Source organism: Sus scrofa, chromosome 1, assembly GCF_054392235.1.
Source record: "Sus scrofa isolate SSC_HxYL_T2T_F1_AM1 chromosome 1, Sscrofa_HxYL_maternal_Yorkshire_Landrace_v2.0, whole genome shotgun sequence".
In the NCBI taxonomy this organism is placed as follows: Eukaryota; Metazoa; Chordata; class Mammalia; order Artiodactyla; family Suidae; genus Sus; species Sus scrofa.
The window spans coordinates 211,673,424-211,745,512 of NC_139383.1; the positions used below are offsets into that span (position 1 = coordinate 211,673,424).

General features: G+C 39.8%; 1 protein-coding gene across 1 annotated transcript; it reads right to left on the reverse strand.

The window, feature by feature from the left end:
* Positions 1-785: 785 nt before the first annotated feature.
* On the reverse strand, positions 786-51,702 carry MTAP (methylthioadenosine phosphorylase). The gene is made up of 8 exons (XM_003121879.5): positions 51,595-51,702; positions 39,571-39,657; positions 38,384-38,442; positions 36,522-36,689; positions 20,246-20,348; positions 16,675-16,914; positions 4,887-5,009; positions 786-2,070 (listed from the first exon to the last, which is right to left on the reverse strand). Exons 1-8 carry the CDS (start codon positions 51,625-51,627, stop codon positions 2,032-2,034), a joined length of 852 nt encoding a protein of 283 aa, XP_003121927.4. The 5' UTR covers positions 51,628-51,702; the 3' UTR covers positions 786-2,031.
* Positions 51,703-72,089: the final 20,387 nt, after the last annotated feature.

A 72,089-nucleotide genomic window follows, 5' to 3' on the forward strand; every position in this document is an offset into this window, starting at 1 on the left:
TTAGTTCATTAAGCTAGAACTTTTCCATTATGCCCACAATCCACTGAGGAAACTTCAAAATGCTAAAAACCTATCACAGTGTTCACTTATTTTTGTAGCTAAAAAAAAAGGAGTGAAGTACCATAGAAGTGAGAAGCACTCCAGGAAGAAATGGTCAGCAAGTCCTTAGAATAGGTATGAGGAAAATTATATTATTTCCTTTAAGGAATGATGGATAACAAGAGTACTGTATACTCCATTTGAGAAGTCTGAAAATGAGGTTGCAAGAAAAGGCTACCAGGTCAAGAAAAGTACTTCTGTAATTTGAGAAGCACTGTATTTCCTGAAGGCAGCAAATGCCCACGTTTTGGCTCTGAGATTCTCAGACATGTACCAAGAATGAAGGAAAGCAAGGCATAGTATATATTATACGGCAGTGAAAACAGTCATAGGGTATAGAGCCAGACAACCCTGGTTTCAGACCCATTAGGTCCTCTGTGGCTCTCACGGGCAAGGAAGAGTTGACTCTCCTGCATCAGAGAATCCAAGAGCCATACTCCCATGTAACCCAAACAGCTCAGCATTCATGCTGAAAGGTAACTGGTTTATTGTTTACAATTAGCAGCTCATTATCTTAAAGACAGCTTCTAAGACAGAAATATATTTATTCTATAGACTCTTAAAACAGACAAGAGATACATCCCTAAAGGACTAAGACAACAGTGAGGGGCAATAATCCTGAGGGAAAAAAATGATCTCCCTGCGATAACAAAACACATTCCTATAAACTTGACAAAAAACAGTAAGAAGCTCACATTTTCTTTATTTAAAAAAACCCCATGAACTCATTTAAAGTAATTCATCAAATCATAAAACAAGTAGAAACAAAGTCAAATATCAATTTTAAAAATATGACACACTATAATGTGTGTATACAGTCTCTTAAACAAATTAAGATTAGATCTGTATTAAACAGCTAGCTTTTCTCAAGTTGTTGCAAACCCAAGTATTGTTCTGACTATATAGTCACTGATCATTTTTTGTAACAAAAAGATGAAGCTCAAACAGAACACCTCTTAGTAAACAGAACACCTCTTAGTATTACCATCTTAAGTTTTGCTACATTACCAGAAACTCTGTTTCCACAAGTGGATCTTTCTAAATCCATTTTTATTTTTAAAATAACTTTATTATTTGATTATATTCATTGTGAATTATGTGAAGACATGGAAAAATATAAAGAAAATGCAAAATTATCTAGTATCCCCCCAAATACAATAACAAAAGATTATATATATATATTTCTTTCTAGTCTTAGTACATATTTATGTAGAATTTTTAAAACAAATTAGTACTGTTAAATGGTTACATATCCCTTTTTCATTTCATATTATACATCAACCATTTCTTTAGTCCATTAAATATTATGTGAAAACATGATCTTCAGTTGGCTGCTTCACAGTCTGATTAGAGCTTAATGATAATTTACCTCCAGCTGGATATTCAGATTGTTTTGAATATTTGCTACTATAGTATGTTATACACCCTTCTTTATACATAATTATTTGTATGTATCTCTGATATTTCTTAAAGATAAATTCCTAGGAGTAACCAGCACAAAGGATGTTAAATATTTTCAAGCCTTTTGATGTATTTTACCAAATTGCCCTCCAAAAAGATTCTACCAATTTATAGTCATGTCAATAAATAGCTCAAGAACTATTTCTTCTTCACATTCCTTGGCAACAAAGAAACTGGATGTTACTGCCTACTCTTTTATTGTTACAAATTTAATGGGGAAATGATGAAATGATCTTTTTGTCTTTTTTCTAAAGTGTAAGCTTTTCCCTACATTTTACTGCTCATTTGCTTTCCTTTTATTATTTGAAGCTGTCCAGGTCTTTTAGAAGGCATCTCTGATGTGAGCAAAGTCTTGTCTTATCACTTGTTCTTCCTTAGGGGGCAAGAGCACAAAAGCTCCATGTCTTTTCCATGTTCTCACAAGTTAAGCAGGAATTTCCCAATGACTGGAGTTAGAAAGTCTCCTTGTTTTTAATGTCTTGGTAACAAAACAGAAAACTGGGCCATTTTCTGAAAGGAAGAAAGCAGGTACACGTTATGATTAACCAAACAGATACTATAGGCAGGGGTTTTTCATGCTTATAGGGCATGATAACACTTGAAGTGCTTGTTAACAGAGTTAGATTTTACAGAGTGAAGACTCATGGAATACACACTGAATTGACACTCCAGAAAGTTCTCATGTTCACCAAAGTTTGAAAATCACTAATCAGGAGTTTCCATTGTGGCTCAGTAGTTAACGACCCAACTAGTATCCATGAGGAGGTGGATTTGATCCCTGGCCTCACTCAGTGGGTTAAGGATCTGGCATTGCCATGAGCTGTGGTGTAGGTCACAGATGTGGCTTGGATCCTGAGTTGCTGTGGCTGTGGTGTAGGCTGGCAGCTACAGCTCTAATTCGACCCTAGTCTGGGAACCTCTATATGCCATTGGGTACGGTGCTTAAAAAAAAAAAAAAAAATCACTAATCAGATGTGGAACTTTGAGCATAACTCTTGTTAGTTCCTCATTCTTCATGTAAAGTGAGGCTCAGAATGTTTATCTCACAGAACTGTTCTGATTCTCACTTATCTCTATGCCCTTGCCCCTTTTACATCCACTAGGACACATTTTATACACCACCCCCTAGCCTGGATTGTTTATGCAACCCCCATCATTCACCTTATCCCACTGAAAAAAGTGATTGAAATTTTAATATGCTTGTATCTACAAATAGAATAGGAATTTATTCATTACAGCAAATCTTAGTTATCTGTGTAAACCACAGCTCGACATACATCAGGTGCTAAGTTTTTCTGAAGTGAATTAATGAGTGAATTAATGATACACACTGTAGTGCTGAGAGCTGAAACTACTACCCTGGAATAAGGGATTATTAGTATGGTGCTCCTTAATGCTATAGAATGGAGGCCATGATTCTCAGTTTTGTCTAGAGCAGCAATTCATTTTCCCTCTTAAAAAAGGCATATATGCAGAAACACAATTTTACACACATTTTCAGGAGCTGCCCAGAAGAATACTGACTTTTATTATCCAAACATTTTTACTTAAAAATGAAGTTGAAATAATAAACTTGTTGGTTGAGAAAGTATCTTAAGTTCAAGATACTTGAGACCAAAGACTACAGTCAAAGTGGGATCAGAAACCTTAAAAAAAACCCAAACCAAACCAGACACCATCCAATCTTGCAGATAACATTAGCCTCAACTGCAGCAAAAGTGAATCACATTTCCTGACAATTAATAGAGTGTTTATTTAGACAAACCAGTCCTGCTGCCCTGTCACATTATACTCATGTTCAGCAAAAGGTAACTGTTTGTAGTCCAAACTGACATTCTCAACGCTTAACATTCTTAGCATTTGCTTCTGTTTTCCTTTTCGTCATCATTATAATAAGGGCTGCCTGTATTTCAGTTATGATGAAATACTTTGGGGGGGGAATACTCCATAAAGAACATTCATCTCCTCGGTATATAGGCAGAAACCAACAGATGTGTTTCCTGTGTCTTATGGATTTAAAGTCTGTAATGGAAGACAGATTATAAATTCCAATATTCCTGATTTTGCCAATCCTCAAGGCTGAGAGGCACCTTATTACAGTGATGTGCTGGAACCTACTTGTACCAGCTTATAAAAACTGACTCTGTGTATCACTTCCCAGTTTACCAGTGGCTTCATGTTGGTAGTGTGAAATTGGCTCTGCAAGAGCATTTATACCACATCAGTTAGCAGATGCTACAAATCATGTCCCCTCCATGCCCATCAGTTGGCAGTCATTTATTTATCAGATGATGTCCTCATCATACTAAAATTGTGGTTCTTGTTCCAGGGCTCCTCAGAGATAATTCAGGTGGAGAGAGTTATTATCGACTTTTCAAATCCTCTCTCAACCACTTGTCATAAGACCTAACAGTAGAGGTATGCTTAGGAGATTTTAGGATGTGCTGGCTACCCTCTTTGGATATTAGGTGAACATAACATCTGATCAATTTCAGGCTGCTCTTTATCAAAGGTAGTTAACCAAGAGAGTTACAAGATGTCCAGATAAAAAACACATCTCTGGAGAGTTCCCATCATGCTGCAGTGGAAATGAATCTGACTAGGAACCATGAGGTTGCAGGTTCGATCCTTGACCTTACTCAGCAGGTTAAGGATCTGGCATATCCGTAAGCTGTGGTGTAGGCCAGTGGCTGCAGCTCCGATTAGACCCCTAGCCTGGGAACCTCCATATGCCGTATGTGTGGCACTAAGGAGAAAAAAAAAAAAAATACATCTTTCAGCTCAGTAGTCAATTCAAATTATAATCAAGGATTTAATACTAGAACTGAAAAGCTACCAATCTGCAGCACATGACATGTTTATCATTAATTACTGTCTTAGTTTGATGCAACATTAACCGTTAAGTAGACATTCCTTGGCACCATTTTAGTATTGCTATGTGTTTTGACTTTTACGGCTGCCAACACTGTGCATGGATCTGCCAAAGAGAACATTTTTGCCTGCAGTGTAATCCATGTGCAGAGCAATTACTACCAATCTTCTGAAGTAAGACTTAGGGATACACTGCAAAGCAGGACAATGTCGAGAACCTAGATTAAATAATAAAATCCCCCACCTCCACTTCCAATGTTCTTGCATTACCAGCCAGAATATATGACTACTCAGTTTCACAAATGGTTAATATGGTAGTATATGGCATGACAATTTACAGAAAACATCTAGGCCAGTATAAAGTACATTGAGGGATCCAGGGTGAAATGCAAGTAAGAGAAAAAGCAGCTAAGGGACTATGGAAGTGTCTGCCTGCAGGTAGCTGAGGTACTTACCTTCAGGTTATGGAGGGTTTCTGACCATTCCATGGATCCTATCTGAGGTATGGTAGTAAGAAGTAAACTTTTGGCTTTATTGGCATTTTCTTTCAGGGTCTTTAAAACCCGATCCACTGAAACCTAGAGAAACAATAGCACAGGATATTACCAGCAATTGAAAATCCCACTAGTTTTCATAGAACATTTTCCTGAGTTCTTACCAGATCTGTTGAAGTCAGTTTACTCTGGTTTCCATCCCCTGAGCCCAAGCTCTGCATTTAACAGTGGAGAGGTCTTGGAGAAACCTAATGACATCTCTGAAAAGCACCAGTGCCATTCAATATGGTGTCTGAGAAACTTCCTCAGATGTATAATGTGTTAGCACAGTCTAGAAAGATTATGGCTCTTCTCTTTATGTCCATAGAATGGATTCTACTTTTTAAGCTGTTGCTATATTGGATAAATCAGAAAATAAACACATTTCTCTTTAGAGAAGTCATCCAGCTAATAAAGACAGACTGTGGAATGAAAGTATCAACATTTTTATAGCTTCCTGTGAATTAATGGATGGGCTCTTAATATAAAACCAAAAAACCCAAACCAAACACAGAAACAAATCACTTGAATGAGCTTCCTTATGAATTCTAGTATCCGAATCTGATCAAATCCCTAGATCCAGCTGCCAATTTACTGAAAATACACAGGAGTGAGAAATTTGATAAACTACACTAAGGAGAGATCATTTCAATAATCTGCACTGTGGGAAACTCCACAGGACAAATGAACTGATTTTTTTTTAAGAACACCTTTAAGAAAAAAATCATTTATACTAGTTGAGATAACTAGAAAATTGAACATTGCCTGAATATAAAGGAATTATTTTTGAAATATGGTAACGGTTATGTGGTTATTTTTGATGTCTCCTAAAATGTTTATAGATAAAATTATGGATCAGAGTATAGATGAGATATGATTGGCCTTAAGTTGGTATGTTTATAGTTGAAGCTGGATGCTGGATTCATGGAAGCTCATAACATTGCCGGTTTCTAATAAATGACTAAAATTGCTTCATAAGGAAGCTGAAAAAAATTTTAAGTATAAAACAGATGATTGGAGAGAGTACCTGTCATGCTGCACTATGCTGAGAAGATACCTAAGATTTAGGGGCACAATGATTACACCTTTCTTCGTACTTCCTAGAGGATAAAGTCCAGACCCCTCTACCAACTTTGAGATGATGAGCACTGTAGCAGAGGGGAGTCCCATCACTGTGGGAAGGGATCACAGCACAAAGCGATGACCAGTTGGGTGCCTGCCAGGTATTGTACAGACATGTTTTAGGTGAAATCTTCAAATGCAGGTTCATGAAGCATCTAAGAGATTTACTTCATTTTACCATTTTTCTCACACTTTTCCTTGTGGCTGATATTTAGATATAGATTCTGATCTCCTTTTTCTCTGCTGTTGCACTCCACCCAAAATGCCCTTTATACTAACCTGACAATAAATTCTAACCCTCTGTCCATTATCCAGCTTAAATCTCAAAAGTTTTTTTCAATTCCCACCCAGTTTAGGCATCTCTAAAACCTTCTTGCCAACCAGGCTGCACATCTGGTTTAAAGCGTAATGATACATATAGCTGACTGAAGTGATGCCATCTTTGTGCTTTCCTTGTGGCATTTAACATTATTTGCCTTTGTGCCTTACCACTTACACAGAGCTTAGTTTTTATGCTTTTAACTGAAGTAACTCCAATTGACTGTTTTCCAAACCTCATGTGGCCCACTAAATGAAAGCGCCATTAGCTCTGCAGAGGAGACAAATGTTATTAGATTGAACAGAAAGCCACAGGCAGGAAGCAATCTGCTCCTGGGGGGTGGCAAAGGCTGGCGTCTTCTATTAACTGGAAATAGCTTCTCAATACCATGAGGCTGAGGTGACCCTTACGTGTCCAAAGCTGCCAAGTCAGATATTATGTTGGGTCAGGATTTACAAATCTCTTATATAACAATCTAGGAGTTGGCAACAGTTTATTATTACACTGAGGAGCCAGGATAAGACATTCATGCAAGCCATGAATCTGTGTTCATCCATGACCCAAACTCCATACACAAGGATGGACAAGCAGCTTGAATATCTCACCTTGTTTTACATGAAACTGAGTGGTAAAATAAGCAGCTGTGAGATGGTGGTAAATTCCCCTGAATGTGTTCAGAATAGCCACCCCTGTTCTTCCTTCAAAACTTGACTGTAGTTTTTTTCCCTTTCTCTTTTTAAAATGAGATAAATGACAAGAGAAATCATCTTGTTTCTTCCAGTAAAATGCAAGGAATGAAAAGAAAAGAAGGGAAATATTAGATTAAAAGATTTAAGAGGCATTTTATTCAAATGCAATGTATGGATTATAGGGGACCCTGATTTGAACAGTTAAAAATTATGAGACAAGAGAAAATGTGAAAAGTTTGGATATTTGACTATATTAAGGAATTAATATTTTTTCATACAACAGTGGTGTTGGGTTTTTTTAAAATTTAAGAGAAACCGTTTAGAAAAATTTACTTCAAATTAATGAGGGTATGGGCGTATATATAAAACACAAGATTTGCCATGGCTAATAATTGTGGAAAGCTGGATGATGGGTAACTGGGGATTCATAATACTAGACACTGTATTTTGTAAATGTCTGAAGTTTTCCACAAAGAAAACTTGTTTTGAAAGCCTGACCTCTGTGGCCCAGTATCCTCAAATAGTAGCTGGACCTTGCTGTCTTTCTTGCCTAAAAACCATCACTGACCTCCCATCCGAAATCCTTACATGGTCTACATGGCCCTGCCTCCCTCCTTTCCACTCAAGCAAGGCCATCTTCCTCATCACACCTAAATCAGGAAGGCTCCCCGGACTTCAAGTATTTGGATGTGCCAATTGGATATGTACCTCTGTATCCCACCACACTACTTTTTATAACCCTGAGCCTTCTCAGGATGATTTGCTTGATCTCTACCCAGCTTCTCAAAACCCCAGAATGTTGGCTCCTCATGGACTTGTCTACCTGCTGTGGTATTCTTATACCTAGCGTGGTACTCATCCATGATAGGTTACAGATATTAATAGTATTCTATTACCAAAAAGAGGTAAGTAAGTTTTCCTATGTAATAAATAGTAATGGGAGAGATGATCAAGATGGCAGAGGAGTAGGACATGGAGCTCCCCTCCTCCCACAGATATATCAAAAATGCACCAATAGAGTTTCCATTGTGGCTCAGCAGTAACGAGCCCCACTAGTATCCATGGGGACGTGGGTTTTATCCCTAGCCTCGCTCACAAGGATCTTGTGTTGCTGTGAGCTGTGGTGTAGGTCACAGACACAATTGGGATCCTGCATTGTTGTGCCTTTGGTACAGGCTGGCGGCTACAGCTCCAATTTGACACTTAGCCTGGGAACTTCCATATGGTGTGGGTGCGGCCCTTAAAAGACAAAAAACAAAACAAAACAAAAAGCATCTACATGTGGAATGTTTCACATGAAACAGCTACTGAATGCAAGCAGATCTCAGACTTCTGATAGGGCAAGAACATTTCCATGTAACTTGGTAAAATGAAAGAAAAGAGAGGAAAAAAAAAAAAAAAGAATGAAGATAGAACCTGTGCTCCTGAGAAGGAGCTGTGAAAGAGTAAAGGTTCCCGCATCCTGGAAAGTTCCTTCAGTAGGGAGATCAGCTGGGACAGAGGGGGTTCTTCAGTGCCTTGGAGTGGAGTGCAGCAACTGGTTTGCTGTAGGCAAAACAGAGAAAGGCCTGCATAGATGGTCAATCCTGCTGTCCTGTTCTCCCCAGCCAGAGATGCACATATAATAGTGCAGGCAGGGGCTGGGTGCTGAAGCTTGGGCTTGGAGGTCAGACCTGGGGAGAGCATTGGGGTTGGCTGTGTGGAGACAGCTTGAAGGAGCTTAAGTGTTGAGCAGTGGCAGCCAAAGGGGTACATGGAAGAAGCCTGGGCTCCCAAAGAGGCAAGGCTTGATGGGTGGCTCATGAGGGGAGGGACCATGTGCATGTGCATGTGCTCACAGCTAACAGCTCACAGCTAACACTGCCTACACAAACTCTGGGGGTAAGCATGAGCCATCATGGGCTCTAGAGGAGGGTGCAGGCTGCCATCTGCCCTGAGAGAGAAGCATGAACCAATTGCAGTCCCCATGCCACAGGTCCTGGGAGCGCATGAGGACCATTGCATCTGCACACCCCTATCAAGAGGATAAGGGCACACACTGAGGAATAAGGTGGAAGGCCCACTCTGAGGAATGAGGTGGAAGGCATCAATACTGAAACCAGCCCTCATGCCAAAAATATTAAATTCATGCAAACTATGCAGGGAATGCTCCTGCATAAAAATAGCCAAGGCTACAGTAGATAATTGCTTTTCCTAAACTCACAGGTTAAGAGAAATATTAGTAAAATGAAGAAGGAAACACTGCCAGTTGGTAAAGACCAAAGAGAATTCCCAAGAAGGAACAAACAATGAAACTGACCCCTTTAGTCAAACAGACACCAAGTTCAAAAAGGAGATAATGAAAATAATGAAGGAATCAAGAAAGGCCATCAACAGAAATGCAGATTACTCTAAAAAGGAACTAGAAACTAAGGAAGAGCCATGAAAACTTGGAATATTCATTTGCAGAGATGAAAGCTGAATTAAAGGCAATGAATAAGAGAATGAATAATGCAGAGTGAGATTTGTGGTTGCCAAGGGGAAAGGAGGAGGGAGTGGGATGGACTGAGAGTTTGGGGTTAGCAGATGCAAACTATTATATTTAGAATAGATAAACAATGAGGTCCTACTCTATAGCACAGGGAACTATATGCAATCTCTTAAAACAGGCCATGATCAAAGATAATATAGGAGAGTGTGTGTGTGTTTGTGTGTGTGTATGACTGAGTTACTACTTTGCTGTACAGCAGAAATTGGCACAACATTATGAATCAACTATATGTTAATGACAAAAGTAGGACATGAAAATAGGAACAAAGAACAAGGACAAAAAGTAGGAGACAGTAATAAATATGGTAGATATTGAAAAATAATGCAGGACAATTTAGAAGATAGAATGGAAATCACTCAATTAAAACATCAGACAGAAACCCACAAGAAAAGAAAATGAAAGCAATATAAGAGACCTATAGGATAATATAGTGTGTCAATCTCTGCATTATAGAGATCCCAGAAGGAGAAGAAAGAGAAAAAAGGGACTGAAAATTTATCTGAAGAAATTATGGCTGAAGTAAGACAGGAAGGAAACAGGAACAGAGGGCAACAGATATCCAAATATAGCAAGCAGAGGTTTCCAAACAAGATAAACCCAAACAGACACACACCAAGATATATAATAAAAATGGCAAAAGTTAAAGAGAAGTTCTAAAAGCAGCAAGAGAAAAACAAAAAGTTAATTACAGTGGAACCCCTATAAGGCTATTGGCTGATTACAGAAACATAGGCCAGAAGGGAGTGCGAGATATATTCAAAGTCCTGAAAGAGAAAAACCTGCAACATAGCATACTCTACCCAGCAATGTTATCATTTAGAATAGAAGAGAGAAATAATTTCTCAGACAAGCAAAAACTAAAAGAATATAGCTATGCTAAACCTATTCATTGAAAGATCTTCTCGAGCTAGAAATGAAGAATTTATAGGAATGAGAAATATCACAACCAGGGAGTAAACTGCTTAAACCAGTACAAAGATTTAAAAAAATATTTGAAAAGGTCTGTGAAAGCAATGATAACCACAATGAACAGGAAAAAGTATGAATATGAAGATGTAAAAGAGGACATCAAAATCATAAAACGTGGGGGAGGACAGGAAGAAAATTTAGGGGCTTTTTGTCTAGACTGTGTTTAAGCCTATATGACTACAAGTCTAAATCAGATATAGGAAGGGGTTTAACATACTTGAAAAACTGAGCAACCACAAATCAAAAACATACAGCAGATTCACAAAACCCAAAGAAAACATAAGCATAATACAAAAGAAGATCATCAAGTCACAAAAAGAAAAATGAAAAGGGGACAAAGAAGAAATATAAAATTAATGGGAAAAACAGTGTTTAAAATGGCAAGAAATACATATCTATCAAAATCACCTTAAATGTCAATGGGCTAAATGCTCTGACTAGTCACAGAATGGCAGATTGCATTAAAAAACAAAACAAAAACAAAACAAACAAACAAACAAAAAAACCCCTACAAGATGCTTCCCATAAGAGACCCACTTTAATGCAAAGGGCACACATAGATTGAAAGTGAGGGAATGGAAAAATATTTCATGTGAATGGAAATGACAAGAAAGTGGGGGTTGCAATACTCATATCAGACAAAATATACTTTAAAACAAAGGCTATAAAGAAAGATCAATACAAGAAGAGGAGTTTACACTCATCAACATATACACCCCTAATAGAGGAGCACCCAAATACATAAAACAAATACTAACAGACATAAAGGGAGAAATTGATGGGAATACAAAATCAATATGGCAACAGAGATCCTAAATGATACATTAGAACAGTTAGACTTAACTGACAGCTTCAGGATATTACATCCAAAAAAACCAGTGCACATGGACCATTCTCTAGGATTGACCACATACTGTGGCTCAAAACAAGCCTCAACAAAGTTGAGTACAGAATTTGTTTCAAGCATATTTTCTGACCATAATGGCATGAAACTAGAAATCAACCACAGAAAAATAAATGAGGAAAAAAAAAATTACATGGAGACTAAACAATATGCTACCAAAAAACCAATGCGTGAGTGAGGAAATCAAAAAGGAAATTAAAAAATACCTTGAAACAAACAACAATGAAAACACAACCACCTAAGATCTATGTAATGCCAGAAAAGAAGTTCTTAGAGAGAAGTGCGCAGTGATATAAGCCTTCCTTAAAAAACAAGAAAAATCTCAAAGCAACAACCTAACCTACCACCTAAAAGAATTAGAAAAAGAACAAATCAAACAAGGAAGGAAATTATAAAGATCAAAGAGGAAGTAGAGATTTTAAAACAATAGAAATTGGGTTGTGATGATCATTGTACAACTATAAATGTAATAAAGTCATTGAGTAATATAAAAAAATAAGTGAAAATAGGGAGTTCCTATTGTGGCATGGTGGTTAATGAATCCGACTGAGAACCATGAGGCTGTGGGTTCGATCCCTGGTCTTGCTCGGTAGGTTAGGGACCTGGTGTTGCTGCCAGCTGTGGTGTAGGTTGAAGATGCAGCTCGGATCCTGAGTTGTTGTGGCTCTGGCATAAGCCGGCGTCTATAGCTCCGATTAGACCCCTAGCCTGGGAACCTCCATATGCCATGGGAAGCGGCCCTAGAAAAAGGCAAAAAGATCAATCAATCAATCAATCAAACCAAGAGCTGATTCTTTTAAAGTGTAAACAAAACTGACAAACCTCTGGCCAGGCTCACCAAAAAGAGAGAACCCAAATACACAAAATGAAAAAGGAGAAATATCTACTGATATCACAGAAATACAAAAAAAACTTTGAGAATACTATGAATACTTATATGCCAACAAATTGAACAACCTAGAAGAAATGGACAACTTTGTAGAAACAGACCTCCAAAACTGAATCAAGAAGAAATAGATAATTTGAACAGACCAATCACTAGAAGTGCAATAGAATTTGTAGTAAGAAAAACTCCCTACAAACAGAGGGCCAGGGCCAGATGGCTTCAGGTGAATTCTACCACACTTACAAAGAAGAATTTTACCAATCCTTCTCAAATTTTTCCAAAAGACTGAAGAGGAGGGAAAACTCCCAAAGACATTCTATGAAGCCACTATCACCTTAATATCAAAACCAGATAAAAATATGACCAAAAAAAAAAAAAGTCAGTATCTTCACAGATATGGATGCAAAAATTCTCAACAAAATTTTCACAAGCTAAAACATAAAAATCAGATACCACAACCAAGTGGAATTCATCCCAAGATCACAAGGATGGTTGTGATCAACATATGCAAATCAATGTAATACACCACATTAACAAAAGAAACTCAAAAATCACATGATCATCTCAATAGATGCAGAAAAAGCATTTGACAAAATCCAACATCCATTCATGATAAAAACTCTTACCAGGGAGTTCCCTTCGTGGCTCAGTGGTTAACAAACTCAACTACAATACATGAAGATGCAGGTTCAATTCCTGGCCTTGCTCAGTGGATTAAGGATCTGGTGTTGGGTGAACTGTGATGTAGGTCGCAGACACAGCTTAGATCTTGTGTTGCTGTGGCTGTGGTATAGGCCGGCAGCTGTAGCTCTGATTTGACCCCTAGCCTTGGAACTTCCATATGCTGTAAGTGCAGCCCTAAAAACGAAAACTCTTACCAAAGGGAGTATACGGGGAACTCATCTCAATGTAATAAAGCCATTTATGACAAACCCATAGCCAATATAATACTCAACAGAGAAAAGCTGAAAGCCTTCCTTCTAAATTCTGGGACAAGTATGTCTACTCTTACCACTTTTATTCAATATAGTATTAAAAGTCCTAATCATAGCAATCAGAGAAGATAAAACTTATCTAAATTGGAAGGAAAGAGGTAAAAACTGTGACTATATGCAGATGACATGATACTATACATAGAAAACCCTAAGGACTACACACAAAACCAACTAGATCTGATAAATGAATTCAGCAAGTAGCAAGAAACAAGGTTAATTTTGGTTGCATTTCTTTACACTAACAATGAAATATCATAAAAGGAATATATAAAAAAATACCTTTTAAAATTGCACCAAAAAATAAAATACCCAGGAATAAACCTGACCAAGGAGGTGAAAGACATACTAAGAACTATAAAACATTAATAATGGAAATTAAAGAAGATTCGAAGAAATGGAAAGATACCCCATGCTCTTGGATTAGAAGAATTAATACTGTTAAAATGGCCATAATACCCAAAGCAATCTACAGATTTAATGTGATACATATCAAATTACTGATGACATTTTTCACAGAACTAGAAAAAAAAAATCCAAAAATTTATATGAAACCATAAAAAACTCAAAATTGCCAAAGGAGTCCTGAAGCAAACAAACAGCAGGAGGCATTACCCTCCCAGACTTCATACAATAATACAAAGCTATGGTAATCAAAACAGTGTGGTATTGGCACAAAAACAGACATAAAGATCAAGGGAACCGAATAGATAGCTCAGAAATAAACTCACACACCTATGGTCAATTGATCTGCAACAAAGGAGACGACAATGAAATGGGAGAAAGATAGTCTCTTCAGCAAGTGATACTGGGAAAGTTGGACAGCTGCATGTAGATCAATGAAACTAGAACACACAATCACACCATGAACAAAAATAAGCTCAGAATGGTTTAAAGACTTCAACATAAGCCAGGACACCATAAAAATCCTAGAGATCATAGACAAAACATTTTCAGACATAAATTGTACCAGTGCTTTTTTAGGTCAGTCTCCCAAGGTGATAGAAATAGAGACAAAAATAAACCAATGGGACCCAATGAAACTTACAAGGTTTTGCATAGCAAAGGAAACCATAAAATGAAAAGACAACCTATGGAATGGGAGAAAGTATTTGCAAACAATGTGGCCAATAAGGGCTTAATCTCCAAAATATGTGAACAACTCATACAACTCAACAACAAAGCCAATTGGAGAAAAAAAAAAGGGCAGAAGATCTAAATAGATATTTCTCCAAAGAAGATATACAGATGACTAGTAGGTACAACATCACTAATCATTAAAGAAATGCAAATCAAAACTATAATGGAGGTACTACCTCACACCAGTCAGAATGGCCATCATTAAAGTCTATTGTGGCACAGTGGAAACGAATCTGACTAGCATCCACGAGGATGTGGGTTTGATCCCTGGCCCTACTCAGTGGGTTGGGGATCCAGCATTGCCGTGAGCTATGGTGTAGGTCGCAGACATGTCTTGGATCCTGAGTTGCTGTGGCTGTGGTGTAGGCCAGCAGCTATAGCTCTGATTTGCCCCCTATGCCTGGGAACTTCCATTGCCATGGGTGCAGCCCTAAAAAAAATAAAAAATAAAAAAGCAAAAAAAAAATAGAAATAAAAAAATAAAGTCTACAAAAAATAAATGCTGGAGAGAGGGTGTGCTGAAAAGGGAGCCCTTCTACACTTTCTTGGTGAAAATATAAGTTGGTGCAACCACTCTGGAAAACAGTAGGGAGATGCCTCAAAAAACTAAAAGTACAATTACCATATGATATCCAGCAATCTCACTCCTGGACATATATCCAGACTAAACTATAATTCAAAAAGACACATGTTCACAGCAGCACTATTCGCAATAGCCAAGACATGGAAACAACCTAAATGGGATACTACTCAGGATCACAATGGAATACTACTCAGCCATAAAAGAGAATGAAATAATGCCATTTACAGAAACATGGATGGAACTAGAGATTATCATACCAAGTGAAGTCAGAAAGAGAAAGACAAATTACTATATGATATCACTTATATGTGGAATCTAAAATATGACACAAATGAACCTATCCACAAAAAACAAACAGATTCACAGTTGTGGAGAACAGACTTATAGTTGGGGGCAGGGAGGCGGGGTAACCTGGGAGTTTGGGGTTAGTGATGCAGACTATTGCATATAGAATGGATAAGCAAGGTTTTACTGTATCAGTTCTCTGTGTATTACTATTGAATACACAGGGAACTGTATTCAATATTCTGAGATAAACTTTAGTGGAAAAAAATAAAAAAGAATGTGTATATATATATATAACTGAATCACTTTGCAGTAAAGCAGAAATTAATACATTTATACTTTAATAAAAATTAAAAATAAATGAATAGGAGTTCCCGTTGTGGCACAACGGTTAACGAATCCAACTAGGAACCATGAGGTTGCGGGTTCGGTCCCTGCCTTTGCTTGCTCAGTGGGTTAACGACCCAGCATTGCCATGAGCTGTGGTGTAGGTTGCAGACGCGGCTCGGATCTCGTGTTGCTGTGGCTCTGGCGTAGGCCGGCGGCTACAGCTCCAATTCGACCCCTAGCCTGGGAACCTCCATATGCCGCAGAAGCGGCCCAAAGAAATTGCAAAAAAAAGGACAATAAATAAATAAATAAATAAATAAATAAATAAATAGTAGCACAGTATAAATAACTTATAACCAAAAGTCTTTATCCTTAATGTAAGAGCCAAGTCTCAATATGACTCCCAGCATACCTACATGTTTACAATGTACTGTTCCATGTTGATTCTTTGATAAAAATGTCTTTTTCTTCTCTGTGAAGTGTTTTGTTCTTGTCTTCCAGTGAGAACTATAGAAATTATTTGGTAATATCTAATGACAATGTATAAAAAGCTGACTTTAAAAACCTAGTAGGAGTTCCCATTGTGGCTTAGCAGGTTAAGAACCTGACAGTGTCCACGAGGATGCAGTTGGATCCCTGGCCTTGCTCAGTAGGTTAAGGATCTGGCATTGCTACAAGCTGTGGCATGGGTTGCAGATGTAGCTTGGATCTGGTCTTGCCGTGGCTGTGGTACAGACCGTAGCTGCAGCTCCAACTCAGCCCCTAGCCTGGTGGAAACTTCCATATGCTGCAACTGCAGCCTAAAAAAAAAAAAAAAAAAAGAAAAAAGGAAAAACCCAAAGCCCAGTAGAAAAGCACTTTTTGGAATGAGTATAACAGAGACAGTTAAGATACTATCTTACTGGCCTTTATGGCACATGGAAACCCAGGCCATATGTGTTCCAAAGGGAATTCCACCTACCACTTCCTCATGCTCCTTCCAGCAATCATAATCTGTTGCCATGGCGATACTTGCATAGCAAATTCCAGCCTCCTTAGCAAGAACCACCTCTGGAACTGTGGTCATGTTGATAACATCCGCCCCCCAGGTTTGGAACGTGAGGCTTTCTGCCCGGGAGCTAAAACGAGGTCCCTCAATTGTGATCATTGTCCCTTTTGAGTGGCACCGGAGTCCTAGCTTCTTAGCAGTTTCTATGAGGACCTAGAACAGAAAGAACCGAATTCAAAACATACAAACCCAAGCGGGGCTTAATTTATCCTCCCCCCATATTTTAACAATTACTTAAAATTTTTTTTTACTATAAATACTTAGTACCTACAAGCCTCAAAGAGAACCTCTGAGATCAGAGAAGGGTGTTTCCCAGACTCTTACCCACTTACATAATCCTATCTCTGGCCCAGCTTCTTGTATATAGCTCATAGCTACAAGAGCAAACTGAGCTTTCTCTACATACCAGGCATTTGTTTACATGTTTTCATCTTACTTCTTAACAGCTTTAAGAGACTAATATGGATTGTGAATGTGAACTTGAGTCTGTGCTCTTATGCTCCAAGGCTACATACTAAGTTTCCTTCCTCCTTCACATTTCGGATATATGCAGAAACAACAGTTTTTAAGCTCCTGCGAAACTCATTCTCATTGCTCTTTTATACAAAACCTGAGAATTTTGTGAAAGCTTTTTGGGGGTAGAACATGATTTGATAATCTCTTTTGCCTGTTGCCTCTGTAAAGACATACAGTAATAACAGAATGTGGCTATGCTGACTCTGTCCAACAATAAACTTATCTTGGCATCCCTTTAGTGACAAGGCCAAACATAAGTTTTAGAAACATTATTTAAAAGTTTGATCACTTTTTCTGTTAGGTTATTAACTTCATCTTTTTTTCTTCACCTGTGTTTCAATATTCCTTTTTAATTAAAAGAGAAAAATTAGTCTTTTACATTTAACTGTTAAAGCACTGCTGAAAATTCACTTACCCTTTTGTATGTCTTAGTTTTCTCATCTGTAAAATGAGCATAATAATACTGTATAACTCAGATACTGTGAAGATTAAATGAGCTAAGGAATATATAGCAAGGAATTGTGTTGGGCACATTGTGAACACCATATGTATATGCTAAACTGGTCTTATAACAATTATCAATGCTGGAAATTTCTACATATTTCCCAGATAATTGGTCAGGGCTTCTAGGATACTGTACATAAAATGGAGTGACTCAAAGTCAATAGAAGGCTCCAATGTAGGCCAAAGTCTTGTCTGCACATGTGTGAACCACATAAACAAATTAACCTATTTCCTTAAAAAGAATGTGTTATCATGGCAATAGGAGAAAGAATTAACACGAGCCTCAGCAACTCCAAATTTAGAACCATGACAAGCCATAGACAGTGACTGGTTTATGCTACATCATGTTTATTTATCCTGTGTATGCTGAAAATAACTTTTCCCTAAGGAGTATAGGTTATAAATACAAAGGCTTAAATCACTCCTCCCTCCTTTGCTGCTCTCCCCAACCTTTTTCAAAATTAAGATATAACTAGCCCAGGCTTGTTTTCATTGAACGTCTTTAAAAATTCCAAAAAACCAAGCTATGTGTCTTGGCCAAATTTCAGAGTGCTTCTAGAGATGTTTGAAGGAAGATCACAACTATTTCAGGCCAGTGGCACGCATTGTGTATCTTTATAATCACTCTGGGAGGCATGTACTATGATGACAGGGAAGAGGAAGAGAAGGCTCATGGGTGTGGACCAGCCAGTAACACTGGGATAGACCCTGGGGCCTTGACACCTGAACCAGCACTTTGCACTGCCACACGGAAAGATAATGCCATTTTAAGATAACAAAAATACAAGCAATAGGCTGAGGTGTCTCTTTAGTGTGCCAGGATTTTTTTTCAGATTACTACCTACCTATCTGTCTATCTATTTTGGATACACCTGTGGTATGCCAAAGTTCCTGGGCCAGGGATCAAACCCACACCATAGCAGTAACAATTCTGGACCCTTCACCCACTGAACCATAGGGGAACTTCCCCCAATATTCTTTTAAATCTTTCTGTGGGGGCTGTTGACTTGGCTAGACTACTATGATAGCTGAATTAATTTGGTCTCAAGGGAGGCCAAACTGTATTACTGGGAAGTGTCACCCAGCCACCACATTTACATGTGCTCTGTTTACATAATTAGCACTTTCCTCACCCACTTCTATTTGTATCACTGGAGCACTACCTCAGATTTCCTCCTAACATGCATATTCTCTCCCTAGTCCCAAACTGCCCCCATTCAGAAGTGAACAAAAATTTTATATACATTTATTCTCCCCTGGAGAGAGCAAATTTATTATATGGATAGAACTGTCCAGAAGACTAATAGCATTCTGATATATTCTGATAACTACCTAGAAACATATACAGTTCATCCTTGTACAACACAGGTATGAACTGTATGATATACACATACATGGATTTTTTTTCCAACAAATTTGTAGTACAATACTAGACAATCTGTGGTTAGCTGAATCCTGGGATGCAGAACTGCAGATAGGGAGAGCCAACTGTAAAGTTATACTCCAATTTTTGACTGCATGGTTGGTCAGTATCCCCTAACCCTAATGTTGTTCATGGGTCAATTGAATATCTAAACTCAATACTTAAACTTCACCTTTCTTATTTTTTCAAGCATGTAAAAAAGTCATTTTCATAGAAGTCACAGAGAAGCAACATGCAGTGATATACCTGAAATGGCTCCATCCAAACCCTGGTTTTGGGTTCTAGATTTTTGAGGCCAGAGTGAGGTTAAGGTCCCCCAGCTAAGGAAACTAGTTTTACAAGATGACACAAGGCTGAACACAAAAGCTAAAATAAATCTACTTTACACATACAGGTGTTTAAATTATCTGAATGATTAACATGTTCAGGTATTTGTATTGTCTAAGTTATAAAGTAGATTTTACTAGACAGTTTGTCTCTGACAGTATTTCTGGCCTGTAGGGTTACACCTGACTTTAATTTAGTTCATAAAAGCAGTTATCAGTCATGAGGTGTCTCATAACTGACAGGCACCATTCAAAGTAGTTTATAAGTAGCTCTTTTATCCTTCATAATTCTATGAAGTACATGTTAGTATTACCTTATTTTTACAAATGAGAAAACTGATGCCAGAGGTTCTGGTTCAGAAGCACACACAGTTAAGCTGAAGAATAGAGATCTGATCCCAAGTAAACTGGTTTCAGATTGTGCGCTCTTGGATAACATGCTATCTTAAATTATTTAAAAGGTATCCTGACAGCAAAATCCAAAATTAAAAAAAAAAAAAAAAAAAAAAGTAGGTTGCAAGCAATTGGAGTTAACAAATGATTGAGAGTAGTGGAGGCATTATTAGCAAAGTGATACAACTTTTCTTAAAACCTTACCTCAGCAGCAAGCTAGAGAGGGGAAGAGAGACCACATGCTTGGCCAGTTAATCTAACCCTAGATGCCACCCCAAGCCCTCATGATTTATTTTGGTGCACCTTCAGAAAGATTACGAACCTCTCTCGTTTTAGGGCAGAATGGCTCAGCCATTGGAATATGGCACACTCCTCTGGCACAGGAATGGTTTCCGTCATAGAAGGTCTGAGGCCTTTTGGTAGTCCTACAAAATAAAGTTTAAAAGGTTATTTTTTTGGGGAAAAAAAAAAGAGCTTCTCAATGATACTTAGTTTTTCTGGCTCTGGGTTGGTGGTGACTTGCTTCGCAATAGGAATTTAAGTGCCTGTGGTCTGGTGGCTGTGACAGGATAACTACACTGAACTGTAGGTCCAACTCAACCGTGGGCTCAAGAGGCGAGGGTAAAACACTGAAGAAGTCAATGTGAAAAATATCCATAATCTTGGACGTAGAGGATTGTATAGTGAATCCCATATATATCTATTACCTAGATTCAATAGTTTCTTAAGTTTTATCAAACCTGCTTCATCTGTTAGCTTCTTCATGGCTGCAAATCCCAGACTTTGTCACTTCACTCAAAATATATAGATTATTTTCCATGGCAATGTCATTATCATATTTGATAAAAATGACATTAATTCCTTAGCATCACCTAATGTACAGACCATATGCAAATTTCCCTGATGTCCTCAAGGAGAAAAAAAAAAAATCTTTTTTTAAACAGTTGCTTGGTTAGCTTCAGGTTCCAAACAAGGTCCAAACTTTGCATTTGATTGCCTTGTCTCTAAATTGAGAGTAAATCCTGCCTTCTACCACTAACCTTATTTTTTCATGCCTTTGACCTACTAAAGAAAGCAGCCATTCACCTTGCTCCACATTTCGGAATCATCTGCCACTTTGATGCCTTGCTTAGCTTATTCCTCTACCCACCATAATTAATTCTAAAGTCTCGTAAAAGTTCTAAAGTTCAACTTTCTGGTAAAACATTTTTGAATCCATATGAGAGGCTAAAGTTAACCCAGTGCCAAGTCACCCAGCAACTTCTCACTCTAAGTTTCCCAAATAAAGCACTTTTTATATCCATCGTAATGTTCTAAACTTGAACTCATAAAAGAGAGTCCTCCTTTTCCTATAGGAGGGAGAGCAGAAGAGCGATGGGGCAAGGGAAAGCCAACAATGGAAGAAGGTACATCATTTCATGTCTACTGTGGGAGACAGCATGGAAAAACATTTTGGTTCAGTTTACGTAGCTGGCATGTTCACAAATAAAAGTGAACCTGTTACTCCCTCTGTGTCACATACTAAACAGTGACACCAGCTGGTACCCAAGGCACCTCCTTCAAAGACGAGGCCTCAGAGCTCAGGAGGAATGAAAACCCAGTCCATGCTCCTCCCAAGCCCTTATCATATGTACCTTAAGGGAAAGGCTTAGTTAACCCCAAAGCCATTCCAGATGGAGTTGAAGAACAGGTCAAATGACTGTTTCAGCTTGTATAAACAGAGGCTTTTCTTTTTTTGGTAAAAGTGACCAATCAAATGGTGCCATGTATTCCAGCTCTGGTTTGGTTTCAGGCTTCAGTGAGTCAAGTATTAGCAACAATCCTATTTACCATGATTAAGTATGGAAACAGGGCCACAAAGCCCTTCAGCGGCTATACCCCAATAGAATCTATGCAATAACATCCCCATCTTAATCTGTCTTGGTCTATTTCCATCCTTTCTTTGCCTAATCACTCCTCTCTCTGTTCTGAACATTTACCTTAAGACATAATATGTATTAGTTATTCCTTATGTTATGCTACATACTTGTAATATTTATTGCCTACAGCTTTAATTCCCTCTCAAGTGGAACATTTTACATTTTTCTCTTTAAACAAAGCTAACTCCTACCTCTAAGGCTTACAACAAACTGCCATATCTTTTTGTTTTTTCATTTGTAACTAAAAAATATAGTGGTCATCCTCCCATTTATAAGAGTTTAATAAAGATTAAGTTAGGGGGCCTCAGAGCACTGAACATTGTAGGGGGGATAGCCCTGAGAAAGAAATGAGACTTAATTCTAATAGTTTCAGGGTAATACTGTTAAGATCCTGGGAGGGAAGGTTCTGATGAGAAACGCCTCTTCACATAGGCAGCCCACCTGTTTGTGGTGTTCCACATTAACACACACTTGAGGTAAAGTAATCACCTAAATTTAAAATCACTATAAATAGTCCTATACAGCATAAAATGATGAGGCAAGACTATGCTGATTGAGATTCAGAATAGCGAGGTTTGCAATCACAAGTGACTGACAGATACCATGCAAGGGGAATTCTAAAATAAAAATACGTGTAATTTTAAGACATCATACCCTTCCTCTTGAGGGTTTTGAAAGAGAAGTGAGAACTTCTACGACTCAGTAAGAAGCCAGGAATTAACTTGACAGTAATGTCTGACTGGGGGACCATTGCCCGATTGAGCTTATGTTGAAGGGATTCCTGCCTCTTTACTCCAGTTAAAAGAGCTCTTCTATGAACAGAACAGTAGCTTACCCTCACATGGAGTTTTCTGAAGGATACAGAAAAAATATAGGAAATGTAGTTTTGTACCTGGATTTGAATCTTGTTACTGATTTTTCATTTGGCCTTGAGAAAATAACTTAACCTCCCTGAGTTCTTTCTTAACAAGCCAAGTATTGGCAAAAGCATACTTACACCCTTGTTTAAATATGAAGAGGGCCACAAAAACCTCCAGCAGCTACATCCTAATTGACTGATGTGATAACTTCTCTGTTTTATATATCAAGTGCGTGAGTTTGGGGATAAATAATAATTGTTGCAAAGTACTACTACTATTGCCCTGACAATCAATGAGGGAGCAGACACAGCTCCTGGAACACAGTACTCACACAGGTCCCATAATAGATGGATGCAGGTGCAGCAGAAGCAAGCATATGGAACAGAGCAATGGAAAACACCTGCATTTTTCTTGAGGGCAGAAAACAGGTCTGCAGCGATGCCCAGATGAGCACCTTTCACTGATAAAGGGGGCTATTAATGGGATCTCTTCTTCCTTTCCATTGAGAGATAGAACTGGAATCTATTCCTGGGCCATAGGATAAAATTAGCCTTAGACAGTGTCAGACTGGCTGGATCTGTTGGGAAACTGTTGTTGAGGTCATGGGCGAGAAGAACAGAAAAGATCACACACCTCCTGGAAACAACCTAGACCAAGGACAAGAAAGATTACAGCTGGTGGCTCTATCCTACCAAGCTGTGAAAGTGGAATATGGTAGCAAGCACAATAATACTCCCGCCTCCCACAAATATCCATGGCCTTAATACCCAGAACCTATGAATGTTACCTTACATGGCAGAAGGGAACTGGGGCTACAAATGGAAGTATGGTCACTAACAAGCTGGCCTTAAAATAGAAAGGTTATCCTACATTAATCACGTGGCCCAATTTCATCACAGCAGTCCTGATATGTGGAAGAGTCAGTGTCAGAGTAATGAGAGGGACTTGACCCACCACTGCTGGCTTTGATGGAACAGGGCCAGGAGCCAAGGATGGCAGGTGGCAAAGAGCAAGAAAAGAGATTCTCCTGAGCCTCCAGAAAGGAATGCAGCCCTGCTGACACTTTGATTTTAGCCGAGTGAGACCCATGTTAGACTCCTAACTTACAGAATAATATATTTGTGTTAAGCCATTAACTTTGTGGTCATTTGTTAGAGCAGCAATAGGAAACTAATACACAGGCTAACATGGTTTAACATATAGTTATTACAGTTTAATTTCTATGGTAACAAAGACCTGGTGCCAAAGGTCTGCCCCCAACCTGTGCTTCAATCAGCAAACCTTCCTAGCAAGGCAAAAGGACTGCTAATTTCATCCCCCAGTCCTCATCCCATCAGCCTGGGGCACCCACTGGAAACAGACTTCAGAGTCTGCTTGACTGGCTGGCTCTACCCCTCCCTCACTACTGTGTGCTTCAGGAAATTCACTCTGACCTCTCTCCACCTCAATCTATATCAGTCTCCTCATATTTAAAATGGGGAATAATACTGCCTACCTTATACAGTTGAGGTGAAGACTGAAGGACACATAAAACAAGTGCTCGGCCCAAGTAACTACTACCAATGGAAAATCAGCTTCTGTACTTCTTGTCTGCCAACCTCAAGTCAAGGGTACCCCCCAAACAAGGATGTGCTAAGAAAAGTTAGGGTACAAACAACTAACAAACTGTCCATGGAAGAGTGAAGGAGACAAAGTTATGTTGTATACTGGCAAGAGAAATGGGTTCTCTTCTTCAAGGAGAGAAGAGTAGATACTTTCAGAAACAGTTGGGGAAGAAAGTCCAGAGAGAAAGACTGACTAGCAGGTTCTTTCTGGATCAAGACTTGAATTGGCGCAAAGACAGCCATCTGTTAATAATTTTCATCTGAGAAAATGCTGATTTGCAAACAAGTTGAGGGAAAACACTTATCCCACAGCAGAAGCAAACACATCCGCACACCTCTGAGGTGGTTTTGGAGCACAGCACATGTCTACAACAAGCCTCAGCACGCAGGAGCATGAGGCAATTAATTTACTGGCAAAAGGGGCCAACGGCTTCTTGTAAGGAGTGTGGTTTCGGGGAAATAATTATACCCACATCACTTAAAAGCTATAAAAACAGTCTATCTAACGAGTGCCCCTAATTGGTGCCATAGGGGAGGAGAAAAAAACGATTCATGCTTACATGCCAATGAGGCAACACTGCTCAGTAAATAGGTAACATAGTTTTTCCCTTCTTATTTTCTGTTTTTCATGGGGTCTTGATAAATGGACCAGTGTTAATTTTACCCTGTTACAAGGATGAAATCCTGGCTCTCACAAAGGTAGTAACAATCTGTGGGCTCCAGTCCCATTATCTGTAAAAGGGGATAATGGCTATGTAAGGGATGCCTCCTAGTGCAGTGATAATTAGCAGTACCAGGAACATAAAAGAACTGTAGAAGCAGTTACTGGTATTATTACTGAGCAGCTCTGCTTCCACCAGACTATCAGGGGCACAGCTCTCCGTCATATATGGAGTGTCAGCAAATCCTTATTTATAGCTCATGACACCCCACAGGAGGGCTGTTCAACCACTGCCTTAGGCTAATCACTCAGGAAACAGCACACATCCTGGCACATCTATCTAGAAAAATGCACTGTTTGGTACATTTATTCTTAGGATTGCAAACTGCAAAAGGGGAAGGCACGCATGTTTTAAACTTTAGTAATGTGTCAGAGATTACCTTTGTTTAGAGTTCTAACCAGCTCTACCAACAACAGCCATGCTCATGTTGATTATCCAGGGGCTAAGAGCATCTCAGGTGGGAAGAACTCAAATTCTGTTTTTCTTCATAATTACCCAGAAATAACTTGACTTCATGTTCAGAAGACCAGAGGTGACCAGAGATAGACATTACTATTTCACTGGGAGAGGGAAATGAGCAAGGATGTGAGGTACAAAAGCATGGAACAAACCATCACGAAGGGGACAAGATAGTTTTAAGTACACATCAAAGGCCATCACCATCAATAAAAAAAAAAAAAAAAAGAACTAGGGGAAAAAATTACATCAAATTACAGGAAGAGCTGCGTAGCTGAATCTTCTACACAGACACAGCCCTTTTCCCTAGACTTCCTAGAAGTCTGCGTATGACCTGGTGCTCATCACTGTTCAGTAAGATGCTGGGGCAGGCCCTCCCAGAGGGTGGTGAATGTTTGGGCCTGGCTTCCAGCACTCCTGTGACTGTCCTCCCTTCTGTTCTATTTTTAGGGAGTAGTATGGAAACTAGCTTTGAGGGGAGTCAAGCCGGAAGAAGTAAGCATGTTGAGAACTAACCCAGATGAGGGCAACAGTGACAGAGGGCAGGTGGATTCAAGGCACATGTGGGTACAACTTGGATACTGACTGGATGTAGGGGTGACAGGTCCACACCAATGACCACTGGGTAGACAGCAGCGCCATGGCATTACCAACTTCGTAACTTACCGAGTGGAGACGAGGGAGCTCAGGATGGAGGAAGGTGTGGGTTAGAAGACAACCAAGGGGGATAGTTTAATCTTGAATCACAAAGTACGAGGTGTCTTTGGGACCTTGTTCTCTATCTAGGAGCCAGCATGGATCCCAAGTGGGAAGGCTGAACTGGAAGTCCAGGTATCAGGGATAGTTGAGGTCATAGGCTTTGGAAATGAATCCAAATTCGAACCCTGCAGATCCCACTTATTAGCAAAGGACCAATATTTCTGACTTTAAGTTCTCTCAACTGTAAATTGGTAAAACTATCCTTGTGTATTTTACATAGGGTTAACTAACTTATGGTACCTGGCAGGAACTCAAACATTGGGAGCTTAAGAGCATTTTTTTTAATAACAGTAAGGATAGAAGGTGAGGAAGTTAACAGAACTAGGTTGCATAGCAAATACAATAACCTCAAACAGGGAATAGTGGCTTCCACTTCAAGGACAGCTACAGTCATCAAGATGACTAAGAAGAAAAGGGATACAACTGACTCATGAAGGAAGATGTCAAATTTATGCCCAATAGCATCTGCTTTCTTGTAAAGAGGCAGCATTCCTAACCAGGAGTGAAGGATACAGGCAGAGGGTTTAAGAGAACAGAAAGGGTTTAAATTAGCTGCAGACAAGATGGGAGAAAGAATTGAGCAAAGGCTTTCTGTATAATTCTTTATCATAAACCTCCACTTCTGCTAATAAGAACCCACACCCTGTCCGAGAGGCTGAGGATGTAACTGACATCATCGACACACCTCAAACTCTGGCTGTCCTTCAAAGGGTGGGTTATAAGCACTTTGCACTCTGACACCATGGGGGAAGCCCAAGGCAGGGCTGAGTCTTTGAGAGAGGAAAATAAACTGACATAATCCCTTACCACTGTTAGCTACAGCGGGACTTTCCTGATGAGTAAGCTTGCCATCACCGGCCAAAGCTCACCCCAACCCCCAACCTCTCCCAATTCTACAGAGAAAATAATTCTCTTAAGGGGTGGACATCAGAACTCTTAGGAATCAATCCAACAGCCTCATTTAGCAGATGAGGACACTACATGACACAGGAATTTGGGGGCAGAGCCAGGAAACAATTTTGGACGTCCTCACTTCCGAGCCCAGGCTTCTTCCACTGAATTCTTCAAGGAGAACTTAACTGGAGGCCTCAGCCCAGTGTGTTAACAGTGTTTTGCAGAAAACACCTGGCATCAGGAAATTACATCCTGCTTTTTATCTTAATTTTTTGGTCATATTTTTCTCATTGTTTCAAAAAAAAAAAAATTCCTGATAGAGGCCACTATTTAAAAAAAAAGAATCTTATTCTTATCCTCATGGATATTAGCCAGCCTCACCTTGAGGTATTTCTGGTAGCGACAGAAGCAGTTTAAGGGATCCTGCTAGTCTGCATTTTTTTTTTTTTACAAAAATCTAATATAATGTGGGCATCTTTCCAAACACTTTGCAGATCTAATTGTTCTTTTCATACATACATAATAAATATGATGAGCTGAATTTCCTTCAATGGTAATAAACAGGATTGGTGGTGAAGAGAAAGGTCCTGCATGGAAACTGCTGGAATCCCCTGCCCAAGTACGCTTTCAGTGGCATAGTTACTAGTCTGTAGTTACTACAGACAGATGAATTTGTGGAGTAAGTAACAATAACCGGGTCAACATGGAGGTTATGTGTAACAGAAGGAAAACAGGAAGAGACAACAAAATGCCTCATGTTTTGAAAAAAGCAGCTACTGAGAAACAGTCCTCGCTTATTCTAATGGCCAAAACCCCACTAGAAATCACTTCTGCAGTCCACTCAATGAGTCATTACAGCCAGCTTTTAAAAGTGGGTTGGGTGTAGGATTCAAAAGATGGTTATGTCTTCAGCAGCAAGGTTAAAAAGCAAAAACAAAACAAAAGCTAAGTAAATGCATACTCATGCCTCTAAATTGTTGAGAATTTGGTTAGTTTTATATGAGGTCCTCACCATGCCACAGGCAGGGAGGTTATTCTGTTACCAGGAGGCGAGGTAACAGCAGAACCAATGAGCAAGTAAGGCCACTGGCTCTCCCAGCTGCTCCCTGGACAATGGCAAATAGACACGGAGGATCAGAAAACTCAGGGATGGAGGCAGCTATAAAGCCTAATAGGGAAACAATTTGAAAAGCCTTATTGGAACACTGAGAGTAGCTGAGCTTTTAGGCTGCTGCCTGTTTCATCTGCAAAGCTAGATTCTAAAAGGGGAATATACTTTGATTCCCTATGAGGTCTTTTCTTTCCCTTACTCAGAGAATTTTGCTTCCCTACCAGTGACACTGTGAGAGCCAGGTGTACCCTGTACAAAGAGTTGTACCATAGGAAAACCACCTCAAATTATGAATCTTGGGAGTATCTCCCTTATATGATCCTTTTAAAGTTGAAATAGTCTCACAACTTTCTTTTAAGTTAGATGAAGTTTCAGTCAGATAAGTTCTCTCCCCAATTCACATGGACTGCTGATTGACGGTCAAGAAGCCAAACAGGCCCATTGTTAACAGTGTTTTATTCTGAATTACCAAATGATTCATGACTCTCACACTTGGGACCCTACACCAATGCAGAGAAAAAGAATTAATCAGGGAGTTCCCGTTGTGGCTTAGCGGAAACGAACCCGACTAGTAACTCTGAGGATACGAATTAGATCCCTGGCCTCACTCTGTGGGTTCTTCTATCACCAGGAGGCAAGGTAACAGGGTTAAGGATTCTGGCATTGCCTTGAGCTGTGGTATAGGTCACAGACACTGCTTGTATCTGGCATTGCTATGGCTGTAGTGTAGAGGCTGGCAGCTGTATCTCCGAATCGACTCCTAGCCTGGGAACTTGCATATGCCGTAGGTGTGGCCCTAAAAAGACAAAAAAAACCCCACGAAAACCAGAAAGGGATTAATCAAAGATAGTACGGCAGGGGGTACAATACAAAGGACACTTACACTTAACTTGTGGGCGAGCCTCTTACGAGTTCTCGGTATAAGTTACTATTTTTAATTTTTGGTTTGTAAAGAACATTACACATGGGGTCCAAGAAGGGAGGAGTCAGGAAACTTTGCCATGTGCAACACACATAGGAAAATGACAACACATCCTTTTGCATTTGTTTCAGGTACACGCACATTTTGCTCTTTACAGTTGTCCTAATCACAAAGGAAAGATTATTTTCACTTAAAATATTAGCCGAGGTTACTTCCTTACATGTTTGAGAAACAGATGCAAGGACTGAGTACACACACCCAAAAATACTCGAACCACTCCCCTCCCCACGTGTCTGCTGTTCTATTTCTCCACATCAGCTACACTCAGGAATTCTCTTTTCTCATGCCCAGGCTTTCAAGTTTTCACAGGCTGGGATATAGCCTGAGCAAACCCAGTGATTTTCAGAAGGGAATGATCTTATTTTCCTACAAGGGCTTCCCCCCTGTCAGACTCCTTTAAGAATATCTTTCATTTTTAGAATATGGAAATCTAATGATTTTAAAAACAGCCATAAAGATCAGGGCTATCACTCTTGAGTCTTAATAACCTCTGAGGTATGGTTGATCTGGGTTCGTGTTTTCTTTCCCCTGCGCTGGGCACTGAGGGCAGAGAAAGCAAGATACTTTAGTTCTGCCAACTGTTAAAAGAATAATAGTCATACTCTTCCATTTTGATTATTTCTTTATCATAAATGTATGTCAGGGAGATTAAAACAATCCAGTCCTTCTAGCCTTGGAAAACACTTTAGGATGAGGATATGTTTTTAAGATAGTATGCTGTCAATGTTATTGCAGTAGGCAAATACGTGTTTCCAGACCAGTCTCTGGAAAAGAATCCATGGATGTTAGTGCAAGGAAAAGGACCTTAGATAATGGAGTTCAACCAGTAATTTTGCAGAGAAAACCAAAGGCCACATAGGTAAAGTGACCTGCCAGAGGTCAGAGAGAGCCAAGACAAACCTAGTCCAGTGCTCCTGCCCCCACAGTTTTAATCCACTGCGGAGCTTGGTAGGATGTTGCAATTCTATCAGACAGGTTGAGGCTGTGCGTACAGACATGGGAACTCAGGCTACCAACAGCATAGCCTCCAGCTCACCATTTGTACCTGATGACAGGACCAAGTAGAGGTTCAAGTGCCTGACTCAACACACTAAAATTTACTGTTAAAATAAAGAAGTGCTATCAGTATACCAACACATAGGGCCTTTCTCACAAGGCAAAACATTCTGATTCTCCTTTCCTGTGAGACATTCGAACATACAGTGAATCAGGTACAAGTTCAAGCCTGGTTAACAGAAACCACATGGTTCAACCAGAAAGAGTAACATGCTCCTCAATATCAATATAATGCAAGTCATATAAGTAATTTAAAATTTTATAGCAGCCACATCAAAAAATATCAAAAAGTATTAGCTTGAATATTTTATGTAACTTAGTATATGAAAAATGTTGTTGCATCAGTAATCAATATAAAATTTGAGATTTCACTCTAAATGATATTTCCTTAGGGGATCCTCCTTTTAACAGATCTTTTCTTCTGTTGTTACCAAGTGATGTTAACTAGTAGACATACTCCAGCCAACAATGCCTATACTCACAGTAAAGGCACCTTTTATTGGGCAGGTAACACATACTAAATTCCATAAAAAGTGCTTACTAGAGACTCAGAACTACCAAGGTAAGACTAAGGAGGCAGGTTATCCACATAGCGCACATAAGAGAAAACAGATACTAGAAGATTTTTAGGTTACACAGCTAAGAGTGCCAAAACAGAATGAAACCAGATCTGATGGCAACACCTGTTCTCTTTCTCTGCTCCATCTTTCTGCCCCAAGTGCTTTCTTGAGAGAGGTGGTATGTGAGACATCTACATTTACTACTTGCGAAATGCAACAGTGTACAGTTATACCACTTAAGTAACAAAATTAATCCCATGCTTTAGTATCCAAGCCAGACTTTTCTTTCTAATATCATCTCTAATACTTTATAAATCCAGATCATTCCAGAGTTTTGTGCACTGCATTGTTAAAACAACCATACTATATCCATTTTCTTAAGTCATTACCTCCAAACACATTGACTTGACAGTGTTAGAGATTTTTGATAAAGAGGTCCCCTAAACACTGCCTATAGATACCATCTACATAACGAATGCTGAGCCTCAAGTGGTCATTGATGTGGCAGGCCACTTAATAGAATTTCTTATAGATACTGGTGCAACCTTCTCCATCTTAACCCAAAGGATTGGAAACCTTAATAAGCATCAGAGTACATAATAGGGCTGTCAGGGAAGAGGCAAGGGCACACTTTCCTGGAGCCCCTCTTGTGCAACATCAATGGCCAGCTGATTTTACATTCCTTTCTGTTTGTGCCTGATTGTCCCATCCCTTTAATAGGAAGAGATCTATTAACTAAGTTAGGGGTCACTCTGTTTCTCCTCATTACCAAATGGTTCTAACAGAAAACAGAGAGGAACTGATTGAATCTGAAGCTGAGGTAGAAGCCGTAGAGGCTGTGAGTGTGGAATATTGAGGTTCCAGGCTTGGCCAAGGATAATCAGTTGAAACCTGGGCAGGAATATCCCTGCAAAAAGCAGTACAAATGGGACCTAATCAAACTTAAAAGTTTCTGCACAGCAAAGGAAACCCTAAACAAAATGAAAAGACAACCCACAGAATGGGAGAACATCTTTGCAAGTGAATCAACTGACAAGGGATTAATCTCCAAAATTTATAAACACCTTCTGCAGCTCCATACCAAAAAAAAACAAACAAACAAACAAACAAAAAAACCCCATCAAAAAATGGGCAGAAGATCTAAACAGACAGTTCTTCAAAGAAGACATACAGATGTACAAAAAACACATGATAAGATGTTCAACATCACTCATTATTAGAGAAATGAAAATCAAAACCACTATGAGGTACCACATTACACCAGCCAGAATGGCCATCATCCAAAAGTCTACAAACAATAAGTGCTGGAGAGGGTGTGGAGAAAAAGGAACCCTAGTACATTGTTGGTGGGATTGTAAATTGGTGCAACCACTGTGGAAAGCAGTATGGAGATTCCTTAGAAAACTAAACATAGAACTACCATTTGATCCAGCAATCCCACTCCTGGGCATCTACCCAGAGAAAACCATGGCTCGCAAAGACACATGTACTCCAATGTTCATTGCAGCACTATTTGCAATAGCCAAGACATGGAAACAACCATAATGTCCATCGACAGAGGAGTGATTAAAGAAGATGTGGTACATATACACAATGGAATATTACTCAGCCATTAAAAAGAACAAAATACCAGCATTTTTTGCAACATGGATGGACCTAGAAATTATCATGCTAAGTGAAGTCAGCCATACAATCAGACACCAACATCAAATGCTTTCACTGACATATGGAATCTGAAAAAAGGACAGACTGAACTTCTTTGCAGAACAGATGCTGACTCACAGCCATTGAAAAACTTATGGTCTCCGGAGGAGACAGTTTGGGGGGTGGGGGATGTGCCTGGGCTGTGGGATGGAAATCCTGTGAAATCAGATTGTTATGATCATTATACAACTACAGATGAATTTATTACTAAATTCATTTGAGTAATAAAAAATATATACATATATTAAAAAAAAAAAAGGCAGTACTCCTTAAAATCAGAGGTAGATGAGAATACCGTTAAGACCCTGACTCATTTATGGAGAGAGGGTTCCCCAAAGGTGAGGTGCCACCCACATAACAGAAAACTATGGGAGTCAAGGGACCCAAAGGAGACAATGGTGCACCCAGTCCCCAAGTTTTCCAAGGCCCCCCTGGTGAGCTTGGAGCCTGAGGTCCCATGGGTCCCTGTGGTTCCCCTGACCCCCTTGGCAAGAATAGTAAAGTTAGAAAGCCTGGTAGCCCTGTGAAAATGGAGCTCCTGGTCAGATGGGCCCTGATGGTGAGAGAGATCACAGTGGACCCCCTGGCCCTGCTGGTGCTTGTGGAAATGACGATGCTACTGGTGTTGCTAGACCACCTAGTCCCCCGGGCCGTGGTGGTCCTTCTGGCTTCCCTGGTGCTGTTGGTACTAAGGATGAAGTTGGTCCCTGAGGAGCCCCTCTGGACCTTGGGCATCAGTGGTCCCCCTGGTCCCAGGAGCAACAGCAGTAAACCTGGTGCTCCTGGCAGCAAAGGACAGCCTGGCCACACTAGTATTCAAGGCCCCCTGGCCCTGCTGGAGAAGAAAGCAAGCAAGGAGCCCAAGGTGAACCCAGATCTGCTAGCCTGCCTGGACCCCCTGGCGAATGTTGTGGACTGAGTGCTGCTGGAGAGCCTAGCAAAGCTGGAGAGTGAGGCATTCCTGGATCTCCTGGCACTGTTGGTCCTGCTGGCAAAGATGGAGAAGCTGGAGCTCAAGGACCCCTGGACTTACTAGCCCCACTCTAGCAAAGCCAGTGAACAGGGTGTTTCTGGAGACCTTGGTGCTCCTCGCCCCTCTGGAGTAAGAGGTGAGAGAGATTTCCCCAGCAAACATGGTGAGCCTGATCTCCCTGGCCCTGCTGGCTTCGCTGGCCCCCCTGTGCAGATGGCCAACCTGGTGCTAAAGGTGAACCTGGTGATGCTGGTGCCAAAGATGATGCTGATCCCCTTGGCTCCACTGGTGACATTGGTTCTTCTGGACCCAAAGGTTCTCAGAGAAGTGCTGGTCCTCCTGGTGCTACTGGGTTCATCATACACTGTTTAATCTCTAAGGTAGCTGGGAAAATAATGTTAACCAGAGTGACACTGGCTTACAGCCCTCCCAACAGGAAAGGGACAGTTAGCCATGTGTTTTACTCCTTCCCTAGGCATGCCTACACCTTATCTCAGCAAAAAGTAGTTACTGAATTGTCGTCTCCCAATATCCTCTTTAAGCATAAAGGGGTAAAACACCTGGAGAGGGGAATGATAGGGATGGAATAGGCACAGGTAATTGCAGAAGTTCCAATAAAGGATCATAGAGAGGGAAATCTAGGGGACTTGGGGAGATCACTGTAAGTCAATAAATTGCTCAAGAAAGCCATCAGAACAAGGCAGGCTTGCTTCACTAGTGGAGGTGCGAGAACTGCCTCAGATTGTTGGGTGGGGGATGGGATGAGGCCTGTGTTCAGATTCAGACCAAGGGCAGGAGTATGAGGACCACCCTTCTTCTGATATGAATACACACCTTACCAGATACCAAGGAGGAGCCAGTAAAGAAAGAGGTGGTCTTTTTTGATTGCCACTCCCCTTGGATGATAAAACTGTAACCCACCAGATCCTCAGGGCAGAGCTTCCATGCCTGCCTGCGTGCACCTCTCACAAGCATCCTAAAAAGGGCCCCTAAACACAAATTCCAGCCCCCCCCCCTTTGAATGATCACAATCATTCAGTCACTCAAAAACACTGATAGAGCAACCACAGGCCAAGTAGTGCTATGGGTGTTGGCAGTCAAGTGACAAGCAAGACAGATGGGGTCTGAGCCCTCACATGGTTTACATCCTAGAGGGGAAGATGAAAAAATGTATATATGTAGAGTGTCAGATACAGAAAAATGACAGGAAAAATGGAAGGAGAGGAGCATGCAATGATTTTAGTCAATCCTCATATATATTAGGTTGAACCACATGAAATTACTGATATTCAGCCATTTCTAGCTTACAAAATAGGGAGTTTCACTTGGTTCAAGCTGATAGCTTAATTTTAATAGGAAACTATCAAGAATGCTTCTGATGGACTGAGATCATACCAACCCCTAAAAAGCAGAAGACACATCAAACTGAACTAAATAAACCTTCCTTTGGTAACAGGTGAGGTAGGAGAGATGTTGGGTAGCGTGGACTCAGAGCTGACAGACCAGAAGAGCAGGATGGATGGAGGTGGTCTGGGTGACTGGATGAGGGATGCTGATGAGAGCTACTAAGTGGTTTACTCTCTACAGTACTTCTCCCCACTGCTCCGGCTCAAGTCAAGTAAGAGCACAGTCACCAGTCTCCATCTAGAGCAACCCGGGGCTTGCTTACTTCCACCAGGAATGGGCATGGGAGTAGCACAGGGATGGGATACCCCAGAAACCGCCCACTCTCTCATGTGATTTCCTTAACTGCTAAATGCAGAGAAAGCCCAGGATCTGGGCAGTCCATTAGTGTTCAGTATTTTGGTGAAGCACATTATATATGCCTTGTGCAATTAAGTAACCAAAAATCCCTAGCTTCTGAACCAACTATTGATCTTAACATCATGAAAAGACATTAAGTGTCTCCAGATATGATGCAGAGATTCTTGCCAAGAATTTGAATCTAATTCTCTTCAGGCTGCTAGAGTTAAGCTCTGATTTATGGTAAACACAGGGGACAGAGGAAGACACTGAAGGATACAATCAGCAAAATCCAGCACATGGGAAAACTATGGGACAAGGAAGGGAAAAAGGGGGTGAAACGCTCTAGAAAGGACAAGGGAATGGACCTTCTCTGGACTCTCATTTGAACAAACCAGCTATTAAAAAAAAAAAAAAAAAAAAAGGAGTTCCCATTGTGGCTCAGTAGTAACAAAGCCAACTAGTATACGCAAGGATGAGGTTCAATCCTTGGCACCCCACTCAGACGGTTAAGGATCCAGTGTTGCCATGAGCTGTGGTGTCAGTTGCGGACGCAGATCAGATCCTGCATTGCTATGGCGTAGGTGGGTACAGCTCTGATTTGACCTCTAGCCTGGGAACTTCCATATGCCACAGGTATGGCCCCAAAAAAACCAAAAAAAAAAAGTTTGTGAGACCATAAAGAAAAAAGAACACTGCCTAGACATCTAATACTAAGGAAATACTAAGTAATTTGTTTTTTAAAGAGTTCTTATCTTTTTAAATTTTATTTATTTATTTAATTTTTTGCTTTTTAGGGTTGTACCTGAGGTATATGGAAGTTCTTGGGCTAAGGTTCAAAATCAGAGCTGCAGCTGCTGGCCTATGCCCCAGTCACAGCAAAGCAGATCTGACCCGCATTTGTGACCTAAACACAGCTTGAGGCAATGCCAGCTCCTTTAACCCACTAAGCAAAGCCAAGGATTGAATCCACATCCTCATGGATACTAGTCAGGTTCTGAACAAGCTGAGCCACAATGGGAACTCACAAGTTCTTGTCTTTTGAAGTTAAACACTGATAAATGTTGAAGCTGGGAATGAAAAGTTGGGGAGTTCATGGTGAATATTCTATTTTGTGTATGTTTAATTAACTCCTACAAGAAAAAGGTTAAAACAGTCTGTGGGTCTGCGCTCCTGCCCCCAAGTCCCCACACACTGTCCATTTGAACTGGGAATGATCTTACAAAAGCCTAAAGCATTTTAGATGACTGCTCACCTGTCAATGAACTGATCGATAATGATGAAATCACCGGGCTGAATCTCTTCCTTCAAGGAACCACAAGCTGTGGTCACTATGATATGTGTACAACCTTCTTCTTTCAGAGCCCAGATGTTTGCCTGATAGTTGACTTTTGAAGGCATAATGGTATGTTGCCTCCCATGCCTAAGGAAAGAAAATAAATGTAGAAGAGTAAGCAGGGCATTTTAATACTGTTGGAAAAGAAAACTCACCTACAGTACTGCCGCCTTCCAGGCCTTTCCACCAAAGTGCTTTCCTTGGCAGAGGAAGAATGAGAACAGGTCAGGCAATAACCAGCCTACTCTCTTTGGTTTTAAAGTGCTGGCTTGCTTTACATTATGTTTGGAGTTCCCGTCATGGCTCAGTGGTTAACGAACCCAACTAGCATCCATGAGGATGCGGGTTCAATCCCTGGCCTCGCTCAGTGGGTTGAGGATATGGCGTTGCCGTGAGCTGTGGTGTAGGTTTGACATGGCTCAGATCCCGAATTGCTGTGGCTGTGGCGTAGGCCAGTGGCTACAGCTCTGATTCGACCCCTAGCCTGGGAACCTCCATATGCTGCTGGTGTGGCCCTAAAAGACAAAAAGACAAAAAAAAAAAAAAAATTAAAATAAAAAATACCTTACATGTTTATTCTCTGGTCAAGAACAGGTCATAGCTTACCTAGAATTCACTCTCCAGGAAGACATGCCATGTCTATCCTGTGGGGCACCAATACCCCGAAATCTGAGGCATCTGTCTCACATAAGCTATGACCCACAAAACAAGGGGTACCCGTGAAGAAACGCATGAAATTAAAGTAGAACCCCAAGCTTCCAGTTTAACCTCTCTATTCTTTTCTGATTGATCACTTGAATAAGTTAGTGAAACATTTAAAATACTCTATTTCCCGGTCGTTTATGTTGACACCAGCAGATACGATTCAAGAATGGATCGCGTTATACATCACCACTGTTATGGGCTGAATTATGTCCCCTCCAAACCAGTCCATCAAAATGTGACCATATTTGGACAGTATCTTTAATGAGGTAATTAGGGCAGGTTTGAATTTAACATGAATGATGTCATTATGAAAGGAAATCCAGACATAGACATACACAGAAAAGAACATTTGATAACACAGGGAAAAGACAGCCATCTACAAGCAAAAGAGATGCCTGGAACACAGCCTTCCCTCCTACCCTTGGAAGGAACTGACCCTGCTGACCCCTTGACCTCTGGCCTCCAGAACTTCAAGGAATCAAACTTCTGTTTCCACCTACTCTGTAGTACTTTATTATGGCAGTCCCAGAAGATTAAGACAACCACTAATGATTTCCTGTCACATTTCAAATAAAATCCAAACATCTCACCATGGCCCTTGTGTTATCTAGGCCCAGCCTATAAGTGGGAACTTCAGCTCTTAGCTTTATCTCTTCCCACCTTTGCTCAATGTCGCTAGCCTCACTGCTCAGGTACACTCATTCCTGCTCAAGCTTGATGCCATGTCACTTCCCCAGAGAGGTGCTTTCCACAGTCTTATTAATTAGAAGATAAAAGATGAAAAAGAACAGAAGAAAGCATTTTCCTCTTACAGCTAGAATGGAACACAGAGCTTCAATTTTAGTTAAATTGCTATATCACTTATAAGATTAGGTCCCAACCTAAGGGAGGTTGGTGAAATCTTTAATTTCCAAAGTCAATAAAAAGTACCCCAAAACTGTAAGTGATAAATAAAGACAACTCAGATGCTCTGGCTCCACAAACATATTAAAAACTCAATTCTGGAAAGAGTAATGATGCAGGTATGAGTTAAATTCTCCTTTTGCAATAACATTCAAATGCTTAAAATACCTTACCTTGCAAGGAGGACACAGTCAACATTCTTTATCTTTCCCAAAATTAAAGCATCAGAAGGCTGTACATAATAAAAAATGGTTACAACTCAGTGATTTGAAAACATATACAGAAACAATTAAAAATCTGCCATTTAAATTATTCAACTGCAGGAGAATTCAAAGAAACTTGAGGTTTAAAGATATATTTTAAAAAAAAGTAAGAGTCTAGATTTCATCAATCAATTACTCAATATTTACCAAGCCCTGTACCAGCACAATGATTCATAAAACTTAGAACGGTGTGTGGGTAGGTACCATCTAGTAAGATCTATTTGTAGCAAGCACCCTGGGGACTCTTATGCCAGACTGATCACACACAGATATGTCAAAAGTATTTGGCAGGTTCGAGGACAGGCGTGAGAGCAAAATGCAGAAGGAATAGGAAGCCACTGTCAGGGAATTTAAGAACTTAGCACTGGAACCATTTGCTATGTTAACCAGGTCTAGGATGACCACAGGATGACCTCAGGTAACGAAGGGAAAGGTCCTGAGAAGCTAGGAAGTTAAGAAAACATGAGGCTAGGAAGTAAGCAGGCTGACAGCAGGACCTGGCTAAAAAGAAGGGTTTGGTAGGGACTACCATATGCAGAGATCAGAGGAACAACAACCCTTGGAAGTAGCCCTGTGGAATTAAGAGCAGGCAGATACCCTCACTCTGGCTGGATGACACAAGGAATAGGAGAACAAACAGCCTCCTTTTAATAGAGGAAGAGGGGTGTTTTATTTCCAATTTAGTTATACAACTGTGTTCTCAATTTCCAAGAAATTCCCCTTTGGACCAGGGCTTCCTAAAAAAGGCCACTTGACATTTCCTCCTATTTGTTAAAGGCTGTGGTATGACCAATAGGCCCCAAAATAGAAGCTGATTTAAATGCAGAGATCTGGGGAAGACAGTTCCTGTGTCTGAAATGAGCACCTGGCTTCTAGGGATATAAACTGAGAAGTTTTTGGTATGTATTTAAAAGCCATGTGCTCAGTAGTCAAGTCCAGGGCATTCTTAAGGACACTATTTCAGTTGGTGGAACCCGTCTCAGCCTGGGCCAGGCAGCCCTGTGCTGACAAGACAAAAGCAATTAAAATTTTTTTTTAAATTTAAAAATCAAGGAGAAGGAATAAAGCTAGTATGTCTCCACTAACTTGATATTAACCTTGCCAAAAGGAGTATCCACATATTTTTCAGTTCTTCCTTCTAAGATTTCTGGATCATCCAGGCCTGTGCCACCAATTATTCCAATCTAAGGGAGACAATAAAAGATACCACATTCAATTGTTGTTTCATCAGAAACAAAATCATTATCTTAAGCAAATTCATTCATTCATATTCATATACTCTTTTCCATTCCTACTAAGCCCTAGTTCTTGTAAAAAACCTAAATATCACTGAAAAGCAATCATTTATTCACCAGTGAAAAGCTTTCTATATTCCAGGAATAATGAAAGCAAGAGTCACCTTGTTTGGATTAAATCATATTTTTGTTGACTATGTGAATAACATATTAGCACAGAAAGGAACTTTAACTAGCTTAAGTTATAAAACCAAACCTAAAAATAGATAAATTGGAAAGTATTTTTATTTTTTAGTGAAAGTACAGTTGATTTACAATGTTGTGCCAATTTCTTCTGTACAGCAAAGTGACTCAGTTATACACACATATATAATTTTTTATATTCTTTTCCATCATGGTCTATCCCAGAAGAGTGGATATAGTTCCCTGTGCTATATACAGTAAGAATTTTTGTTGGAAAAGTACTTTCTAACCAGTTTTATTATCTCTACTAAATGAGCAATAGAATAAATGTTCAAATAACTACTAGGATAGAAAATATTCACTATTTCCATTTGGTCAGGATTTCTCTTCATTATCCCACTTAATAAAGAAATGAGACATTTTCTTTCTTATTCCACTAAAGTCACAAAGCTGTAAGGGATCACAAACAGAGGAGTCTGAAATAGCATGAAAAATTAGCCTCATATATATTTATGAAATCAAATGGCATGCAAATATACACAAATCATTCATATGTAAATATATTAATACATGTAAATTTAAGTAATTCAAAGGGCTGTAGTTCTACTTTTTTTAAAAAAAGTGTTGTATTGCACTTTCCAGAGATTAACTTAATTGTCCTTATTGTCAGGGATTAATTTGAGTTAAAAAAAACCTAGTTATTATCCTCTAATCTAATTTGATGATTAAAACACACAAACAAAAATAATTACAAAGATAACTGATTATATTAACTAAACTGTTACCTAAAAATTAAGTAACTGAAATCATCAGAATGATTTCCTAATTAGGAAGGGTTGATACTTCCTAAAGCAAAAATGATATTTAAATGATCAGTAATGGGCTACAGAGATGACTCTTCAATAGTAACCTAATGAAAGTCACGTGCACTTTTTTCAATGAAAATCTGTTAAAATTACTCAATGAATTTTATTACATTTATAGTTGTATAACAATCATCACAACCAAATTTTATGGCATTTCCATCCCAAACTCAGTGTACCCCCCCCCAATCTGTCTCATTTGGAAATCATAAGTTTTTCAAAGTCTGAGTCAGTATCTGTTCTACAAAGAAGTTCACTGTGTCCTTTTTTTAGATTCCACATGTAAGTGATAGCATTTGATATTGGTGTCTCATTTTCTAACTGATTTCACTTAGCATAATGTCTGGGTCCACCCATGTTGCTGCAAATGCTATTATTTCTTTCCTTTTAATGGCTGAGTAATATTCCATTATGTATATGTACCACATCTTCTTTATTCACTCCTCTGTCAATGGACATTGGATTGTTTCCCTGTCTTGGCTATTGTATATACTGCTGCAGTGAACATGGGAGTACATGTGTCTTTTTGGGTCATGGTTTTCTCTGGATAGGTGCCCAGGAGTGGGATTGCTGGGATCAAATGGTAGTTCTATGTTTAGTTTTCTGAGGAATCTCCACACTGTCAATGAAAACCTTTATATTGGCTGTCACTTGAGTGAAATTTCTACTCAACAGAAGAAAGTAGCTCCTCGAGAAAAAAATATTTTCAAAGTTAAGAATTAACTGAACATCTGAATTAAATAATTTTCAGATCAGGTTATACAAGTTGATTTATACTAATATTTTGGGAAACAGTTACCTCTCTGGCCTTATTTCCTAGAAAAGTAAATCAACCAAAGTAAAAAGGGCAGTTAGTAAGATTTTTTAGAGTACTGCAGGTTATATGATTTAGTACTTTGAAAGCATCTCCACAACTTTCTTACATGGCTAAACCAGTTCTTTTTTTTTTTTTTTTTCCCCAGTTGATTTATAATGTGTCAATTTCTGCTGTAGAGCAAAATGATTCATACACACACACACACACATTTTTAAAAAAATACTATTTTCCATCATGGACTATTTCAGGAGATTGGATATAGTTCCCTGTGCTACACAGTAGGACCTCATTGCTTATCCATTCTAAATGCAAAAGTTTGCATCTATCAATCACAAACTCCCAGTCCATCTCATTCCACCCTTCCCCTTGGCAATGACAAGTCTGTTCTCCACATCTGTGAGTCTGTTCCTGTTTGGTAGATATGTTCATTTGTGCCATATTTTAAATTACACATGTAAATGATGTGTTATGGTATTTGTCCTCTTTCTGACTTACTTCACTTAGTATGATTATCTCTAGTTGCCTCCATGTTGCTGTGAATGCCATTATTCCATTCTTTTTAATGGCTGAGTAATATTCCATTGTGTCCATGTACCACTTAATTCATTCATCTGTCGATGGACATTTACATTGTTTCCATGTCTTGGCTACTGTGAATAGTATTGCTGTGGACATAGGGGTACATGTATCTTTTTTTAAATTTTTTTTTTGTCTTTTTGCCATTTCTTGGGCTGCTCCCTTGGCATATGGAGGTTCCCAGGCTAGGGGTTGAATTGGAGCTGTAGCCACAGGCCTATGCCAGAGCCACAGCAACGCGGATCCAAGCCACATCTGCAACCTACACCACAGCTCATAGCATTCCAGATCCTTAACCCACTGAGCAAGGGCAGGGACCGAACCCGCAACCTCATGGTTCCTAGTCGGATTCATTAACCACTGAGCCATGATGGGAACTCCACATGTATCTTTGAATGAATGTTTTGTCTTGGATCATATGGTAATTCTATATTTAGTTTTCTGAGGAACCTCCATACAGTTTTCCAAGGTGGTTGTACCAATTGACATTCCCACCAATGGTGTAGGAGGGTTCCTTTTTCTTTACTCCCTCTCTAGCATGTTATTTGTAAACTTAATGATGGCCATTCTGACCAGTGTGAGATGGTGCCTCATTGTAGTTTTGATTTGCAGTTCTCTAATAATTAGTGATGTTGAACATCAACATCTTATCATGTGTCTACTGGCCAACTGTATGTCTTTGGAGAAATGTCTGTTTAGGTCTTCTGCCCCTTTTTTGATTTTTTTTTTTTTTGATGTTGAGTTGTAGGAGTTGTTTGTATATTTTGGAGATTAAGCCCTTGTTGGTTGCATTATTTGCAACTATTTTCTCCCATTCCATAGGTTGTCTTTTCTTTTTTTTATGATCTTTTTTTTTTTTTTTTTTTTTTGCTGTGCAAAAGCTTTCAAGTTTGATTAAACAAGTTTGTGATGTTGCTGCCACCTCATGGTACACTGTTGAAACTACAGGTTACTTATTCTATCCAACACAACATTTTCCTATTTTGTTACAACTTAACATCATAAGTAGTGAAAGACTAACCAATATAGCAGTTTTCAAATCAGCAGAATGTTCATTTAAATCAGAGGGGTTTAAATCACTCTAATTTAGTAGAAATTTTAAAAATCACATTGTCTTGTGAAATCCTAATCCTTCTTCCAGCAGGCGTCTCTATTTTATCATTTCATGTACCTCTGAAGCACCACAGATCATAGTGGAGATGGGGTTGGTGTAGGAGATGTAATGAACTGTCTAGCTCATGTCGTCACCTCAGACTGCTGAACTGAGTTGCTAACTCAGAACTCATTCTTAGCCTACTCTTCAGGGATTCTGCAATGCATGGAAACTTCTGGTTTTTGGTTTGCCTTTTTTAAAAAAAATACTTACTACCACTTTGACTTGGCTATTTTTGGCTGTTCCCCTGAGCCATGGCATCTCTCATTCTGGATTCAACACTAGTCTCAGACTTATATATATATAACTTGGTTTAGAAACCACCCTCTGTTTAGGCAAGCCAGCCCAGCATTACAGCAATAAATAACAAGTACTAACTGGGGGAGTTCCCATTGTGGCTCCATGGGTTAAGAACCTGACATAGCATCCTTTAGGAGGGGGGTTCAATCCCTGGCCTTGCTCATTGAGTTAAGGATCCAGCATTGCCTCAAGCTGAGGGTAAGTCACAGATGTGGCTCAGATCCGGCATTGCTGTGGCTGTGGTGTAGGCTGGCAGCTGCAGCTCTAGTTCAGCCCCTTGTCCAGGAACTTCCTTTTAGGACAGGTATGGCCCTAAAAAGAAAAAAGAAAAAGATATGCTAACAGGTCTTGCTGAAGTTCAGTGCCCTTGAGCCCACCCTCAGAAGCCCCAAGCTTCAGCCCTTACCACCCTGGCTGTGTAGTGCTCAGCCCTCAGTGAGGAGTATTTAGTACTGGGTGTGAAAGCAAGGACTGTTACAGCTCATCAGAAAGGCCAGAATGTGGTCTCTGGCACTGGAATTATTTGCAAGAAATCCTGTCCAGTCAAACTGGCTCAAGTTTTTTATGGAAACCCATATGTGGGAAGGGATATAGGGCAAGTGTAACAAGTGCCACACTAGGGAATTCAAATTCTCACATTTTTCTTGGGGCACATGGAGGCCCACGCCAAGATGTGGCGATGTCGCCACCTGCTGGCTCTATGGTAAAGTACAACTAAGGGATGAACCTCCAGCACCAGTGACCTTTCTGTCTTTCCCCACCAGCCCCTAAATTAAACAGTCAACTCAGCATCTGCCATGATAATAAAGTAAGTGTGTCTTCACATTTACATCACATAATCTTTACAACCACCCTATAAGATAGGCTCTATAGCATAACACCCATTCTTACAAAAGAGGAAAGAGAAACACAAAAATTAAGAAACTTGTCCAGAGAGCAAATTGTAAAGTGTAAAGCTGGAATAGGAACCCAGATCTTTCATACTCCACCACTATGATATACTACCTCCCAGTATCCCCTGGAATCCTTGGTAACATCACACCCTATTAGAAATTTATTGTCTCCATGTTAAGAAGAAACTGATGCTCAGAGTTCAAGTTCTGGACTAAGGTCACACAGTAAGAAAGGAAAGAGCAACTCTGGGCACCTAAGTGAACCACCTTGGAGGGGAGGAGGCTCTCCACCCATGACCTCATGTATACTTACCAGGCCTTCTGGGCCAAAGGCATGGTCCTCAGTCCTATTCAAGGTCTGAGATGGAATTTCTGGGCCAATTCTGCCCAGCCAGGACTTCTTCACTATATAAGATAAAGCTCTGAAAAAGGACCCCCTGGTCAATCAAGGTCACTGCCAGATTTTAACAGCAAGTTGATTCATCCATGCTTTTCCGTTTGCAGACCACCAAGTCAGGCTCTTCAAAAAGAAGAGATGGTTTGACCTCCTGAGACTGTGAAAGCATTTTATCTAAATGTTGGTTTACCTGACCAGAATGGTTACTTCCAGCAACACTGAAAGGGTTCAGCCTCTACCCTGGTCCAGTTCCCCTTGGCACCTGGCCACAGGAGATTTCACATACTCCCCTGCCCCCTTGATTTTAAGAACCACTTACCATCACAATGAAGCCTGGAAACACTACATGGAGGAACCTAGCACTGCGTGAAAGCACTCTCAAAACACTGTAACCCTGAGTTAAGTGAGATTAGCTCATGCCAGGGAGACTGGATGACTAAGTTCTCCAAGCTCATGAGGAGATAAGAGAGCCAGCACACCAGCTAGCAGCAATCTCTGCTCTTAAGCATTATAGTTCTTCAGCTCTGGTTGCCACTGACAAATTTGAAAGTTCAGCAAACAAAAGCTCTCCTTTATTGGGCTGACCTAGTTTTGAGGCCTCCCAGTCAGAGCCTTGCAAAATCTCAGGAGGCCAGCTGTATGGATAGAGTGGCCAAATGTCTCAGTCTGGGAGGCCTGTCCAGAACCTTCAGTATGGTCCACAGAGAGAGTGGCTCCATCTCTGACAGAAGGCCCTTCTCTGTAAGTCACCCTTACAGGTGATGGTTATGGGATCAAGTGAGTCCTAAATATCCATATGTTGAAGTTCTCTCAATGCCTCAGAATTTGACTCTTTGTTTTTTTTATTAAAGCACAGCTGTTATACAATACTATATTAGTTTCATAGTGAACACATAGTGATTCAATATTTTCATAGATAATACTCAGTTTAAAGTTACTACAAATAATGGGCATATTTCCCTGTGCTATACAACATATCCTTATTGCTTTTAATTTTATACATAGTAGTCTGCATCTCTTAATCCCACACTCCTATCTTGCCCTACTCCCTCACCTCTCCCCACTGGAGAGAACTCATAGTCTGTTTCTGTTTTGTATAGACATTTGTTTGCTTAATACTTTCTGGGTCCATCCACACTGCTGCAATCAGCAGAATTTCATTTTTTTAGTAGCTAATATTCCACTGTATGTGTGTGTGTGTGTGTGTGTGTGTATGTACGTATGTATGTATGTATGTATGTATGTATATATATATATATATATATATATATATATATATATATATATATATGTATCTGTTCTCCTGTTGATAGGCACTTAGGTGGCTTCCATGTCTTGGCTGTTTGAGTATTGGGGGTGCATGTATCTTTCAGAATTAGTGCTTTTGTTTTCTTCAGATATACACCTAGCAGTGGATTGCTGGATCATATGGTATTTTATTTTTAGTTTTTTGAGGAACCCTCCTACTGTTTTTCATAGTAGCTGCACCAATTTACAATTCCACCAGCAGTTTAAGAGGGTTCCCCTTTTTCCATGCCCTCACCAGTATTTTGTTATTTGTAGACTTTGATGACAGCCATTTTGACAGGTGTGAGGTGATCTCACTGTGGTTTTGATTTACATTTGACTAGCAATATTGAGCTGAATTTGATTATTTTTGGAAATAGGGTCTTTGAAGAGGTAATTAAAGTTAATGAGATCTTGGGGAGGGTGGTAACCCATTAAGATTGGGGACCTTATAAGAAGAGACTGAGACACAGACATGCAGAAGGAAGACCATGAGAAAACCCAGGAAGAAGGCAGTCATCTGCCAGGCCAGGAGAGAGGCCTCAGAAGAAACCAATGCTGTCAACACTTTGATTTTGGATTGTGAGGCAACCCATTTCTGTTGCTTGAACCTCCTAGCCTGTGGTACTTTGTTATCACAGCCCTAGAAAACAAATTAATACTATATTTTGGTCAGAAATAATTACAGATTCAGAACATCTGTGGTTTTTATATAACAAATCTCCTCTTGCAAAGTCAAGATATTCTAATGGGTAGACACCCTGTTAAAGTTATGGTTCACTTCCTGAAGTGGTCAATTATCATTATTATTATTTTTTCTCTTTACAGCCATACCTGCGGCATAGGGAAGTTCCTGGGCTGGGGCTGAAGTGGAGCTGCAGCTGTGGCCTACAGGTCACAGCAGCACCAGTTCCGAGCAGCACCTGTAACCCATGCTGCAGCTTGTGGCAATGCTGGATCCTTAACCCACTGAGCAAGGCCAGGGATGGAACCTGCATCCTTACAGACACTATGTCAGGTTCTTAATCCACTGAGCCACAGTGGGTATATTCTGTAGCACTCACCTTCCTTCACTTGTGGAGCGACATGGGATTCTTCCTGGTGTTCCTCCTGGGTCAGCTGCTGGATACCAGAATCCCTAGGGGAGCTTTCAGTACCAAAGCCCAGGTCCCAGACTCCTGAGATTCTAATCGGGCAAGGGAGAGTTTTTTTTGTTTTTTGTTTTAGTAAACCTCCTCAGGTGGTTTTAATGTGTAGCCAGACTTAAGCAACATTGCTCTAAGACCTAGATCATCAGTCTCTAAAATCTGAGCTAGCCAAGAGTCATAGGCTGAACGTTTCCTGCAAGATAGCCTGTCTGCATTCTAATTACCAGAACCTATACATGTTAATTTCCGTGATTAAGTTAACAGTTCTGAGATGGGGAGATTATTCTGGATTATCTGGATGGGTCCTACATGGAATCACAAGGGTCCTTATAAGAAGGTTGTATGAAGAAGTTGGCAATGTTGATAGAGGTTGGGGGAGAAAGGGGATGTGATGCAGGGCAGTAAGCCAAGGAAGGCTGGTGATCTCCAGAAGCTGGAAAAGGCAAGGAAACAGATTCTCCCTTAGATCTTCCAAGAGGATCTGCCCTATTGACACCTGGATTTTAGCTCCGTAGGATTTATTCTGGATTTCTGACCTCTAGAATTGTTAAGTGACAACATCTGTGTTGTTCTAAGCCATCCAGTTTGTGGTAATTAAAATAGACAAGGAAACTAGTACACTAAGAAACACCTGAGGAGCTTGTTAAAAATGCAGATGCCCAGCCTTTTCAAAGCTCCCTGGTCAATGGTTATCACACTTTAGTGGGCACCCGGATATACTAAAGCTTTTAAAACCCAGTTTGCTGCCCCTCCCATTTCAGATTCTGCAGGATTGGGGTGGGGTCCAAGAATGTGCATCTCTGACAAATTCCCTGTGAGGACAGATGCATCATAGGCTATGAGAACCACTGTTTTAGATGCTTCTGAGGCAGAGACTAAAATACTCTTATAATCCCAGAGAAGGATCCAAGGTCCATTCCCCACAAAGATTCCTATCACCTGTTTCCTCATCTGCACCTGTGAGGGTAAGGTCTTTGCTTAATCTGTACAACTGTGAGAATCAAATGAAATAATGCAGTACAATCTCTCACTCTTTCTGCACACCCTCCCAACTCCAGCAAATATAAACAAAATCAAGATAAAGTTCCTCAAAGCAACAGCAGCAAAAATACTTCTCTCCTTATTTTTCTCGGCTGCTCAGGTCACAAAACTGGCTACTTCTTTATCTTTTTACCAGGGAGTCTCTGTCTCAGATTTAACCCAGTGGTCCTCAACCAAACATATAGGCTCTTCTGAGGGGATGCCCAGAAACCCACGGGGACATTTCTGACTGGCACAATGACTTAGGGGAGTGCTATCAGCATTTTTTGGAGAGGGGACCCAGGTGTGTTCTATGTCCTGCAGTACTCAGAACAGTCCTATTAAGGGAGGAATTGTCCTGCCTCAAATGGCATTGTCTCTAGGGGAAAAAAACAAAAACATAAAATGAAGGTTGTTTGGTTGCCAACTGGGGCCTGTGGGTTGTCCTCCGGTTTCTGAAGGTCACTTAAGGACTTTCAGTGTGAAGGCCTTTGCCAGCCACCCTCAGCAGGTGAAAAGGAGAGCTTCCAAGACTTGGTTTCAGAATCTGAACTCCATGATTTGCCTGTCCCCCTCCTCTTTGTTTATAGTCCATTACCCACCTACTGTGGGACCATATCCCTCCCTGTCATTAGCAATCATGTAAATAAGACTTATTTTTAATCCCTTGGAGGAAAAGGTGGGCACCTGCCTAGAGGAGCCACAGCCCATTAAAGAAGCCCTCCAGAATGCCAAAGACTGTTTCAGCCCTCTGCATGGTCAAGAATACCACCTCCCCATGGCTGCTGCTGGAGGATGATGTCTTCCCAAGGTCCTCCCAGGCAATGGCTTTTACTAATACTGTGGGAGAGTGTCCAGTGGGCACTGGGAGGCAGCTTGCTTTATGCACACACTCCATACTCCCTCTCGCTTAAGGATGCATGACCTCTTTTGCAACAGAATAAAATGGCACAGGGACCACATGTTGGATATCAGAAATGACGCACAACATCTAGTTGGTGGAATGCCAGGCTCTAGACCAAGTCTCTCACTGTCTAGGTTCAACTGAATAATCCTGGACTTCTTAGGTCTTATCTGAGACTCGGGTTTATCTCCACAAAGAGAGGTTTATGTGGATATATGGTCCTAAGGAATGTTCCAGCTGTATATTCTATGATCTGGGGATAGGATATGATTTTCATTAACTTATTTTGCTCTGAACACTAGCATCTCATGTTTTCTCTCTAGGATGTTGCCTCAGCAGTCTGGGAGAGATGGTGTTGGAGTCATGGATTTGCAGCAACAAAGTTGTCACCTTTCTAATAACCTCAGAGAAATCAGCAGGCAGGCCTAGCACTATTTGAACCTATTAATTTTATATTCTTGGAGTTCCCTCTTGGCTCAGCGGAAATGAATCTGACTAGTATCCATGAGGATGCAGGTTGGATCCCTGGCCTCGATCAGTGGGTTAAGGATCCCGCATTGCTGAGAGCTATGGTGTAGGTCACAGATGCGGCTTGGATCTGGCATTGCTGTGGCTGTGGCATAAGCCAGAGGCTACAGCTCTGATTCAGCCCATAGCCTGGGAACCTCCGTATGCCCTGGGTGCGGCCCTAAAAAGACAAAAAAAAAAAAGTTATATTCAGCAGCTTGCCAAGAATAAAATACACACAATTCAGTATTTACATCTGGGCTCTAATCACAGTTCCCATTCTGCACTTAAATGCACTGCACTAATTTTACAAGAGAAACTGTGTGGCAGGCAGAAAGCCAAACCAAATTAAAGTGACACTTTTAAATACCACTCCTCTCTATTTTTAATGTAACTTTAAGTGTATTCCTGGAAGAGAAAGGTAATAGTTTCCTGCTTGCCCACTGAAAGCTGTGGCCTACCATAATAATTTAATTGCTGGAGAGAAGATATTCAAGATTAATCTCAGCTCCCCCACCTATAACACTACCATTTAATGTTTCATCCATGCCCTAGACAGACAATAGGATTCTAATGTCCCAGCAAACTCTGCAGTAAATTTCCGATTTTATAGACAGGCACCTAAAGAACTCACTTTTGCAAAAGAGCCTCATAAAAATTCTGCTTTTTTCTCCATGACTGATAAGCATTCTACAAATATTTGTCTAATGCAAGATTATTTGCAAAATGGCAAAAGGAATTTAGTATCTAAGTGTGACTGCAGTTCTCCTCATCCCACCCCCTCCCATAAGTGTCTCACCAGGAGCCTACTAATCACCACTGGCTGACCACACCCTGACCACAGATTTCCTTCTCTAGGGAGACCTGAATACAGATGCGGCAGAATCAAGAGAAGTATGTGAAGGCGATGGACCTTCCTAGCCCATCGGCCAAGAATTTCTAAAGCCAAACAAGTTAACTGAGTACTTAACCAATGATAAACAGCCAAGAAGAGACCTTAAGTTTTATTATCAATTTATGTTTGTGTACTGTAATTCTCTCTCTTCCCAAGGCACCAACCTGGAAGAAGTGTTTAAAAGCCCCAGGAAAACTCGCTGCAATCTTCGGAACTCGCGCCCTCCGCCGGCAAAGCTCCCTCCACACAATGATCCCTTACACGGAGATCTCAGAGCCGAGGCACAAGGAAACTGATCTCTAACTTTCAAGGTTGCCAACAAAGCAATTCAAAGCCAGGGCCCTCCCAACAGGGAGTGGCCCAGTACCAGTACTTCCGTACTCTCTTTTCAGTATCGTAAAAAAGTATCAGAGTCCCCATAGCATTGCACAGCGGGGTGGGAGGTGGAAGTCGTGGGGACTTCTGAACTGAGGTCTACGTTTAGAAGAAGAAGGGAAAAAAAAAAAAAAAAAAAAAAGCCGGAAGCTTACAAAAGAGCAAGCACGCAGCTCTCCCACGTGGGCTTCGGGCAAAGGGCCAGGTTAGAGCGGAAGTGTTGAGCCTGGGCAGGGCACCAGGAAGTCCCGGCAGTTGCAGGCACTCACCCACCTGGCACACCCGCAAGCCTTAGGCAGACAAATCTGCCCGAAAAGGAGTGGTGTTTGGGCGGGGATGGACGCAGTGCCCGCCTGCTGCCCCTCTTGGAAGGGGCTGCCCACGCCCTGCGCGCTGTGGGTGCAGAGATCAAAGGTTGGGGGACGCCTTTGCAATTATTTCCTCTCCCCGGCTCCCCGCCCCTGGGTTAACGGGCCCCAGAACCTCCCCGCCGCGGCGGGGGCGCACGGTTTACAGGCACGGTTACCCAGGATGGGAGGACTCCAGCCCCTGGGCCGGCTAATCTCACCTTCACGGCTGCAGCAGCGGCACTTAAGGCCATGTCTGTGCGAGGAAGAAGCAGTAGCCTTGCGGGGATTGCAGGAGCGGAGCGGGTTCCGGAGCTCAGCGCGGGACTGAGCAGCGAGGGCCCGGGGGCGGCTCTGGCTCCTCCTCTTCCTTCCCGGGACAGCTGGATTGGCTGCTGATGTGGGCTCTCCCCCGCCACCCCCCTCCTCATTTGGAGATTCCCGCGTCCAGCCCCTTTTGCAGACCTTTCCGGTTTTCCGTTGTTTTTTTCCATCCCCAATTTTAACTAATAGGCTCATGATAGTGATAATAATGGAGACCTCTTACTGAGCGCTCATGCTGTCCAGACACTGCGCTTTGCACTTTAATCAGCGCCGTTAACTTTCACAAGAACCCTACAAGTAGCACTCCCGGCTCCGTGTAGTATCAGCTGCCTGCTAATCTCTATAAAACCAGGCCCATCTGCATTCCACGAGTTCTGCAGGAAAGAAAAACCGTGGAGGGGAGGGAACAGGCTGTTTCTGAATATCACCTCCAGTTGCTAACGCGGGGCAGGGTGCAGTTGGCTCTTACCACCGGGACCCAAGTGGGTGTTTGCTCCTTTCCCTTAATTTGTAGGGGATAGAGCAGGGGTGGGCTTGACCCAAGACTTAGGGATGACGAAAAGAAACAGAGTCAGTGCTACTTACTGGGTAACCTTTTCGACCTACAAACTCTTTGAGGGGAGGCTTTTAAGGGGATGAAACCTTCCAAACTCCCAACCTGGTCCACAGCACCAGGGCTATACTTAACCTTCCCCACCCTGGGCAAAGTCCAGTATACCTACGTTCAGAATCCAGACTCAGGTCTTCATCACTGATCACTGGGTGGTCAACCCCCGCCCCAGGACCCACACACCTTACACTGACCCTCCACTGGCGTAATCCCTTACTCTCAGAACTCCCTGGATGGATTAAATTCTACTAAGCAAAATGCTGAGTGACAGTAGTGTACTGAGATACGGAAATATTGCAAATTACTCTGGGAATGGGAAGGTGGCTGTGAAGGAATGGACTTTCCTCTTTCCCTGGAGCAGCAAAACACTGAAACAAGACACAAGTATGTTTTCATTTAAAACATCACTGTTTGGGTGCGGCACGATGTACTGTTTCCTTAAGCAAAGACTTTGATTATTCTAGATTTAAATTTTCTTGCAACGTAAAGTTTTTTTTTTCTATTTCTTTTAAGCTATAAAATGAAATGGAGAAGAATTAAAGAAGAAGATTGGGGTGCTCCTTTGAAAGAGCAGGAGGCTGGGGATTCTTCATGAATGTAGTTTCTGAGAAACCTGACTGCTGATGGCCTTATTTTTGAGAGCCCACCACCGGGGGGTGAGGGGGGGAAACAATAGCAGGGACACAGATGCCTTGGGTGTTATGGCTGCTTCACAATTAGAGGATCTTGACCAAGTTATGTGCTTTGATGTGACCAGCAAGTCCAGTTTCTACTCAATACCACTTCCCTGCCAAAAGTTAGACTCTGTAAATTAGCTAAATCTTTAAGCATTAGAAGATCCTTTAGACAGGAAAGGGGTTGGAAACATACAAGGGTTAAAAACAAAATTCAACTGAGTAAATGTGAATGTCTGATAGGCTTTATTAGGCACGTCCTGAATCTAGTTGCTAGCATACCAGCTAGCAACCAGAAGGGCTCTGGAAGGGTTTTACACAGGAAGTGTTTTTTCATAGGATAGGGCAAGGGAGCTATTAGCAAAAAGAAAAGAAATGTTTGTGTTCAGGCAGGGATAATATCTTTTTGGAGGGAAGGAGGGAGCAAGGATTTTATCATGCAGATTTCATTTTCTTCCTCTGTAGTGGGGAGAAGAGAAGGGAGGGTGGATAAGGAGCACTTATATGACAGATCACCTCTCTGGTGTTAATCGGAAAATTTCAAACTGACTATCTGGGGGACGGTATTAGGTATTAAATCTGCGTTTAGTATCATGGGCTTTAGCACAGTGATGTTCTTTTGGGGCCTGTGATTTTCTTTTTAACGGCAAAACTGGACTTCGGGAATTTTCTATTATAAGTTGCAGGTCAGGGCTCAAGCATCTGCTCTTGAACATGTGATGTGTGTGAAGGGAACATTGTCTCAAGTCTGGTTTGGTTTTTTGTCTTTCAGGGCCACACCCACAGCATATGGAAGTTCCCAGGCTGGGGGTCAAATAGAAGCTACAGCTGCTGACCTACACCACAGCCACAGCAACGCGGGACCCCAGCCACATCTGTGACCTACACCACAGCTCACAGCAATACTGTGATCCTTAACCCACTGAGCGAGGCCGGGGATCAAACCTCCGGCCTCATGGATATTAATCAGATTCATTTCTGCTGAGCCACGACAGGAACTCCCTAATTTCTTCTAAGAAACCAGGTGTCTACCCACCAGCTGATTGTCAGGCACTATTTTGTTCCGTGTGTATGGACATGTAGTTCAGGACAGTTTGATCCTTCTCCCAAGGGAACTCTAGCAGTTTTCATCATTATGCATTATGAGAGAAAAGCATACAAATATTACAAGCATGAAATTGGCCTACTATAGGTGATTTGAACTAACAGCAGCTGCTACAGGATTTTCTTAATAAAAGAATCCATTAGAAGAACATGTAAAAATAAGGTTTCAGAAAGTAAAAAACATAATATTCAAAGAAATATACAGCTGGCGTGTGTCAGAGATGTATTAAATCATTAATAAAGGAACCAGTAGGATGGCAAATCTGATTCAAAGGTGAATATAAGAAGCTGCAACAGCAGAAAAGAGAATGTTAGAGTAAGATGGAAAAATTAGATCCAAAACTGATACATATTTTACAAAGCCTAAAACTCTTGGGCTTTTGGATTATCTTGTCTGTGAACAGATATCATTTGCATCTTTAACTTTATTGTAACATATCAGTCATAGCAAGAAAGATACCTGCCACCAGAGTCTGAACCCAGTAAGAAACAATAAAACAAAGTTACAGCCCTTAGGTAAGGAGTCTGAAAACCTGGCCTACAAATAAGCAAACGTTGATGAATGTGTGAAGCTCAAAAACATAGATGATATCTAATTGAATGAGCCTGTCTATATTTCAGTACAACCTTATGGACATTAATAAAATTTGAATTTCATGTACTTTTCATATGGGACAAAAATAATTCTTCTTTAGATTTTTTCCCAATCACATAAGATTGTAGAAAATATTCTTAGTTATGCAAAAACAGGTGGAGAGCTGGTTTAGCTAAGGGCTTGGTCCATTGTTAGAGATGTCCCTCCCAGAGGCAGATGACACATGGGCAGACTTGTTGGACGATATTTCATGAAAAGGCAGACAATAATCTTTTTGGTTTATTTCCAAGTTTTGGATAATTTTTCTTAAGAAGTCCCAGAATCAAAATAGGACAAAATCTCTAATAGTCAGTGATCTCCCTTTTTATTTGGTTTGAAGAATCCTCTACAAGACAACAAGAGTCATAAGGATCTATGAAAATAGTGTCTTGCCCTACAAATTCTCTCTGTTCACCTGTACCCTTGCCTTTCTGAAGACAATTATGAAAAAGTACCCAGGCCACCTTACAACAACTCTGATTATGACACTGTATGGATATTTCTTTTTTTTTAATGATTTTTATTTTTTCCATTATAGCTGGTTTACAGTGTTGTCAGTTTTCTACTGTACAGTAAGATGACCCAGTCACACATACATATATGCATTCTCACATTATCCTCCATCATGCTCCATCATAAGTGACTAGACATAGTTCCCAGTGCTATACAGCAGGATCTTATTGCTTATCCATTCCAAAGGCAATAGTTTGCATCTATTAACCCCAGTTCATCCCACTCCCTCCCACTCCTGCTTGGCAACCACAAGTCTGTTCTCCAAGTCCATGATTTTCTTTTTTGTGGAAAGGTTCATTTGTGCCATATATTAGATTTCAGATATAAGTGATATCATATGATATTTGTCTTTTTCTGACTTATTTCACTTAGTATGACAGTCTCTAGTTCCATCCACGTTGCTGCAAATGTCATTATTTTGTTATTTTTTTATGGCTGAGTAGTATTCCATTGTGTATATATCATATAGAGCCCTAATCCATTTATCTGTCAATGGACATTTAGGTTGTTTCCCTGTCTTGGCTATTGTGAGTAGTGCTGCAATGAACATATGGGTGCATGTGTCTTTTTCAAGGAAAGTTTTGTCCAGATATATGTCCAAGAGTGGGATTGCTGAGTCATACGGTAGTTCTCTGTTTAATTTTCTGAGGTACTTCCTTTAGTTTTCCATAGTGATTGTACCAGCTTACATTCCCACCAACAGTGTAGGCTGTATGGGTATTTCAATAGCTTTTTCTTTTTCTTTTCTTTTCTTTTTTCCAGAAAATGCCTAATATATTCCTTGCCAGCTTCTATCTCCCTGCCAATAAGGTACTGAGATGGTGTTGCCAATAGCTGTCTCTACCAGATCTTGAGCAATTGTCCTCCCATGTCCTACAGTCCTCTTGTAGGAACCTACAATGGTTTATGTCTTTAAATATGATTAAATTACATGCTAATTTTAAAGACTTCTCAGAGTCATTCCAGGATCATCAAATATTCCAGAGGAAATATTCACACAAATGCACGAAATATATCGTCCCAGCCAACCATATCAGCTTTCCCATGGAAGGTCACATCTCCTCTCCTGAACAGTGTTTCAGTGCTGGATAGGTACTGAAAAATAGACCCAGCCTAGTGGTAAACCCTTCTCTGCTGGGCATATTAGAGCTGTCAAGTTGTCATGGCTGAAGCAACTCATATAACTCTCTACCACTTTGGGACCCAAAGAAAAATTCTGAATAACGTGAGTGTTGTCCTTACAGAGCCCCAATTCTATGTGGCTCTGATCTTTTTAGAATGTTCCTGTGTCACTGATACTATGTGTAGGGACCTTTTGGCCACCACTTTTTGTCGGTGGATTAGACTTGGCACTGGAAGCTTAAGGAAAGAGCTGAAGTTCTATTAGCAAGCAGCCACTGTGGATATAGCAGAACACTGTCAACAACATATTTTAAGAGGATAAGAAAATCAAGAGTAATAATAATAAAAATTTTAAATTGTTGCCCCTTCAAGTCCTAGTCAGGCAAGCCTATGCAGGTATAAAGACCCCAGAGATGTCTGAATTGGTATAAATTCAGGTTCAAAAATGGTACTGTTATCAGTGCACATGGTGTAATCATTGGGAAAAAAAATCACAAATAGACACAACCAACTTTAACAAAATTGTGTTCAGAGAAATTTTCCACAGGCAGTTCTCCAAATACTTAAATTCTTTTTCTCCTGCCATGAAAGAAAAAAGTTCTTAAAAGGATACAGTGCCTGTTGTTTATCAGGCTAAGAAGTGAAAGTATGCAAATATGTACTAGGGTAGCCTCAAAGTAACACTCTTGGTAAGTAAATGAAAGGCTTACTAACACTCCTGGTTGTGGTAAATAACTGAGTGAATTATTTTATTACTTTTCAAAAAATACAGCTATGTATTTTCTCTCTAATATCATACAGTATATTATGAAATTGTATAACGTTAATGTTTTAGTAACTAGAGACTTAAATTTATTTTGTCACAGAAAGCCTAATTAATTTGACCATTTAAAATTTCTTATACTTGTCTTATAGGCTAGTAAATAATTATTACTAAAACTTAAAAAGAAATCAAGAAGGGAAAAAAAGCTGTTCTCCTATTATCAGAGTGAGGAAGCATAGTAACATGTGTCAACTTGAAAAAATATGCACAACCTATACACTGAGAGTTAAGTTTTACTTGGGGCAAAATGAGGACTATAGCCCAGGAGGCAGCATTTCAGATAGCTCTGAAATATTGCTCTAAAGAGGTAAGGGCGGTGGATGAGTGGGTTGGGGGGGGAAATGTCAAAATATATATATGATTTTGTTGAAGGGGGAGGTAACATGCAATCAAGTACATATCTTGCAGAATATTGTTGCTGACCTTGTGAAGGTTACTACTAGTCACAAGGAGCAGATGTCCCCATGAAGGATTTTAGTACTTTTCTAGATATGAGGAGATGTAAGAATTGGGCTCATAAAAATCTTCTCCTGAAAATATCTAACTATCTGAAGACCTGTTCTGCCAGTTTTCCCAGAGCACAAAGTGCCTCACTCCTGATCTCCACCTTGAGCTCCTTTCAGGGGGTCTTGAGGGTCAATGGTGCAGTGGCTCATGATTCAATCCAAGTAGAGGGAGATGTCAAGTGCCAATCTCCAGTTCACACATGTCATATGAAAAGGAAATTTATTTAAATCTGATTTTTATAATACATTTATTGTATGTTACCTTGTAGAGGGAATTAGAAGTTAACTTGCTCAGAAAATATTTATAGCAAATTTTAGGTGGCAATCCCTTATACCGACCTTTATTAAAAGTGGAGTGACCAGAGTTCCTGTCAGTGGTTAATGAACGTGACTGGCATCCGTAAGGACACAGGTTCAATCCCTGGCCTCGCTCAGTGGGTTAAGGATCCAGTGTTGCCATGAGTTGTGGTGTAGGTCTCAGATGTGGCTGGGATCCCGCATTGCTATGGCCCTGGTGTAGGCTGGTGGCTACAGCTCCAATTGGACCCCTAGCCTGGGAACCTCCATATGCCTCAGGTGCAGCCCTAAAAAATAAGACCAAAAAAAAGTGAAGGGACCAATAATGATATATAACTTGTGTCTCTGGTTGAGGGAGGAACCACATGCTTTGAAATGAGATAAGAAAGATCAGTTTTGACTGTTCTGAACTTAGTGTGGTCCAGATAGTGGGAGATTCCCCTATTTGTCTTGTTTCAAACCAATCAAGTTCTATTCCTTTAGTGTTCTCCCTTCCTTCCTTCCTCCTTCTAAGTCTGTTAGCCCCTAGGAATTTATCTAGAAATAGACTCCATTCCAAGTCATCTTGTCTCTTCTTCAGTGTGCACTTCAAATTGTATCTATCCTTTCATTTCTGGAGCCCCTACCGAAGATGACTAGTCACATATTATTTGGATTTAATGAGGGGAAATCTTGTCCAGTCTCCCACTCTCCCTAAGATAATATCACACATCATGAACATATTCTGGTTGACGGAATGGCCATCTATCCTGGAATCCCAGAATGCTCACATCCTCTGGGGTAGATATTTTCTTTCTGTTTTCTATACTATCTCTGTTATAGGATAAGAAATAACAAGATGAAACCCTAAACCCTACAAACTTCCCTTGGTGAAGAAAAAGATTCTCAATCTTGTTTTAAAGAGATATGGGCATTTCTGTGCTCTGGATAGAAAAGAAGTGGGATTGCTGGGTCATATGGTAGTTCCATATTTAGTTTTCTGAGGAACCTCCATACTGTTTTCCATAGTGGTTGCACCAATTTACATCCCCACCAACAGTGTAGGAGGGTTCCCTTTTCTCCACACCTCTCCAACATTTGTTATTTGTAGACTTCTTAATGATAGCCATGCTGACTGGTGTGAGGTGGTACCTCCTTATAGTTTTGATTTGCATTTCTCTAATAATTAGTGATGTTGAGTATTTTTTATGCACCTACTGGCCAAGTGTATGTCTTCTTTGGGGAAATATCTATTTAAGTCTTCTGCCCATTTTTCGATTGGGTTGTTCTTTTTTTTTATTATCGAGTGGTATGAATTGTTTGTATATTTTGGAGATTAAGCTGTTATCCATTGCATCATTTGCAACTATTTTCTCCCGTTCCGTAGTTTGTTTTTTTTGTTTTGGTTATAGTTTTCTTAGCTGTGCAAAAGCTTGTAAATTTGATTAGGTTCCATTTGTTTATTTTTATTTCAATTGCCTTAGGAGACTGACCTAAGAAAATATTGTTTGGTTTATGTCAGGGAATGTATGGCATATGTTCTCTTCTGAGTGTTTTATGGTATCATGTTTTAAGTCTTTAAGCCATTTTGAGTTTATTTTCTTTTCTGTTAAGATTTAAATGTCCAATAGCAGCTTGAAATTAGCTTTCTCTGGGTCTGGGAATTTTACGGTAATTAAAAGAAACTAAGATAATAAAATTCTAGTTATGTTGGAGAAGGCACAAGGGTGGTGGGTGTTATTATCACAGTTATCACATGAGGTTTAGCACAGTTAAGTAACCTTCTCAAATCTGTATAACTAGGGTAATTGGGATTCAGTCCTCAATATGTCTTAACTGCAAAGGGTGAATTCTTAATTGCTATATTGTTCTTCCCACTTTGTGCTGGACTTTAAACAAAGAACTGAAGAGAGAAAGATGCATGACCTATTCACTCTCAGGAACTTCCAGGCTGGTGAGAAGAGACAGAAGAAGTCAGATACTATAGAACAGTGAGGTTAGGGTGAGGGTGGAGACTGCCACTAGGTGCTATGAAAGGACAGAGCAGGGCACATTTCCTGGTCTTTCCCGAGAAAGTTAAAGTATTAGACACAAATTTTGCTCCGAAAAGGAACATACTCCTATTAAACTCATCTAGCTCTTTAATAAAAAGTTTTATGCTTTATAAAGAACTTAAAGAGGAAGCAGCAAGTTGCCTTGTCTGGATTACATCATGTTCACTGTGCCTACCTTCACTCTCCTTTTCCCCCTCCAGCTCCTGCCTGTCCTCCCCTTTCGCTTTTTTCCTCTCTGCTTCAGATTATTATTAAGCCCAGGCATCACAAATTTGGTACATTAACTGAATTGAGGGGCTCCAGGGGTACTTTAAGACAGATTTTCATATATTTTGCCTTGAAATTCTCTTTCCTTGTCACATTGGTCAGTTTGGTGTCCCAGTCATCTGCATGCAGCATGATTTGTAGGCACATGGGATGGCTTATATTCATGCATTGAATTAAGAACTGAGTGTTCGACTATATGAGTGAATGAATGGCGGAACAAACACACTAATTCATTATGGCGTTTTTTTAGGTTCAGCAAAAGAAAATGAAAGCTGGGAAATATGCTAAGGAATTTGAACAGCAGGGGGCAGCAAACATTAGTTTTTCTTTTTTTTTTTTTCCCTAACCCTACCAGGTCAACATTGTCCAATACTTGAGTCATATCGACTTCATATGAGAAAGAGAGTGAGAGAGGTGTTATAATTTCAAAAGTGACAGGTGTGCCTGGCTTCAGTTGTTTGTGGAACAAAAAACAAGATTTTTCAAAGTCTTTTCCCAAGGACCCCAAATTGCCAATAACCAGCAGATGGCAGCACTTTTTATGGGTCAGGAGTAAAGAACAACATTTTTTGGGGGAAAAACATATAAAGGGCATGAAATCTTCATTTAAAAAATAACAGAAGTAAAATAAATACTAACTAGAGGATTAAACCTTAAAGGTCTCAAATATCTTAATGAAAGGAAGGTAGAACTTTAACCATGAGTACATTGTTCATTTTGAAGCAAGGTGATAACTCAAATGTTTTTAAAATGTCAAGTTTGAGCCTTACGAAAGGTGAGCTGTAATTGATGGCAATCATTTGGATTTTACTGTGTACTTTTACAGTGTTCCTTTATCAGATTTTTCAATGATCATTTCACAGATGTTAACCAAGAGAAAGACACTTGCCTACAGAAACAATGCTTTTAGATTACTGATTAATAGCCCTAAATGGCTTCTTATGTTGTCCTTGGCTACATTATTCCAGTGTCAACAGAGTATCTCAGAGTCTCTTACATATTATCAGGTCTTCACCTTTTCTAAACATTTAACTACTTTAGTTGGATATTTATAATCAGATTAAAAACAGGAACAATGTTTGTAGTTTGCGTACTTGGACTGTAAAGGAAAATGCAGACCTACTGATTTTTGAGAGTGGCAGCACTTAACCTGAAACTTCAAACAGGCCCATGAAACTTCCATCTGGGTAAAGGAGCAGAGGTTGGTTTAGCACTTAGTTTCTTTTTAGAATTTCCATTCCTTAGCCGTTCAGATAAGTAATAACTGCTTGAATGGGAATAAAAGGACATTTCATTGCATTTCTGCATGTAATGAAAAGTCCCTGTCTTTGGCTTTTTGATTTCCCACATGAAACCCAACTTGGATTTTACTACAATAACAAAGAGAACTAGAAAAAAATGGAAGGGCATATTTGCTTAAATTGCTGTTTGCACCAAAAGAAACTCCCTAATGGGGTTATCATGGGGTCAAGCTGCACTCTGTTTTTCACCAAGGCTGAATCAAGGGCAGATGAATTCAGAAGGCTAGGTAGGTTTAGATTCTTTAAACACTGTTATTTTAATGATGTTCTGTCTTTTCGGAAAAATTGTTTCTCAGCTTTTCTATTTGATTAGAAACTGAAAGATACATAAGAAAGGGATTAGAAGTATTAAAGACTGGTCAACTATTAGAAAATGACTCTCAGATTTAATTTTACTTCCAAATGTTATTTCAAAGAATAATACTGCTCCCTGTGGGAGGAAATGTGGTTTAGAGGCATAATCTAGAACCGTGGTCTTTGATGCCAGACTATTTGGTGCTGAATCTGTCATACTCTGTGCTTCAGTTTCCTTACCTATAAAATGAGGAGGATAATACTCTTCTGGTAAAGAGTTCAAGTTAATACTTGTGAGGCATTAGCAATGCAGTAAGCAAGTACTATATGTGTTAGTGATGATGGGGGTGTACCAGGCACTGAATTAGGTCCTGAGGATATAGAGATTGACAAAACAATGTACCTGTCTTTGGGGAGCTCAGAGTCTTTTAGGGAGAGTCAGGTAAATAAAAAAGAACAATAAATTACATACATAATTGAAAAGTTATACAGAGTTTGGAGAGAGGGGTACAAAGGACAGTGTGGTGAGTATGGCCTGGGTAGGGGTGAGGGATGTCTTGAGGAAAGGCCCTTGAGCTGAACCATGAAAAATGACTTTTATGTTTGTAGGCAAGAAAAGGGGGCAAGAAGGGGCTGGTGAACATGTGACTGAAGGCAGTGCATTTACAGAGCTGCCCTTCTCAGACTATGATCAGAGCACAGGGTATGTGCTTAAGGGGCAGGTTGAGAAGTGAAGCCCTACAAAATGGCATACATCAGAGTCCAGCATTGCAAAGAGGGCTCTGTGGCCTGAATTTGCAAATTAGATTGGTTTTGGTTGGTTCATTCAGTATTTTTGTTAAATAAGGTGTCAACATTTAAAATTTAGCATCTTTTATGTGGGAAAATCTGGATTCCAAGCTTTCTAAAAAATTTAGAGGATCTGGCAGGACTGTTTAAGTTCCAGCACAGCACCATGGATGACATATTCCCAGTTTACCCCCAGGTCTCTCCTCCTTCAGTATAGTCATCAACCTTCAATCCATCAGCATTTATGTCTGTGATCTTAATTCTGTATGCTAAGGAGTTCTGATTCTATTCTATAAGGCATGCAGAGCATTAAAGTGTCTTAAGGAGGATATTCTACTGTGATCTAATTGCATATTCATGTGGAAGATGGATCAAAAGTTTTATCATGAGAAGTGATTGGAAACAACTTGGCAATTAAATATCATTGGCTTTTACTATAAGATTTTTATTAGTGAATAGAATCCATTCTTTGAAAACCATGACCTTTAATCTTGTTATAGAGGAGCATCAATCTTCTAGTCACCTCTGTGTTGTTTTTATTTTTAAAGTTATGCAAGAGGTCTAGGGTTTTAAGAAGAGAGCTTAATCTTGTTAGACAGCTCATTTAAGGATCAATAGATGGTCCCCTTAGAATTGATAATGAAATAAAATCAGATCTTAACACATCTGGAAAGGGCTAAAGGAAATGAATACATTTCAATGAGGGAGGGGGATGGTACAAAACAACAGTTACTGAGAAGCAGCAAAGTTTTCTAGCAGAGTGGGTTTGCCATCTAAAACCTACTTTTACTATAAAGACAACTCCCCATCTGCAGATAATATGTGACTTCCCAGGGAAAAGGCACATGACTTAAACTGTGGTGGGTGGTAGGTACAAATAAACCCAGGGCTTTCCCGGTTTACCTTTGGGAGGTTAGCAGAGGCAGAACAGAAACAGCTGTGCTGGGATCAGAGTCCAGAGTGATGGAAATATTTATGAAGCATCTCAAATCCACTTTCCTTTTGGTTCAGGAAGTGGGGCAGGGAAGCTAATCATGAGAGGGATGAACCAATCCTGTACTTATGCTCTTAATTTCTACAGAAGCACCAAAAGGTTTATAGCAGGAGAGCTGTGCTGGCAGGTAGTGAGGTGGAGACCCAGAGTAGAGCCAATGTTGCAGTCATGGTCTGAAGGCAGTCTGGAGGCAGAATTACTTCCCTCTCAAAGGACCTCAGTTTTTCTCTTAAGGCCTTCAAGTAATTGGATAAAACCCATTCAAACCATGGAGAGTAATCTGTTTTTTCCTGGCTACTCATTTAAATGTTAATCACATGTAAAACAAACAAACAAACAAACAAACAAAAAACCTTCTCCTGAACATCTAGGTTGGTGTTTCATCAAACAACTGGGCTCCATAGTCTAGCCAGGTTAATACATAAAACTTAACCACCACACAAAGGCAAAGCCTGATCTGAATGTCCTGGGCTAAAAGGAAGGAGATTCTGCTACTGAGCAATGCCTGTCTCTGAGAAGCCAAGTTTCAACTTCTGAGTTACATTTGATATTCAATGAACAAATCTAGAGAATCTGCAATGTGCAAAGTTCTGTGTTTTCTAATTCTTCTCTGCTTTTAGGGGGTTCTCTTGCCATAAATACTTGGAGGAGGAATACACCTGATTGAACGAGTCATAGATTTTGGACTTCAAGGAAATTAGAGTCTAGTGGAGAACATCAACCTGCAAGCAAATAATTGCAATGCAGAGCAGAGTGACATGAGAGTGTACTTGAGGGGCAGAATAGGGAGCTCAAGCCCCAGAAGACTACACAATGAATTCTGATTTGTGGGTGGGTTCAAACAATCAGTCTTTGGAAAGAAGGCAATGACACTATATCCCCCCCTGCCCCCAATTTTCTGTGAGAATGCGCTAGAAATAATTCCTGGAAAAGAGATGCTAATAAAATCTTACAGCTGGATGGGACCAACTCGATATGAATATATTCTATCCTTCCACTTTACATAGAAATTAAATTCTAGCAAAACTCCCATGGCTTTAAAGAAGTAAATTCCCATTCTCGTCAGGCAGCAGACATTTTCTTTCATTTCACTTCACGATCACTCTAAGCAAAACCAAAGCACTGCCTGAAAAAAAATGCACTTTAACTGTTAAAATTGAAGTTGGTGAAATTCTTCCTACTTTTATTCAAATTAAGTGTTACAAATTTCACATATAATCATACTTTATATACAAAACATCCTCCACCTCAGTGAATCTTTTTTTTAATGCCTTTCTAAATAGACTTACTTTTTTAAAAGTAAATTTAAGACTCTAGAGTTTTTTTTTTTTTTTTTTAGGAGAAGTCTCAACTGGCATCAGATAATATATGCTATTTGTATTACATATAAATTTTCTCCCTCAACATATCAATGCCTCTTTAAATCTATTAAATCTATTTTATTATAAATTATGTATATATATATCACTTTATTCCTCAGCATAGCATTAAAGATATTTAATGTAATTTAGTATTTTGCGCTTTGTAGGAAAAAAAAAATCCCATTATGAGACTCTCAGAATGTTTTACAGATATGCATGGAATAGATTTTAATCATTGTCTTTTTCTTCCTCTGGCCACCAAGAGAAAGCAAGACTCACAGTTGAAATGACTTGTGCAAAGTTGAGAAGTACTAGCAAAGTTTAGCCCTAACTGGCTGCTGACATCATCCTGTCCCAGAAGCTACATTGTCTAATGTGGTCAGTCATATAGAAAGCATTTCTGCAGCCTCACCTCTAAGTGGATTTGCTTGGTAGTCAGTAAAGTAGGGAAGATAAATTAGTGACTTCTCCTACCTACTAAATAACTTGGTGAACATCTTGTACAACTAACTACTCAGGTCACCTAGATGAGAATCTAAGGGAAAAAAAATCAGCAAATTCCAAACAGTCGAAAGTACTCCCAGAGAATAAAAACTGTTTCTAACCCAAAGGTAGTTCAGTGAAACTCATTTTAGCTGAAAATTAATCTTTATGTATTTGTTTCCTTCTTCTTCTGTTTCAGATTTCTTTCACTACTGCTGAAGACTTGTAAGAAAAAGCCTTGAAATATATAAACCATAATATATTCAAAATTAAAAAAGAATATTGATTCTTAGGAATGAGCTAGGGAAGAGGACTAGTTTGAAGTGATGAATCAGTATTCTGGGCCTGCCGAAAATGTCATCACAACCTTGGGGTCTCATGTGACACAAGAGAAATCTGTGGGTTGTTCCTCTAAAAGGAATCTAAACTGTATGTGTGCTGGATAACACTCAGATTTACCTCTATTTTTCAGTGAAAACAAAAATAGAATGCTATGACATTGGACAAAAATGTTCAAGGTGGAATTTCCTATAGGCTTTTATTTATGAAAAAAAAAATTATTGCAACATATCTTTTATAACCTGTGCCGTTGCATTTATCACACAGGAAACATGATTTTCTATAATTTGTTTGTAGCTTTTTCTACAGCTGAATTGTCACAATGTACAACAGGTAAATGAGAACATGTGAACATTATCTTTATTCCAGCATGTACAATAGAGCTGACTGTCCCCAAGAGCCAACTGTATTAACTTTCTCTGAATCATTATAGTAGAGATTGGCTTATTAGGAATAATAGTAGAAGTGGAGTGCTACACCTTGTTTTCCAAGCTCCCTTTAAATAAATAATTCTTAAGAGTTAGAGAAGTCCCCATGGGATTTGAAAAAAAATTTGAGATCTATTTTCCATAACTTTAGCTTTGTCTGAGAAGAAATGTTTGCAGAAAATACTTTATTAATCATTTAAACCATGTCTCAGCCAGAGTATAGAATAGCTTGGACAAGAAGAATAATTCATTGTTAAGTCATCATGAAGCCAGCTTGCCAGGGGTTGAATTCTGACTGTGCCTTCTGACTATAGCTGAGTGACCTTGAAAAAAGTAATTAAACTTTTTCTTCATCTATGAAGGAGGAACATTAATAATACCTACTTGATTGGGTTGTTTGAGGATTATGTTAAAAACACATAATGTACTTAGAACAGTGCCTGGCACTAGTAAGTGCTTAGTAAATACTAGCTACTACCATGATTAATTTTGAAATAATTATATTAAAAATGGATTAATCTTAATCCAAATTTTGCATATTTTTATTGGGTATAATCTCAGAGCACATACAATTTTAAATTTTTTTTGTTGATCTGCATAAATATTTTTTTTTTTTTTTTTTTTTTTTTGTCTTTTTGCTATTTCTTGGGCCGCTCCCGCGGCATATGGAGGTTCCCAGGCTAGGGGTTGAATCGGAGCTGTAGCCACCAGCCTACGCCAGAGCCACAGCAACGCAGGATCCGAGCCGCGTCTGCAACCTACACCACAGCTCACGGCAACGCCGGATCGTTAACCCACTGAGCAAGGCCAGGGACCGAACCCGCAACCTCATGGTTCCTAGTCGGATTCGTTAACCACTGCACCACGACGGGAACTCCTGATCTGCATAAATATTTTTTTATGTGACTTCGTAAGTATTACTTTTTTTTTTATTTCTTGGGCCGCTACCATGGCATATGGAGGTTCCCAGGATAGGGGTCTAATCGGAGCTGTAGCCACCAGCCTACGCCAGAGCCACAACAACGCGGGATTCGAGCCGCGTCTGCAACCTACACCACAGCTCACGGCAACGCTGGATCCTTAACCCACTGAGCAAGGCAGGGATCGAACTGGCAACCTCATGATTCCTAGTCGGATTCGTTAACCACTGTGCCACGACAGGAACTCCATAAGTATTACTTTTAATCATTCTATGAAGTTGCTCCACTGTCAAGTACTACTATAGTCCTTTATCCAGCAGTGATACATTCCAACACCCTCACTGATTGCTGGAAACCATGCATAGTACCAAACCCTATGTATACTATGCCTTTCTTCTATACATATGTACATACCTATGATAAAGTTTAATTTATAAAGTAGGCACAGTAGAGATTAACAATAATAATTAATAATAAAATAGAACAGTTGTAACAATATACCACAATAAAAGTTATGTGAATCTGGTTTTTACTCTCTCAAAACATCTTATTGTACACATTTCATGCCTTTTCCATCTTAACTAAGCATTTGTCACATACTGTGGACATAACTTTTGTAGTTTGAGGTGCAACAGCAAAACTAGCATGAATTTCTTTTTCTGTCTTCACAATTTCACAGATTAGTTCTGACCTAGATTTTAGCAATCTCTGCATACAATTTCTTTTCTTCCTTATTAAGTAAAAAACTTTCACCTTTTCACTTAAAGGAATGTTTTTACAGCTTCTCTTTAGTACATCTGAATCACTAGTAGTGTTGCTTTTGTGCTTCGGGGACATTATTAAGTAAAACAAGGGTTACTTGAACACAAGCACCTCAGTAGTGCATTAGTTGATCTGATAACTGAGATGGCCATTAAATGACTAACGTGTAGGATAGCTGGACAAAGGGATAATTCACAAACCGGATGGAATGCAGTGAGATGGTGTGAGATTGTATCATGAAGGTTGTGCAACTTAAAACTTATGAATTGTTTATTTCCGGAATTTTTCATTTAATACTTTTGGACTGCGGTTGACCATAGGTAACTGAAAGTGAATCCACAGATTGGGGGAGGGACTTCTGTACAGTAGTCCAAGAATACTACTTACTTTTTATAACTACCCCTTTGTTGTAATTTGTACAAATTATTCCTATCATGATTTTATAGCTGTAAATAATACACAGTGAACATCTTGGAAAATTTTGTATTCACGCTATTGATTTTTTTAGGGGATTTAGAATCATTAAATACAAAGTTATGAACTTTAGAGCAATGAAATTTCAATATCAATTGTTTAAATTGTTATCCTAAATTACAATATTACAGGTAGTGTGTAAATATTTTGCACCACACCCTCACTAGCATTTGGATTATTATTGATCTAATTTGGCTTATTTGATAAGTATAAACTAATATTTTGATTGTTATTTTATTTTCCTTACAATTTATATCTCTTTTTGTGTGAAATTATTGTTCATATCATTTGACCACTTAACTATTAGGGTTATTTTTCTTATACACTTGTGTGGATAGTAATCCTTTTTCACATTTGATGGAAATGTTTTTTATTTCAATTGTTTTGTGATTTACATATTTGTGATTTTGTAAATTTTTATATATTTGAATATTTTCCTTTGAATCTTTTTTTTATTATATTTGGGTTGCATCTAAATAGGATGATCTTGTTTTTCTATTTTCCTTCTTTTTTTCCCTCATAAATAAATTCCTAACTTTCAGGTTTATTTCGATATATGGCATAAAAAATATTTAAAAAACTAATATTCTAGCAAATAACCATATTATATTAAACACTTTGTATTTGTTTTTTTGAGATACATTATCATAAATAAAGAAGAAATGCGAGAGAATTCTACCACTAGACACTGATAGCAGACTGCTGATTCTTTGAACAGAGTCTCTTCTCTTTGCTTTTGCTTTGTGTTAGTTTGCCCTAATTCCAAACAACAAATTCTAAAGAAAGGGAAAAACCTATGCCCCAAATAGAGCAAAAAGTTAGAACTAAATGCAACATCAAGGTCTCAACATCAAGGTCTCATTGTCTCCTTGGGTTAGCTGATCTAATTTATCTTTTCTTTTTATGAAATGAATCTTAAGCATTCGCACTTGTTCATGATTCTAAATTAAGGGATGCTTAATGTACCTAGTGCAAGCTAGGAATATTGATTTCTTAATGTAACTTAACCACATGTATTATGGCACCAATTCCTGGCAGAAATGATTTTAATTTAATTTAATTATTTTAACAAGTAAAAAATAAAACTGCTCTTTGTGGTTAGAAATGTAAGTATACCTAGCAATAGGTCCAGCTTGGAGGAATTAAGATTCAGAATTTCTAACAAAATATTATGCTTCACTTGGTTACTTAAGTCTAGGCACAACAAAATCTTGTCTTTAGCTTTTTAAGCATTTCATTTCAGTACATCAAACATTTATTAAGCATTTCCTTTGCAGCCAGCATTATGCTAGGTGCTTCAGGTAAAAAGATGAATAAGAAACGATTCTACTGGTGCAATTTAAAGCCTAGCTGTAGACAGGTGCATAAATGTATAATTTCAACATGATTCATTAAGTTCTGAGATTCAGGCCATTTAACTGCTTGTGTCAAAGATTTTAAGGAAGGCTCCTAGTTTATGCCTTTGTAGATGGTTCTCCTTTCCCTTTTGACAGTGTTCTTGGTCCAATTTAAAAGGGCTTGAGACTCACAGGCCCCCTACCTTACCCACCCAGTTCCTCCACTTGCTTTATCATCACATGCTACCTAAGCAACCTGTCCCAAGAAGGAAGCTATACTTAGACTGAAGTTTCCACTTTTCCCTGAGAGGCCATGGGACTAAGCATCATGTCTCACACTCCCATTGGCCTTTGTCACCACAAATCCAAGCCTCTCAGATCAACATAGGGACTCTCATGTATACATTTCTGTATATCCCTTTATCTGACCCACTCTTTCATTCCTTCTCTGCATTCCCTGCATTCACTGTAGTCCCTGCCAGTACAGGCTTTGGAATTCAGAGCTTGAACCTCTTTTACCTTCCAACTCTCCTGTAAATTATCTTCTCTGAATTCTCTTCTCAAACTATTCTCTGAATACCCTTACCTGCTTTGCTCTAAGACCTGGTTCTCCCCTCTGCATCGTTCTTGCCTGCCACTCTTTCAAATGGTGGCTGTTTTTGCTTCCACATCCCACATTTCCAGATTCTGGAGGTACAAGTAGAAAAATAGATGTTTGTTTCTCCTTGTTTCTCATCATTGCTTCTCTTTCAGAAACCCCAGTTCCCTTGAGGATATATTAAATTGCTTTCATTTCCTATCCACTCAGTTATTCTGCTTCATGCATGGAAGATTTTAGTAAGTGGCTCACTGCATTTCCCTCTACATTACTCTTGAAATGAAGTCCCCCTAAAACTAAGTTCCCCTGTTGAGTTTATGATTAACCCATGCCAAGTTTATGATTAACCTCTCTATCCAAAACTTTATTCTGTTTCTTGTCCCACCCCTGATCTTCTCAGGATTGAGGAGTATCTAAGAAAAGGGGGGATTGAAACCAAGCAGGATCCTGTTGGGCCTTTCTGGATACAACGTCTCCTCTGTGTCCCTGTTTCTTATTCGTAGAAAAAGCTTTACTCTTCTAGTCCTTCCCTGGGTTTCAAAGAGCGGACTTAAGCAGTTATTAATTAGAGAAGTGGGAGTATGCAGAAACAAAGGAAAAGCAGTTAACAAGACAAATAATGGCAGTAGTTCAGATAAAACAAGAGTTCTAGTTCCCCCTTCAAGGGACAGGCATAGCAGTCTGACCCATATCTTTGAGATGTTTTGCAGAAACTGAGATCACAACCAGGTTGAAGATGGTGACTACATGCTGACCACAAGCAAGTACACCCCAGACAGGTTGGAACCAAAGGTTGATGATTAAGATTTCTAAAACATTACCCTGTTACCTCACCATCAGACAATCAGAAGAAAGTCCATAAGCTGCAACCCTCATCCAAATGTTGCTTTTAAAAACACTTCCTTCAAAGCCATCAGGGAGTTTGGGAAGGAGCTGCTCATTCTCTTTGCTTGGTGTGCTGTAAATTAATGCTGTATTTTCTTTCATCATGATCCAGTGTCAGTAGATTGGCTTTGCTGTGCTGTGGGCAAGTGGACCTAAGTTTGGTTTGGTAACCCTCTTAATATCATTTTTTGGTGACTTCAGTATCTAGATAATCATTGTTCTTCAGATTTGGCTGCACATTTGAATCAGCTGGAGTTGTTTTAAAATATTGCCTGTGCTTAGGCCTTCTCCAAACCCCAGAGATACTAATTTGGTCAAGATGGGATTCAAGCTTTTCCTCTTTTTAAAACTCTCAGGTTGATATGAATGTACAGGCAGGATTCAGAACCGTTTATGTACATTCTAGGTCTTTGACTTCCTCACTCCAATATCTCTTCTTCCTTTCTACCCTCCCCTGACTTTGTTCACATAGTCCCACAGTCATAGTCTAGACCCGATCATTATCAGTTAACTTCTAAATTCTTATTTTCCATCATCTCACTTTCTGATATCCAGAGCATCTCTTCCTCCCTCTTCAAGGACATTGCAATAATTCATGGATCCACCCCATACTTTTTCTCTGTCCAATTGTCCCCTTTGTTTTTCTTTTTATTATTTTTTTTAAACCCAGCTTAAATTCTGTAGATTGTCACCTAACTACCTCTCATGCACCCTCAAATTCTTGTGTCTTTCTCTGTCTCCATTGTGCTCCTTTGGCAAAACCCAAAACCTGGTTATATTCAGCTTGGTGTACTCAACATCTGCAATCCCTAAGTGGAATGGGAGGAAAACTCACTTGCTTTAT

What these genes read in the sequence shown, in the direction of transcription:
- MTAP (XM_003121879.5), bottom strand. Translation starts at nt 51,627, where the DNA reads ATGGCCTTAAGTGCCGCTGCTGCAGCCGTGAAG. An exon ending in GACTGTGTCCTCCTTGCAAG is followed by an intron (nt 36,690 to 38,383) that starts GTAAGGTATTTT and finishes TTCTTTCCTTAG; the next exon opens with GCATGGGAGGCAACATACCA. An exon ending in TCTGCCCTAAAACGAGAGAG is followed by an intron (nt 16,915 to 20,245) that starts GTTCGTAATCTT and finishes TTTCTGTTCTAG; the next exon opens with GTCCTCATAGAAACTGCTAA.